Source organism: Medicago sativa, chromosome 1 (assembly GCF_051527215.1).
Source record: "Medicago sativa cultivar Bolivia chromosome 1, Bolivia_mono, whole genome shotgun sequence".
Taxonomy (NCBI): domain Eukaryota; kingdom Viridiplantae; phylum Streptophyta; class Magnoliopsida; order Fabales; family Fabaceae; genus Medicago; species Medicago sativa.
Genome location: NC_140749.1, coordinates 81,891,370 through 81,952,317, shown reverse-complemented (window position 1 = coordinate 81,952,317; position 60,948 = coordinate 81,891,370). Strand labels below are relative to the sequence as shown.

General features: G+C 32.7%; 5 protein-coding genes and 1 long non-coding RNA gene across 10 annotated transcripts; 1 reads left to right on the top strand and 5 right to left on the bottom strand.

Moving 5' to 3' along the window:
- Positions 1 to 4,223: 4,223 nt before the first annotated feature.
- Positions 4,224 to 13,096, bottom strand: LOC146958123 (DNAJ heat shock N-terminal domain-containing protein). 3 transcript variants are annotated; one of them, XR_015025003.1, is made up of 12 exons: positions 12,624 to 13,096; positions 12,120 to 12,433; positions 11,951 to 12,028; positions 11,737 to 11,839; positions 10,974 to 11,062; positions 9,960 to 10,071; positions 8,776 to 8,829; positions 8,660 to 8,708; positions 7,240 to 7,340; positions 4,986 to 5,101; positions 4,427 to 4,865; positions 4,224 to 4,330 (listed from the first exon to the last, which is right to left on the bottom strand). XR_015025003.1 is itself a non-coding variant. In XM_085741309.1 (11 exons), exons 1-11 carry the CDS (start codon positions 12,948 to 12,950, stop codon positions 4,526 to 4,528), a joined length of 1,683 nt encoding a protein of 560 aa, XP_085597435.1. In that variant the 5' UTR covers positions 12,951 to 13,096; the 3' UTR covers positions 4,224 to 4,525. The 3 variants fall into 3 exon arrangements, 1 of the variants encoding a protein (XP_085597435.1); XR_015025004.1 differs by having other exon boundaries at positions 4,224 to 4,327; XM_085741309.1 differs by having other exon boundaries at positions 4,224 to 4,865.
- Positions 13,097 to 19,256: 6,160 nt separating this feature from the next.
- Positions 19,257 to 20,199, bottom strand: LOC146958122 (uncharacterized). Its single transcript, XR_015025002.1, has 3 exons — positions 20,050 to 20,199; positions 19,822 to 19,867; positions 19,257 to 19,590 (listed from the first exon to the last, which is right to left on the bottom strand). It is a non-coding gene; the product is annotated as an uncharacterized LOC146958122 (long non-coding RNA).
- Positions 20,200 to 22,909: 2,710 nt separating this feature from the next.
- LOC146958121 (cypmaclein-like) lies at positions 22,910 to 24,965 on the bottom strand. Of its 2 annotated transcripts, none has more exons than XM_085741307.1 (3): positions 24,757 to 24,965; positions 24,499 to 24,544; positions 22,910 to 23,317 (listed from the first exon to the last, which is right to left on the bottom strand). In XM_085741307.1, the coding sequence occupies exons 1-3, from the start codon at positions 24,814 to 24,816 to the stop codon at positions 23,136 to 23,138; spliced, it is 288 nt and encodes a 95-aa protein (XP_085597433.1). In that variant the 5' UTR covers positions 24,817 to 24,965; the 3' UTR covers positions 22,910 to 23,135. The 2 variants fall into 2 exon arrangements, with proteins under 2 accessions (XP_085597433.1, XP_085597434.1); XM_085741308.1 differs by lacking the exon at positions 22,910 to 23,317 and adding an exon at positions 23,871 to 24,230 and having other exon boundaries at positions 24,757 to 24,910.
- Positions 24,966 to 29,879: 4,914 nt separating this feature from the next.
- Positions 29,880 to 33,521, bottom strand: LOC146958120 (Mitochondrial transcription termination factor family protein). Its single transcript, XM_085741306.1, has 3 exons — positions 33,438 to 33,521; positions 33,067 to 33,137; positions 29,880 to 30,883 (listed from the first exon to the last, which is right to left on the bottom strand). Exons 1-3 carry the CDS (start codon positions 33,481 to 33,483, stop codon positions 30,314 to 30,316), a joined length of 687 nt encoding a protein of 228 aa, XP_085597432.1. The 5' UTR covers positions 33,484 to 33,521; the 3' UTR covers positions 29,880 to 30,313.
- An 11,018-nt stretch (positions 33,522 to 44,539) lies between these two features.
- LOC146958119 (uncharacterized) lies at positions 44,540 to 52,245 on the top strand. 2 transcript variants are annotated; one of them, XM_085741305.1, is made up of 7 exons: positions 44,540 to 45,211; positions 45,863 to 46,633; positions 48,651 to 49,003; positions 49,532 to 49,743; positions 50,762 to 51,018; positions 51,128 to 51,306; positions 51,665 to 52,245. In XM_085741305.1, the coding sequence occupies exons 1-7, from the start codon at positions 44,959 to 44,961 to the stop codon at positions 51,746 to 51,748; spliced, it is 2,109 nt and encodes a 702-aa protein (XP_085597431.1). In that variant the 5' UTR covers positions 44,540 to 44,958; the 3' UTR covers positions 51,749 to 52,245. The 2 variants fall into 2 exon arrangements, with proteins under 2 accessions (XP_085597431.1, XP_085597430.1); XM_085741304.1 differs by having other exon boundaries at positions 44,540 to 45,229.
- Positions 52,246 to 56,298: 4,053 nt separating this feature from the next.
- On the bottom strand, positions 56,299 to 58,170 carry LOC146958118 (isoliquiritigenin 2'-O-methyltransferase). The gene is made up of 4 exons (XM_085741303.1): positions 57,666 to 58,170; positions 57,098 to 57,411; positions 56,907 to 56,971; positions 56,299 to 56,769 (listed from the first exon to the last, which is right to left on the bottom strand). Exons 1-4 carry the CDS (start codon positions 58,106 to 58,108, stop codon positions 56,473 to 56,475), a joined length of 1,119 nt encoding a protein of 372 aa, XP_085597429.1. The 5' UTR covers positions 58,109 to 58,170; the 3' UTR covers positions 56,299 to 56,472.
- Positions 58,171 to 60,948: the final 2,778 nt, after the last annotated feature.

Sequence of the window (60,948 nt, the reverse complement as noted above, 5' to 3'; positions counted from 1 at the left end):
TTAAAAATAGATAAGCTGGAGGACAATTATGTAATTCAACAATTTAATTTATTTAATCCACCCAAATTACTTTACACTATTACAAAAATCCATTCTCTTTCTCTTGTAGGTTCTGCAACCAATATATTCTTCCTGGAATTAACAATTAAAAGCATATTGCTTCTCCACGTTAAAATCAAAATCAAAAGAAATAATTAACATAACAAAAAAACTCTTGAATGTCTGATTAAATCTACCACCACGCTGCAACTCACTTGACGCAGTCATATTCCACTGGCATGCAGGAAGGCAATGGAATTGAGGAATGAGATTGAGAAGAGAGAAGGGAACACAAATGGTAGCAAGAACCCACAAGAGAGTCTGAGTTGAAAATTAAAAAAAATAAGAATGAATTTGTAATGGTGTGTGGTGTAAAATGTAAATCCTAAAAAAAAAAAAAGGTTGAACTGTTAAGTAGATGAGTGGAGAAGATGAGTAGAAAAAATTAAAATTAAACTATTGAATTACATAATTGCCCTTCAACTTATTTGCTTTTAAATAGGAAAAATAGGGTATTTTTGTCTAAGCATAAAAGGTGTTCAATTCTAAAACACACCTTCACAAAAGTGAGTGGGTGTGTTGTAGCATTCCCCATATATATATATATATATATATATATATATATATATATATATATATATATATATATATATATATATATATATATATATCTTCGTACCATATCATAGTGTTGTATTGTACCAAAATAAAAATTAAAAAATGTGTACAATCATGTCACACACACCAATTATACCAAAATATGAAAACTTCGCAAATAAGAACACTTAAAAGTATGTTGTCATTTCTCTGACTCTCTATTTGTGACTTTGAGAGCGAATTTTTTTTAGCTTGGCATGTTTTTAATATGCCTTGACTTTATATATATAGGTATATAATAGGTAAAATATTTATAAAAAAAAGTTAAATATGTTTTTGGTCCTTATAAATATATCAAAAAAAAATTCTAATTCTCAAAAAAAAAAAAAAAACATGTTTATGTTCACATAAATTTTTTAACATGAAGTTTTAGTCTCTGTTAAATTTAAATTTCTTTAATTATCCTTAAACATTCAAATTTTTAATTGTGTTTTCGCAATTTTGTTAAGAAACTTATAAGTTCCTTCACAAACGAAAAATGAATTTTTTAATTCAAAATAAATTAAATATGAATTTTATTTTAAACTTCAAAATTTCAAGATAAAAGTATGGCCTAAAAATCATATTTTGAGCTCATTTTTTGTGAAAGGATTTTTTATATTGTTCTAAACATGTTTGAAAAAACATTCAAAAATTTACAAATTTATAAATAAATAAAAAATTGAATTCAGCAGGGATTAAAACTCTATGCTGAAAAAGTATACAGGGACTTAAACATGTTACTTTTTTATGCGGACTGAAAACAAAATTTGATATATTTATAGGGACTACAAACTTATGTAACACATCACATCGCATTTTTATAGTTCAAATATATGATGGAAGGACAAAAATTGTCGAATTTTAAAATAGGGGGCCAACTGTGCAAAATGGTGAAAATAAGGAGGCCAAAATTGCAATTAAGACCAAATAGAGCATGTGTGACCGGGTTGGACATGCAGGTGACCTAATAGTAACAAACACCATCAGATCATTAATGTTATAGCATTGGATTTAAGCGTCTCAGGAATCGACACTTAAAAAGTAGTTAAAAATGTGTTGTTTGGAAGTTACGTGTGTAAGTGAATTTGACCTTTAGTTTGATACTTTGATTCTTTTTTATTAGCCTTAAGTTGGTTTTGATTAGATGCCAAAAATTTTGGGTAGAATTTGTGTGCCTATATAGCTCCTATGTTCATAACTTCACAATCATGTATAGGTTGCATGTTTTGAAACATTGCATTCATTCACTTGTTTGATTTTTGGAAAATTTCATGTTTCTAACTAGTAGATCGTTTCACTCTTAGTGAATCGTTTAACACATGAGGAAAAAAAACATGTGAATCGTTTCGCTCTATGTAGGGAATCGTTTCACTTGTACGTGTGAATCCTTTCACACGTATAGAAAACTTTCATGAATGTTTCACTTAATTTTATTTTTTTTTACAATTTTTTTACATCTTCTTTTTCTCAGTACTCTTTCAGAAACCTATATAAGTAAACACAACACCACTTCTCCAAACATGAATTTTTCACAATCTCTTTCTCAAACACTCATCTTCTATCTTCCACTCTTTGAAAATTCATAGATACTGATCATGAAGTTGAGAACCTTATGAGTAGTTACATAGATAGGGACTTTTTGTACGTTAGATAATGATATTCTAAGGTTTTGCAATTGGGGGAAGTTGAAACCTAAAGGAAAGATTGTCGTCTTTCATCCCCCTTTGGAGAATTGAGGTTTTTCTTCGTCCAACGTTCCAAAATCAATTGACGACTTTCAACAATCAAAGGAGAATCAAAAGTTGACTGCTCAAGATCAAAGGAGGCTCAAGGTGCTTGGGTGGCTCATGCTAACATTGAGGAAGCTCTCAGGTTGATCGCCTCATAGAATTGGTTGATTGGTGTAGATATGGAGGTTTGAGTCTTATGCGGCAAGATTTCAAGGGCTTCACCAATAATTGTTGAAATATTGGGTTTTTGGTTTAATTCTCAGTGTTAAGGAGCAATATTGGTTTAAACATATTCACAAATAGTTGGTGTTCAATATTCAACAAAAACTTCATTGAAATTTCCTTAAAAAAAGAAAAAAAACTTCATTGAAATTTATCTTTACAATGGATGGATGTAACCCACTAGCGAAGATGATGTGGGAAAACCACTATAAATTTCCGTGTTCTTTTTCTTTATCCCTTAACTCTTTACATTTTTTAATTGAATCAATTGTAGGTTTGAAAATTATTTCATTACAAACCTTAATTTTTATTGATATCTAAGAAACTCAATTGAGTGTTGAATATTAGCCAAGATTCAATAGCATCAAAAGGGGTTCTTAGCATCCATCTTTTAAATCACCCAATTGAATCAATTTGGTGTTTTTTTTCATTTACTTGTTAATAATTCAATTTTGCTTAAAATAAGTTTTAACAAGTGCTTATCCAAATAAAATGGTTATCAAATTTTCGCTTATTCAACAATTAATTCTAATTAAGTGATTTTCTCGATCATTTAATTTGACTTATTTAATTGGGTTTAATTAATTTGGCTATTTGTCGTTTTGAGTTGATCTTTACTATCAGTTAACTTCTCATCTGTGCATTCAAATAAGTATAATTCAAATAAGTGCCTTTTGGTTTTCACACTTTTGATAAAATTGGGGTGTATTTAAGGAAATGAGGAGTTAACTGAGGGGTGTATTTGAAAAAAGAGTAATAAATGTATCTAAAAATTTATTTCCTTAATTTTATCAAAACTACTATTTGATAATATTAATGAGGGATGTATTTGAAAAAAGAGTAATAAATGCATCGAGAAATTTGTAGGTAGTTTTAAATTTAGGGACAAAACTTTTTTGTAAAGTAGTCTTGCAAAAAAAGGATGGAGGGAGTATTATCATAATGTTTTTCTTAACCGATAACCTTTAATGACTATTGAGATTTGATTGTTAACATTGCACGACTACTGAATGTTAATAGCTTAAGATTACCTGATTTGCAGTTGGTAACGAACACAAATTGTAGAAAAATTCAATCAATATACTTCAAAACAAAATTCTTATTGCATTTAGTTTACACCAATGAGAATGACTGTTTTGTCAAACCAAACTTTTTGTTGCTCGGACCAATAATAAATTGTCGACAAATTTAGTATTGTGCAAGTAGAGTTGTAACTAACATATAATAACACAATATCCACTTCATACCAGATAAGCATGCATGACTGTAAACCCTGAACCGTTGTAACACAATATGACTGACTTGTAAACCGTCCATGTTCGAACCACATCAACAATTTATGTTATGTTTGTAAAACAGCGATCATATTAGCAGGACAGCAAAAAAAGTGAAGTGGAGCATCTTTTACAAGAAGCCATATGCGCCACTTGAATACAATCGTGCTGCAGTCTGGTCTAAGTGATACTTCTTGTGACCAACAATTACAAAACCAGTCAATCGAACATGAAATATACACCAGACACCATACTACATATCTTCACGATTTTTCTAGCTGTAACAACGTGCAACAAATAAATACACTACACATAAACATGCTTGAAAGATATACATCTGTAAAATTTGTGAAAATTATAATCAGGCCAATTTGAGAATCAGAACTCGACGTTGCATTTGAAACACGTGACTGTATACAACACCTACTGATACATGTGTAGAAAAAGGAATCAGCCTATGATAGAATTATAATCCAGAATATAAAATAAAAATAATATACATGATGAATGAAAGAAACTGACCATCTGGAAAATGAATGATCCAATCTCTAAGAAGCTCATTGGACATATCTTTGACCAGGCAAAAGCGATTGACAGATGACAAGCAAACTCTTGATTGAATCAAAGGAAGTTCCTTTGAAAGTTTCCAGAATTAAACCTTGAAGACAATCCCTCGGACATGCCTTCTGCATCAAGTTTTACTTTCATCCTCCCAGCTCCCAGATCCTTTTCACGGTCCCATGGCTTCCATGGATGTTGACCCACCCATTCTCCCTTATCTGTCTGTTGTTTGGACTTTTTCTTGGATTTGCTAGCAACCTCTTCTTGATGTTTTTGCACCAACGTTTTTGATCGTTTTGCTTTGTTGTATTTGTCCACCAAATCTGCATCCGTACTAGCCCTTTTTTTTTCTTCTTCATTTGAGGCTAGTGCAGTGGCCTGATTGTATGCTTCCAAATAACTGCAGTGAAAAAATCATTAGTTTCCATAAAGTTATTGAAATCATGGAGTGGACTATACAGCTTGAAAGAAAGGAAAAACCATCAACCAAATCACATTCTAGATGAAAGAAGATACATACTTCATCTTTGCTTTCTGTGCTCTGTCAGTCGGAGTGTCTGTCCAAATACTAGTGTCTCCTCTACCTTCCTTTGTGCCCCGGCTAAATTGGGTTGATTGCATACTCACACCACCAGGCTGAAATGTATAAATACATGAAACAGTTGTTTTAAAAAAAAATAAAAAAATCATGTAAATTAACTACAATATTTGCTACTCTGTTATATTGTTAATGTCTTTCCACCTTTTTTGAAAAAGGGACTGCATATCAAGCTTCAATGCAAAAACATGCCCTACAAGAATAGATGTTTCAAGGACTAATCTATACAACCAAATATGTATTATGAAAAATACTCTGAACTAAAATATTATACATGATAATCCATATTCTGATATATATATATATATATATATATATATATATATATATATATATATATATATATATATATATATATATATATATATATAAATTGGAATCAAACGTAATGAAGAAAGACACTGTTTCAGTAGTCAAACAAAACTGAAGGCAAACATCCATTCATATTCCTTTGGTTTAAATATTGTTTTGATCCCTGTCACATACTTTTATTTTTGGTCCATATAGAAAGATACTCTCAAAATGGTCCCTGTAATTATTAATTTTTCCATGTAGTCCTCATTTTGGTTCAGTCCCTGACTCTGTAATATACTTATTTATTTTAGTCCCTGTAATATTTCGTTTATGTTTTGTCTACAAGTGATAGAGACTCAACAATAACAACAACCAAGCTTTATTTCACTAAGTGGTATAATGCTCTATCACCATATTTCTATCCAACTCACTAATCTCTAGATCTTCCTTAATAGTGTCTCTTGTATTTTTTCTAGGTCTTCCTCTACCTCTAGTGATTTGACTACTATCCATCTAGTCTACTCTACTTACTGCATGATCTACAAGTCTTCTCTCTACACGGCCAAACCACCTAAGCCTAGTTTCTACCATCTTTTCTACTATAGGTGTTACCCCAACTCTCTAATGTGGTCATTTCTAATCCTATCCCGTCTAGTCTTACCACACATCCAACGCCACATCCTTATTTTCGTGTTGGTTCTTGACAGCCCAACACTCTGTCCTATACAACATCGCCTATCTTACAGTTGTCCAATAAAACTTTTCCTTCAACTTGAGTCATACTTTCGTATCACATAAAACATTTGGGACCCTCCTTCATTTCAACCATTCAGCTTGAATTCAATAGTTTATATCCCCTGTTTCTCTGTCATTTTGCACTATGGCTCCAAGATATTTAAACCCCGTAACTTGTGGTATGATATTTAAATCGTTTCTGTTAAAATTTGGGGCCTAACTCATCCTTACAAAACTGGCTTGTGAGGTGAGGAGTGCCTCCTCTTTATAAACTCTTCTCAAGAGTGCTATCTATCCGATGTGGGAATAAATCCACCCCCTCAAAGCCAACACAATGAAGGTGTTGGAGGCTGCAATGAAGGCAAACCAAAGGCCGCAATTTAGGCGACTAGGGGCGGACAGCAATAAAGGCGGGATTTCCAACAGTTTCGTACATATGATAAGAGACTCAACTGAAAATAAATAAATTATATTACAGGAACTAAAACAAGGAAAAAAGTACAGTACAAGGACTAAAGCAAATATCAAAGACTAAAATGAAAAATATATATTATATGGACTAAAGCAAAAAAATTAGTATATTTACACAAATAAAAAGCATATTAAAGGCTATCCCTTTCAAAGATTTAGCAACATAACACTAGTAGAAGCTAAAACCCAAAAAAAAAACGCAAGATAAATACTAAGACCCAATATGAACCCAAGCTAGATTACAACTTCTAACTGGTACATACAAACTACAAAGTCAACCAAAATTTGTAAAGACCAATTCTATAGAAAGCTAAGCTAAACTGACCCAGAAAATTCCAAAATTCAATATGACCCACCATTCACCAAATATTATATAACTCTATTGTATTATAATTTCTTACTTAAACTACATTTGGACACTACTCTATTATATACTCCCTCCGGTCCTTATTATAAGAAAACAATTGACTTTTTAGGTTCATTGTGTAAGTGATGTATCTAGTCTATATTTATAACGAGATGCATTAATTATTCAATGAACCTCAAAATTCAATTGTTTCTTATAATAAGGACCGGAGGGAGTATCATATACAAGGGTTGTGTTTTCTCAAACTTCTTGTCTCCTACTGTACTTATAAAGCTTGCGTAACAGCCAAAACTAATTGACAGTACTTACTTTCCTCTCCGGAGGCAGTGTTGTCATCCATTCATCTCTTTTGGGTTCCACTTTAACCTCTGTCTGTGCCAGAAGCTCATCATCACCCTCCATGGATATACCTGTCATAGATTCCTAGAAATCAGATAGCAAAGTACACACGTAACAGCACCCAATAACATGCCCCTCCTTTTTTTAAGAAATCATTAATCCATATGCAAAAGGGCATGTTATGTCATGCCAGACCACTTAGCAACCTTGAATAGTCACAAGACAAGACAATTACTCGCACCAAGAAGAGGGAAATGAGCATGCCAATATCATTCCAAACATGACAAATTAAACACTATCACTAAATTATCAGGAACATTTCTATTTATTAATTAATTGACATGTGACAATATAGTAAAGTACTGTCTCCCATCGGTAAAAGGTTAGATTATCACAATAGGTAACAAAGAAAGAATAAAAGAAGGCTTCTAATATGTGATTAACCTCTATTAACGACTATAATTAGGTAGATGTATTATTTAAAACAAATAGAAAACTTCTCCACTGATTCACTCGTTACAACCTCTAAATATGTTTTTTATAACCTCCAAATATTAATATTTGTATTTTGAGATTAAACATGTTTTTTTCATAAAAAAATGGACAATTGTTGTATTAGAAAATGCAATCTTCAACATTAACTGCTAATTATAACATCTCCTAACAGCAGGTTGCCCTTATAAGTTATAACATCTATTGGAAAGTTTATAAAGAGTGGCCCCCCTCACCTTACAAGTTAGTTTTGTAAGGATGAGTTAAAACCCAATATGGTATCAAAGCTTATTGATCGGGTAAACCACCATTTACATCCACACAGCCAAGCCCAATAGTGTCGGGCCAGACGCGGTGTATTGGAAAAACTAAGTCCCGCGTAGATTAAAGATAAGGCTTGATTAGTGTTTATAAAGAGTGGCCCCTCACCTTAAAAGCCGGTTTTGTAAGGATGAGTTAAACCTAATAACAACTTCCAAGATAATTTGCATTTTGCATTTGCTCTTAATTCATTTTCCTCTTCATTTACCCCCTTTCACGTTTTACTTGGGAAATGGGGGCTAAAGTCTCCATGGTTTGATCAATTCTTGCATAAGCACATACCAATTGGGCATAACCAATCATCACAAGTTTTAATGTCCTTTTATTACTAACATAATATCTTAATCTTACGATTGATTGTGTCCATAGTTATTCTTCTGACTTTCCCGTCCTAACTCCAATTTTTTCCTCTACATAAGTTCCTATCACTCATAGTAATATCGGGCACTTTATGCAGGAAAATGAATAATCTTTGCCTGAACCAACAGCATCAAAAAGCTATACTGTTGGATAAAACACATGAATGACTTCTATATCATATTTCTAACACAAGCCCGTCTACATTGCAAAAGCTCACCTTGAGATCTTCTCCACAGTGCAGCCTCTCGCATGACTTTAAGTTCAGCCTGCAGTCATGTGTGAAGGTATTAGGATTCCAAAACTAGCACCATTAGACAAGTAAGTTCAAATTACCTTTAAGTCCTCCTGTTCTTGCTTGAGTTTGATTTTCTCATCCATTTCTTTCCGCTACACAAAGCACACAATCCTTGTTAATTGAAATTAAACAATCAAACAACATTGCATTGCAGATTGAAAGATCGGGAATAAAACAAAGAATCCAATTGATTAGATGTCAAACATGAGAACAAAGGATTTGTGGAGGAAAAAATCAGATGCCAAAATAAAACATCATTTTAAATTTCAGAAATTTTATATGGAAAAATAAACGCTTAAGAGGTATATAACTTCCATGTTTAATGTCAAACTAAGCCCTTATTCACCATACTTTCGGTGGCATCAAACATGAAAGGAAGTAACAATATGGGTCAAGTGCAAGCAAATACTAAAACCTTTTTCAAATGATTCCAGCTAAACGTTGCCCTAATTTACTAATTACTCAAATTCCCAGGTTCTGCTTTGCAAATGAATTTTCAGTAAACTCGATGATTTCAAGCATTCAAGGTCCTTGCCACAGTCATATCTCATCAGCTGCCCAGGATCAGAAGCATTTGATGTATAATGTCGAAAGGGTCAAAACAAAAAAGAGATTTCAAATTACAAGTCCTAGATAATAGGACTTTGAATAGAATAAGGGTCTGTTAGGATTAGCTTATTTGAGCTTATCTACAGACATAAACACTTGTGAGACTGCTTGAGAGATCTTATGGAAACAGCTTATGACATGTTCATAATCTGTTTTCAACTTATTTCCAAAAGCTCTTCCAGATAGCTTATGAAAATAACTTGCAACTTATATAAAAATAGTTTGACTTTATTTTATCTTTTGTTATGGAAATAGCTTATACATAATAAGTGTTTACGCTATAAGCGCTTATCCAAACAGGGCCTAAAGGTAGATATGTGTGACTTATATTTTAGAAACGTAGATAACAACCTCCCTAGTTCAATTTCTAATTATCTAATTCCTATGTGTGACTTCAATAATGAATAGTGTTGTATTCTAATTTTCTTTATCAGTTAATAATACAAATTATATCTTTCCTTCCATTGATAACAACCAACCTAGGAACTCCTAAAGGTATACATAAAGTAATTAACTGAGTACATGTCAATAAAAGAAAGACATTAAACCAACGTAAAATCCAACCAAAAGCTACGTTAACTTCAATAATAAACAAATCTCCTGCACGGCTTACCTTTTCTGGATCTTGCAACTCTTTGAAAGCTTTATTTAATTTAATAAATGCTTGATTGGCTTGTGGATGAGAGCATTTATCTGGATGAACTAATAGTGATATCTTCCAGTACCTAAGAGAAATTAAAAGAGACAAGATTAGACAAAACAAATGTAAAATCCTGTCAAATGTAGTTGTATGATGGCATAATACTAGGTTGTTTTTGTTGTTATTTGTATAGAATATAGAACGGCACATATTTTAGTGGTTTTTCCTTTTCAGTTCCAAGCACATTCTTCAAAGTCAAAACAAATTAGTTATGTCTAGTCACGTTTTTAATACCTTATTTACTGCAGTAAAATCATGTCTAAGTTTGGAACAAGTTACTATTGTCTATACTTTGACCATAACATGATATTATAACGATGATTTGAATTGAGAACATTTTCACAAGAACTTAGGGGCGTTTGTTTCAAGGCATATATTTATATTCCCGGAAATACTATCAACAAGAATATTATTCCCAACAAAGATTGTATGGTAAGTACTTCTTATTCCTATGATTATTTTAAAAACTTTAGCTCAAAAATTTTTTTTTTTTTAAATGAGGTAAAATAAGGGGAAAGTGGGAAATTATGATTAGAAAAGTAAAAAATAAGTTCTACTCTATTTCCTGCGGGAGTATAAAATTCCCAACTTGCAAACGAGAATAGAAATTGGAAAAAATACATGTTGAATTTAAATAACACCCAAGAATACTTCTTTATAACATCTACCAAATATGTGAATGTTGCATTCCCAAGCTCACATTCTCAGGAATAATTTCATATCACTTCAAACAAACACAGTCTTAATAACTTATTTGGGACTCAGGCAGGAAAAACTGAAGAATCATTCAGGCAACAACCATATACTAATTAAGTGTGCTGGGGTTGAGACAGTTGAATCGGTTTCTAGAGTGATTATTATCAAAATATATTGCCAGAAACTGTTGTTGCTTTGGTCAATAAAATAAACAGATAAAGGAAAACATACTTTTTCTTTATGTTACCATCAGACATATTATGGTTGACTCCTAGAACATCATATGGGCTGTTGATCTCAACTTCCATTATCCTGGTGACCTGATACATGAACAGGTGATTACTAATACTTGCACATTCAATTACAAAATAAATATCTACAATTTAATTCAGTAATAAATCAACAGGAACGAGTAAACTGAGAATTAACAAGCTTCCCCCTGATAATTCTTTTTTGTGAGAGAGAGAGAGAGAGAGAGAGAGAGAGAGAGAGAGAGATTGCAAAATCTCAAATGATCAATTGTCAAAAAGAAAAACCAAACGTAAAAAGACAATAAAAATAACTATATAAAGATCCTCGTCTTCAGATAATCAAACTAATCCCCTAAGGAATCCATCACCAGAGGAAACCAAACTATTATATCCTTAACAAAAACAAAAACATGTCTGGCTATTAAACAGTGCCCCCGGGGCACTGGTTAACATTTTCCTAAAGATTAATCCAACTTAATGCATCATCAAAATCAGATGATGCCACCACATTAAACTGGATGGACATACAGTACACTTCAACTTAAGGAAGCCAATGGCTACATAATCAAGGAGACTGTAAAAAGCATATAACACCAAATTAAAGTTCTTTCTCATTTTCCTCACATAAAATCTACACTTACAATTGAAATACCATGGTATCAATCATTAAACCCAATTTTACTTTAACACTTGAAGAACAAACAACAATTTGATCCTAATCAATAAAAATTGAAATTAAATACCTCTTCAAAACGTTCCGCTTCATTAGCTGATTCTGCTTCAGAAACCATAGCAGGAGGTGGAGGTCCCACAAATAGTTCAGTAGCGTCGTCCAAGTCAGCTTCTCTAAAGACATGAGTTTGAAAATGTCATGAAGCATCATATGATACGAACTAAGTCAACCGAGTCAGAAAACATTCAACAACAAAAAAAAAAAACACTTTCAGAAATCGGTACCTGAATTCGTTTTGTGCCTCTGTCAATTTGGCAGCAGCAGCGAGTAACTCAGCAGACGGCATTGCAGGGCCAATCACCCTGCAAATAAAAAACAAGTTAACCAATTATCATTAAAAAATACTTTAAAAAGAAAAAATATCTCAACAAAATTACTAGAGAGAATGGCAACCTTTTTCTAGGACCAACAGAATGATCCTCGGGAGGTTCTGTCGAATGGTCATCTACCATCTGCTCAGCTGGAACCGAACATGTTTCAGGCAATTCCGCAGAAGGATCAGCTTGATCATTCCTCGGATGCATAGATTGAATTAGAGGGCCAACAACATGTAAAGTAGGGGAAGCTTTAGAAGGAAGTAAAAAAACTCTATCCCCATTTTCCTTAAGATTTAAGGAAATGAAAAGCTTCTTTAAATGCTTCACTAGAGATTTCTCTGATATATCCTTTATGTCCACAGCTTGTCCATTATCAATCATTTGCAATAGCTTAACACAACATCACACAAAAAAAAAAAAAAAAAAACTCAAAATTCATTCAATTAAGCTACCAATTACTAAAAAAAACTCACTTTAGGGTATATTTTTTTGTATAAATATACATTTCATCATGTGAACAATTAAAACCCTAAAAATTAAATTTTTAAATTAAAAAAAAAAAAGCGAAATATGTTGATACCTGCATCAAATCGTTGCCAACATTGGGAAACTCGGTCATCATTTCACGGAGTGCAGTTTGGGGATGAATTTCATCTTCGGAAGATTGGGAGTCATCGGAATAGTGATGCCTCTTGGATTTTCTCCTATCTCTGTCTCTCCGTTTTCTTTTTTCCTTTCTCTTGCTCTCTCTTTCTCGTTTGGAGCTTCCGTCGCTTTTTCTGCGGCGGTCCTTTTCACGGCGATGACGTCGGCGGCGGGAAGAGTGGTCGGAGTCAGTGGAGGGAGAGGATGAAGAAGGGGAGGTTGAATCGCGCGAACGACGGTGCTTCTTGCGTTTGTCAACCATTATTAATGGGATGGTGAAGCAGAGAAGAGAAGAGAAGAGGAGTTTCGTGAATCAAAGCAGTGTGTTGTATGTATGTATCTGAGATGTTAGTGATGATTATTTTTCGTGTTTCTTCTTTCACCGCCCAACATATGCTTTTTACGGTTGTCTCGTCAAATTTCCCTTTTCACTCATATTTGTTAGGCTTAATTCGGTTTTAGTCCCTCTATTTTCATATTTTTGTGAAATTTCTCATTTTATTTTAAAAACTCGACAGTTTTAGTATTTAAATGTTGTGGTATATGAAAATAAAAGTGCAACAAACATGATATGGCTTTTTCATTTTCCCAATTATATCCGTAAATAATTTTTCTATAATAATGAATGTTGTTGGTGTCATTAAAATGATAAGAATTTAGATTATATTTTTTTTTATAATATTGTTGATGTCATTGAAATAGATAAACATGATCAATATGGTTTTTATAGTTTGAAAGCTACAATCAATTATATTTTTACTTTTAATCAATAACAAAATTTCATAAAAAAATATCGTTCATAATTTTCAAACGTTAGCGCAATAAAAAAAATATAATTTAGGCTGGTTTTTTTATCCTTCTAAATATAATTTACATCACATCAATAAGATTAATGATATTTTTTACAAGAATAAGATTAAGGATAGAGTGTTGGCATAGAGTGTTGGCTGCCCGGTATGGTGAAGAGAATGGGAAGGTGTTAGATGGGGGAGGTCGTGCCTCATCTTGGTGGAAGGAGGTTGTGCATGTGCGCGGCAGTGGTGGTGGAGGTGTCGGAGTTGGTTGGTTTAGCGATAATGTTTCAAAAATGGTTGAAAATGGTCGTGACACCTATTTTTGGACTGATCTGTGGTTGGGTGGTATCGCGTTGTCTGTTGGATTTAGACGTCTGTATGACTTAAGTGTTAACAAAAATCGAACCGTGAAGGAAATGTTTGCGAAGGGGTGGGAAGAGGGTGGTGAGGCGTGGGAGTGGCGGAGGAGGTTGTGGGATTGGGAGGAGGTGTTAGTGGAGGAGTGCAGGTTGTTGTTGGCTAATGTTATTTTGCAGGACAATACTCCAGACCGTTGGAAATGGCTTCACAATCCTTCAGGAAGCTATACTGTCCGTTCGGCTTATGCTTTGATCACTTCAGATGCTACTAATACGGCTACTGAGGTTTCTGATTTAATTTGGCACAGACAGGTTCCGTTGAAGGTGTCAATTCTTGCTTGGCGACTCCTCCGTAATCGCTTGCCAACTAAGGAGAATTTATTGACTCGTGGTTTGCTTGGCCCTGACGCGCAGTTGTGTGTCACTGGTTGTGGGGATGTGGTGTTAGGAAGCTGGAACAACTTCAATGAAAATAGAGAAACAAAGCAATAAAAAGTAAATAACAATAAAGATAAATAAACTAAAGAAAATAAAATAACATATTGATTCATTTGATTGATTTGGATAGTGTGTCAAAGACACTATATATAGGAAGGATAGTAACTCTAATGGGCCTAAAGACTTAAAACCTAATTGAAAGGCCCAACTAGCCACAATTAAAAGGACAAACTAATATAACTTTACTCTTAAACTAAATAGCTAAATTATTCATTTAAGTCTAATTGCACTCTCTAACATTGCCGACGGGTTCACTTGAACCTTGTCCTCAAGGTTTAGAAGCAAGTCGGGAGGTTTACGGGCTGGTCGAATGTAAAAATGCCCAATTGAATTGTGTGGCGGTGAAACTTGAGGTGCGTCTCAATCTTGACCCAATGCTCTCAAACACAAATCTGAAAAACCCTTGAATAAAACTTTGTAGTTGTGTGAGAAAGCTGGTCCCACAATTGGACTTGATGTGTTGGCATTTGGAAAGAGTGAAAACATTGCTGATAGTTGGTGTAAAAAAATTGCACGTGGAAAGTAATTTGGCACCAAGCATAAATCCATGGACAAGTGGAGGGAAATGATAGGCCCGTATTGAAAAAATGTGTGTGGATAACTAGTGCAAGTTGGTGGACGCGTTGAGAAAATTGTCAGCTGCCTCGGTGTACTATGTAACACCTTTGAGAACAAACAAAAGAGAGGGGATGACACGTGGTGATTTTCTGTTGGCTAGTCAAAGTTTACACAGATTCTACTTTTGATGGACGGCTGGGATTGTGCCAAAATTACAAGTTGAGAATCCAATGGTTGAGATTGGAATATGGTATTAGTAGTACGATTCAACAAAACAAGTTCGTACGTAAACACATAAGGACGATAAGCGATGAAATTCGATTGCAGGTCCGGTGGCTTAGGCGGCGGTGGGAACAGGACCGGATATGAGATTGTGTCAAGTGAGCACAGAGGCGGTGAGCGTGAGACAGAGTTCAGTGGTTTCGCCGGCGGCCGAAAAAATGGATTGATTGACGGTGGTGCCGGAGATGGGGATAAGACTGTTTCCGGTGGTGTTTGTAGATCTGGTGGTTGAGGTTGTGTCGGTGGTGCCAGTGGTAATAGAACCAAGAACCTTTTCGGTGGTGAGGATATGGTGATTAAACACTGATATGGTGGTTTTGGTCGTGGTCGCGTAGATGAACTGGTGAACGGTGGCTTTGCAGAAGGCGGCAAGGCAAGAGGTGGAGTTGGAGACAGAGCTATGATTGGATCTGGTGGTTTTGGTGGCGGCGGCGGAGGAGCCATTGGTTGTGAATCCTGAGTTTTGAGCAGATTCGGTAATGGCGTCGGAGGCTTTAATAATAGATTGGATGTCGGTGGCTTCAACAGAGAAAACGTATGAAGACCCACCTTTCCGTTCTCCTTCCGAAAATGCGTTTTTGTTTCTGCCTCCATAGTTTTGATGCTCAAAAATTGTTTTCCAGAGGTTATGATCTCTGTTTCTTCTTCTTCCTCAATCTTCTCCATGTTTCTTTCAAACTCCTCCTTCAAATGATGCAATTGTTGTTGAAACACCTCCCGAATATTTTTTGTGGAAGCTTCAAATGATTTCCTCACTTCTTCAAGTGTTGCTTTGATAGAAGGATGAGAGTTGTAAAGTTGCTCTTTGAAATCATTTGTAGATTGTTGATAAGCTTCTGAAAACTCAGTTAATGCTTTTTTTATAATCTCTAAATTTTGAATTGCATCAACAGGTTTTGAAGAAGAGTATTGTGTTTGGTTTTGGTTGTTGTTGTGGTAGTTTGGTGATGAAAGATATGGGCTTGGGTATGAGTTTGGTGATGATGGATCTGAAATAATGTGTGGGTATGGGTTAGAAGGATTTGAATATGAAGTGGGTGTAGGTGGTGTGTAGCCGTGATTGTATGGGTTGTAGTAGATTAGATTTCCATAGGCATATGGGTTTGAAGGATTTGTGTATTGGCTAGGTGAAGGAGGTAAAATGTTGGGGTTTGTGATGGTTGAGTAATACGGATGAGAAATGGAGTATGGATGTGGAGGGGAATAAGTTGAATATGGTGTGTGTAGGTTGGGGAATGGAGCTGTTGTGATATTGGTGGCTGTGAAGGTCGAGTAGTATGGATGGGAGGAAGGAAAATCAGCCATGGGAGGGGTTGAGATCAAGAATGAAAGCACCAATGTTAGGAAGCTGGAACAACTTCAATGAAAATAAAAGAAACAAAGCAATAAAAAGTAAATAACAATAAAGATAAATAAACTAAAGAAAATAAAATAACATATTGATTCATTTGATTGATTTGGATAGTGTGTCAAAGACACTATATATAGGAGATTTTTGCTCTCCACCCAGCATGTTTTGCTCGCACCCTGCAGCCATGCCAATTTTGCCCTTGCGCAAGTTAACATGCGCTACGCAAGTTAACTCACGCTGCGTAAGTTAACTCACGCAGTGTTCCTGTTTTTGAACGAAACCCATCAGTCCGAACTCCAACCACCATTTTCTTTCCCTCCACCTTCAAAAACCCAAAAAGTGCGATTTTTTGGGTCTAAATCATCATCCCAAATCATTGCAAATCGTCAGGAAGCAAGTTTCTACGCTCATCAAGCATCAAATATCAGGTATTGTACCATCTAAACTCATCTCATTTTGCTGGTTTTCATGCTTGGTTCGTCTGTTTTTCGTAGGGAGTAGGGTATGGTACGCAAGTTAACTTGCGCATGTTAGCTTGCTGCGCGAGTTAACTGGTGCAAGTGCATTAGTGCTGCGTGACTTAAGTCACGCCACTGTGCATCCATGTTTTTTTGAATTGTTGGCGCCACTTTTGTTCTTGGTTAGCTTGTTCCGCAAGTAATTTATTTTTTCTTCCTTTGTAATTTTTTTATTCAATAGATATTTAGGGAGATGGTTGACAAAGTCGCGGATGATGGCGTTGAACCGAAACCGGCCAAAAAAGAAGGTTCCGGTGAAGGTTCCGGCGAAGGTTCCGGCGATGTCAAACCAAGCTTTAATTTCAAACCATTTAAAGTCCAAATTCCAATTCAAGCTCGAATTGGTAAAATTCAAGAACCTAATCCGGTACCTACCGGTGTTATTTGTGAAGCTCGAATATCACTAGACCTCTTAGATAGGTTATAATAGGTTAGGAAAGTTATAGGTCGGTTGGTGTTCGTCCTATTTTTTGGTGGTATTACACCCCGACATATTTTTTGGTGGCCGGTTATGTAATTTGTATATTTGTGGCCAATATGTAACTAATATTATATATATATTAAATGAAATGAATTTTTTTTTTGGTGGCCGGTTATGTCACACCAATTATTGCTTGCATTACTTACTTTGTCTCTAATTATTTGTAATTTGGATCGTTTACGTGTCATTAAGTGTGTTTAAATGATTACGGGTCATTACCGGCTAATTTGTGTAATTTGGACCGTTTGGATCGTTATGTGTGATTATGTGATTGTGAAAAAAAACGATGTTTTGGTGTAATTTTGATGCACCAAGTCGTATTATCCAATAATATTGTTAAACTGACGTAATTAGGTTCAATTACGAGCATTTTAGGGTTTGGACCCAAACTGCATTCAATGCACATCAGTACAGCAATGCTGTACTGATGTATCAGTAGTGCGTGAGTTAACTCGCGCAAGTGTAATACTATGTGTGAGTTAACTCACGTAGAGTTTTACACTTGCGCATCTTAACTTACGCAACGTTACTTAACTAACGCATAGTATTACACTTGCGTTAGTTAACATGCGCAGGGGCAAAATTGGCATGGCTGCAGGGTGCGAGCAAAACGTGCTGGGTGGAGAGCAAAATTCTATATAGGAAGGATAGTAACTCTAATGGGCCTAAAGACTTAAGACCTAATTGAAAGGCCCAACTAACCACAATTAAAAGGACAAACTAATATAACTTTACTCTTAAACTAAATAGCTAAATTATTCATTTAAGTCTAATTGCACTCTCTAACATGTGGAAACAACTCAACATTTATTTGTTTCATGTCCCATTTTTAGCAGGTTATGGCATATGGTCTGTGCTTGGATTGGGGTGTCTGGAGTTGACCCAGATGATGTGTCTGCTCATTTTTTACAGTTTACTAATTTGCTAGGTGGTGCATCGACAAAACGTTCATTCTTACAATTGCTGTGGATGTTATGTGTTTGGGTATTATGGACTGAACGTAATAATAGACAGTTCAATAACACAGAAATTTCTATTCAGCAGTGTTTCGAAAAGGTTCAATTGCATTCCTACTGGTGGTTGAAGGCAACTAATGCAGTTTTTGTGTTAGGGGTGCATAATTGGCTAGCTTGTCCTATTTTGTGTTTAGGTATAGGTTAGCTACCCCTTTGATTCAGTTGCCATTTGTGATCAAACTAATGTTGTAACTTTGGTCGCTCTCTTTTTGCACACCTTGTGCGGAAGAGGCGACGGTTCGTTGTTAATATAAGTCTCATTTCTGCCTGTTAAAAAAAAAGGATATATATATATATATATATATATATATATATATATATATATATATATATGCGATTTTTTAAGTAAGTTATAACATTTCATTAATAACAAAGATTCATAGCAATAATTTTATTTTGGCTTAATTGCATGTTTGGTCCCTTATGTTTATTTTAGTTTTCAAGTTAGTCCCTTACGTTTTGAAAGTTTCAAGTTGGTCCCTTACGTTTTAAAAGTTTCAAGTTGGTCCAAAACGTTGCTCATGTTGGAATAAGTTAGTCCCTTATGTTTATTTTAGTTTTCAAGTTGGTCCCTTATGTTTATTTTAGTTTTCAAGTTGGTCCCTTATGTTTTGGACCGACTTGAAAACTAAAATAAACATAAGGGACTAACTTGAAACTTTCAAAACGTAAGGGACCAACTTGAAAACTTTTAAAACGTAAGGGACCAACTTGAAACTTTCAAAACGTAAGGGACCAACTTGAAAACTAAAATAAACATAAGGGACCAAACATGCAATTAAGCCTTTTATTTTTATATTGAAATTTCAATATTGATTTTTCAACTTATTTTTATGAAAATCTTAAAGACTTTATTTTTCTTACATACTTTGTACAATCATATTAAGAAAGTACAATTAGACAACATAGATCTTTCAATCGCCCATGCAACAACAGACCGTTGAATCTGGTTGACATGCTCCACCTATGTAACCAATTCTTCTACAATAGTCGCCACAAGCTCCTGAGTCACCACCGGCACATATATTCCTAAAGCAAGATTTTGCTGCGTACACAATTGCAAAAAAAAAAAAAAAAAAGGTAAAAAGGAGGAGGTTGATGTGGGTTTCTATTCTATTTTAATTTAAATTTTACAAGCTTTACAAGAAACACCTTGCAATCTATGTGATTTAAAAATGCCTTGAGTTTTTAATAATAAATTATTCACTATATACTTTCATCTTATTGAATTTCATGCTTTTCCATTTTGTAAAGAAATAATAAAATTATCGTTTACCTATCTGTGCAGCAACCATGTGTTGATTTCCACTATAGATCTCCAACTGAAAAATTCCATTACCAAGGAAGCAGCAACATGAGTTAATATTTATATTTAGGCAACGAAGAGAAATAAAATATAGTAAAATAAATAAAGTATGCATAAAAGAATCTATAGCCTAAAAATGGATATACATGATATATATGATACACATGATAGGAAATTAAGAGCCATTTCTACTTGTACCTCTTGTATCAAGATGAAGCAGAGAAGTACCAAGATTAGTGTGTTTTTGGTGAAGGCCATTGTTATCACCTAGGAGAAGAAATTAGATTAAACAAGTTTTAGACTGAAAAGATGGGTGTGAAGTTAGAAGCTATGAGTGTGGCTATTTATAAGGAAAAATAGTGGTTGTTATAATGTACCATCTGTATGTATCATGAAGAAAGTAATCATCATAGTTCAACAAACTTCCTCTTGGACTTTGAAAGTTTTCTATGAAAATGACTAAGTGATTACATAAACTTTTGTTTACCATTGTCATAGGACATAGAAACGTATTGTCTAGGTTATTTCCTCGTTGTAGGATTCTATTTTAATTAAGTAAATTATTAGATGCATTGGATTTTTGTTGGGACTATAACCTCTAAGTAAAAATGAAAAGTAATCTGGTTATAATGCTATTCTCCACTGGAAAAATTCTAACAGAGAAGGAAGGTCCAATGCTAATAACCTAGATAACTGTTGGAAGAGGATTTGGTCCATTAACACATTTCCCAGACACCATGAGGATTAATTTTGAGAAGCATAATGGGTGTTTTAAAGACTGGTTAGAGCATATGATTAACACTGTTGACAAGGAGAATCTTATTTATCTAGCTGCCTTATCCTACAACATTTGGTTTGCTAGGAATTTACATGTTTTTGAAGATAAGGATACCCCATACCCATAGGTGGATACGATGTCTAAAAAAATATGAGTAATAAAAAAATTTACTCAATATTCCTCTCACTTGTTGGAACTTGGTAATATACTTTTTTGTAGAATATAATAAAAAAAATAGTATATATCTATAATCTATAATATATATAAAGAAAATAACTGAATATCATTAAAATAGGAATTATCTCACACTAATAGGAACAATATTATCTATAAAATCTCACTATAAAAGGAATATTATTATTATTATTATTATTATTATTATTATTATTATTATTGACAAAACACAAACATATTCATTCATTCAAATTGATAGAATACATCGGATAAAATAACATGATCAACATCGCTAAAAACGTACGTAGAGGGTGATTCTACGAACAAACTCACAGCACACAGGTTAATAGTGTATGGACTACAAAATACCTACAAATAATATGATAAAAGCTAGATCACCAAAATACCTACAAATAATATGATAAAATCTAGATCATCAAAATACTCATGTTTCTGGATCTGAAACGCGCAACGTTGACGTCCAAATCATTGATTGAATATGTGATTGACTGAAACTGATCTTTCAATATGAACCAAACAAACAGCGCACGCGAACTCAAATAACGCTGCAAAAGACGATGAACAACACAACACAGCACCCAAACGACAAAATCACGAAAAAATACAAAAGAAATTTGATATATATGGAAATTACTTATTTAAATCGCAAGAAAGAGGAAAAAAGATGCATAGGGGTGATTCTAAGTCAAAAATGACATAAGCTCACCCCTCCTCGATGAGTGAAAGAGAAAGAGAACTTAGAGATAAGTTAAAGTTTTTCTCACTAAAAAAATAGGGTCAACTGCTGTAAAAGAAATGATATTATCTATAACAATATATAAACGGAAGAGAGATTTTGGGGGATTTTTTTTTTTAAGGATTTTGGGCTAAAATTTTTATTATTCTAATTACACCCCTAAATAAATTTTTCAATAATAATGATCTGATGTTGATGTTGTTGAAAATGATAGCAATTTAATTGACACAAACTTCTTCATTGATAATTTTAATCAAAATCTAACAAAATTTAATGAAAAATCTAACAAATTGAGTATTTACCCAAGTTTCACATCAGATAGTGAGAAGAAAGACAGATAGAAAGTTATACTATTTTAAATATAGATAGTTAGTTTGAGTTTTTTTCATCACAACATCTCTAGTCTCTTGGGTGTACAAGGGGCTCGGGTAGATATGTACCATGAGAGGTTTCCAATTTTTCCGTGAAAAAATTGTAATTGAGAAATTTGCAATTTTGTCGTAATTGTATTGCAATTGTGTGAGTTTAGAGAGTTTGCAATTTTGACCGTGCAAAGATTATATGAGAGGGTTTGTAATTTTCTCCTGTAGAAAATTGAAGTTTGAGTGATACATACTTTTTTGAGATTGTGGATGTAGGTATGAAGTGGCAAATGGCAATCATTATTGTGAGTTTTTTATTTTGGCTTTTATTATGTTTGTGTTTTCACTTTTGGAGTTTTTCTTTGGTGGATTTCCCAAGACTAACATTAGAGCAAAGATTCTTCGAGGAATAGAAAGCTATGTTGCATCATTCATTTCAGGAGAGGTTAGTTATCATCTTATTGTGTTGTCTCTTAGATAAGTAGAAGTTAGACATTCCTTTGTTTAGGATGGACTTCTCCATATGGAAATGCATAAGCCCAAAATTCATGGAGCATTTATGAAACATGAATGAGAAGATAGAAAAATTGAAGAATACTTATTTTGCAAATGTGTTTTGTCACAATAATGTTCTTTAACTCTTTGAAGATGAAGCCGACAACAAAGTGAAGAAATGTGAGAGTTTGGATGAAGGGAGTATAATTTGTGCCCAAGTGGATATTCATTCAAGTCTCGCATCGAGCAATGAGAACAAAAAAGAGCTAAAGAGTTATTATAAATATGAAGAATTAGTTTGAGGTTTCTTCACCACGGTCTCTCTAGTTTCTGTGGTGTATTCCAGGCTTGGATAGTTAGGTGTCATGAGATGGTATGTAATTAGTGATATGACTCATAAATCTAATGTTTTAATGTTTTGGGTGAAAATGTGGTGACCAAACAGTCAAAAAAGCATAAATATATTACAAAACAGTCATAAAAGAATAAATATATTACAAAACCAAATCATATTAATTTCAACAATTCACCATCCTTTGTAGCTAGCTTGCTAATTATTAAAGGCCCTCTCAGCTCTATGTGCTCCTTTAAATGCCTTATTTTCTAACCTTATTACCACATTGTTCAGCCTAATTTTTGCATAAGCATGTATAGCTAGCTTCCAATACATTCATGAAATTATATATGAAATATAAATAGCTAGTGATCATATATATATTTATGGGCATTTGAGTTTTCCTCCATGTGTTGTGAGAGAGGCATAGCAAGGACACGTATCAGTGTTCCCAGATGTGCCTGGAGGGACGCAGTTGCATTTTTTACAACAACTATTGCATGCTCTCATGCATATCTTTTGCCTTGACGCCTTGCTGCACCTGTAACCACACTTACCGTTGCAATCTGCAACATACAAGTAAAAGATAATAATCTAACAAAATGTAACAAACAAAAATTAACAATTTGCAGGAACAAAAATAATATTCAACTGTAAATTAATATTATCATCCAAAATCATATATTACAAATATGAATTTAAAATTGTCACTCATTTGTGTTGCAATAAGTTCACCCTTTGAATAAACTTTCAATTTTGAAATCTACCATCGATTCTTTTATTTGCTTAGCTTGTAGACAAGGGAAACATTTTTAAATTTAATTCATATTATAATTTATTAAAAATAATTTTTTATTGATCAAGATAGTTACCCATTTTTTACTATTATTCTATGTTTAATTAATATGAATACTTAACTTATATATATATTGGGATAATTAAGAATTCAATCATCTAAATGAGTATTATGATGATATTTTTAATAGATAAATATACAACTTAATGAGTTTTTAGAATTTTGTTATTTTTCATCTTCCTTTTAAAGCCCTTTATTTTTAATTTAATTTAAACCTCTAATATGTTTGAAGAATTAGTTGCTCAGCAACTATAAACACTAGATTCTGAATTACTTTATCCTTCTAAATATAATTTATATCCCATCAATAAGATTAAGTGTGTACATACACACCATACATACATACATAGCGATATTTTTTTTAAAATTGAAATTGCAATATGGTTTTTCAACTTATTTTTATGTAAACCTTAAAGGCTAGTGTTGATATACTTGTACAATCATACTAAGAAAGTACAATTAGATAGCATAGATCTTTCAATCGTCTTGAATACAACAACACAATTGTGTTTCTGCTAAACAACCTCCACCTCTAGGGTAACCCCTTGCTACACAAAAGCCAGCACAAGGACCTGATCTACCAACACATATTCCACCAAAGCAGTGTAATGTTTCCTCTACTCCTGTAACCACAAAATATGCAATGTACACAATTGCAAAAAAGGTGAAAAGGAGGAGGTTGATGTCGGTTTCTATTCTATTTTTATTTTAATTTTAATTTTACATGGTTTACAAGAAACACCTTGCAATATTATATATATGTGATTTGAAAATGCCTTAAGTCTTTAATAATAAATTATTCACTGTATACTTTCATCTTATCGAATTTCCTGCTTTTCCATTTTGTAAAGAAATAAGAAATTATCCCTTTTTATTATTTATCTCTCTTACCTATTTGTGCTGCAACCATGTGTTGATTTCCACTATAGATCTCCAACTGAAAAATTCCATCAAAAAGGAGAAAAAAAGTAGCAACATGAGTTAGTAGAAGATGACTCAATATCTATATTTAGGCAATGAAGAGAAAGAAAATATAGTAAAATAAATAAAGTATACATAAAAGAAATTTATAGCCTGAAAATGGATATACATGATATATATTATATATGATACACGTGATAGGAAATTAAGAGCCATTTCTACTTGTACCTCTTGTATCAAGATGAAGCAGAGAAGTACTAAGATTAGTGTGTTTTTGGTGAAGACCATTGTTACGAGAAGAAATTAGATTGAACAAGTTTTAAGACAAAGAGTGTGTGTGAAGTTAGAAGCTATGAGTGTGGGTATTTATAAGGGAAAATAGTGGTTGTTATAATGTACCATCTGTATGTATCATGAAGACAGTGATCATCATAGTTCAACAAACTTCCCTGTTCATATTATATTATGGATGGATGTGGACTTTGAAAGTTTTCTAGCCGTGAGTGAATGAAAATGAACAAGTGATTACCTAAACTTTTGTTTACCATTGTCGTAGGACATAGAAATTTATTCGTTAGGTTATTTCCCTGCTGTAAATTTTTAGATATTTTAGAGTTTGGTTGGCACTACCCCTAAAAATAAAGTTTGGTTGGCACTAGGCCGGACGCAATTCATTCAAAATTTGAATATACTTCAAAAATAAATTTATATAAAAATAAGAAACGGTGTCAAATGATTATATTAAGCTTCCGGTAGCAATTCACCATTTAATTAATACTCCCTCTTGTCTTATTTATAAAAGAAATTTAGGTCAACAAAAGTTGATGTATTTGGTTAAAAATTCAGTCCAAAAATGTCAATTTTTGTTGACCCAATTTTCTCATATAAATATCCAAAAATGTCAATTTTTGTTGACCCAATTTTCTCATATAAATAGGATCGGAGGAAGTATTTAATTATGTTTTTTTAAATAAGTATTTAATTATGTTATAGTCACTCTTTTCTTTCGGGAGATTAGTGAATTTCTAGTAAGGTCAACGTGATGAAAAAAATTCACTTTTTTACTCAATATCCTCTCTCATTTGTTGGGATGTTGAAGATAAAACATTAAATTAAATTATAATAACTAGCAGAAAGAAAGACGGATGTATTAGTGCTTATCTATCCACTTTTCTATTACACTCCATCGTATATCTATAGGGTCTTACTAATCAGTGCTCTAAGGGTATTCGTCAAGGATTCTATTAATAAAAACTTTATTTTAAAAATACAAGTATTTACTCTTTTTGTAACAATAATTACACCACTTTTTGATACAAAATTACTTATTTTAGTACTTTAATCAATGTCTCAAAAACACTCTTTAGCAGTCTTCATATCTATATTATCATATCTCATTATAAATTTTTAACATTATATTATATTTTGTTTAAGTGCAAATTATTCCTTTTTTTAATAATATCTATATTATCATATCTCATTATAAATTTTTAACATTATGTTATATTTTGTTTAAGTGCAAATTATTCCTTTTTTTAATAAAATATTGTCCATATCTTCTAGAATATTTATAATCGCTTCTATTCAAATTGAGTTAAAGCAAGATATATTTATAATAACCGAAATATAATTATATACACCCTCCCGGTCACTATTATAAGCAAAAATCTACATTTTAGATTCATTTATTTAATAATGTACATAGTCTTTATTATAGACCACATATATCATTAAATGAATGAACCTAAAATGTAGATTTTTGCTTATATTAGTGACCGGATGGTGTATTTAAGAAAAAATTGTTTAAAGGTAATTCAGATATATTAGAAATAAGTTACATAAAGAAATGTCCACAATGCAAGGTCACTTATATAGACTTATAGTCACGATACCTATGAATGCAAAATGACATTAAATTCTGACACATCAATGCATCTCAATTTTGTCTTTGTGCAATTATAAGAGTTTGAGTAAGTTGTCTAAGATTTACGCCATTCGTCCGACTTAAATTATACTTCCTGATTCATTTGAAAATATACATTATTGACTTAGCATACTTTGATCGTATTTTTTTACTAATATAGTACAAAGATAAATAATGCTTCGTCCGTTTCAAAATGCATGTCCAAGTCAACCACATCACATATGTCAATGCAAAATTTTGACCGTTAATATCTTTAATTATCTAAAGTAAAAAATTATAAAAAATTAATATTTTGAAAATATTTGTCGAGACAAATCAAACATCTTACATGCTAATATTTGTATTTATACATTAGTTAAAATGTATGGTCAAAGTAAGTCAAGTGAATAGTACTGCCCATGGCAAAAATTGGACATATATTTTGAAACGGAGGGAGTATCATATAAGATGACTTTGGATTCGTCTCGATGAATATTTTCAAAATATCAAATTTTTATAATTTTTCTAAGAGATCAGTAAAGTTATTTAAGATTATAATTGTGTATTGGTATGTGTGATAAAGTCAACTGTGTCACTTAATATGCATTTGTCGTTTCTAATTTCAAATTTGTTTAATTATGCTTAAACTCTTAAGTTTTTGAACAATTTTTTGTGGTCGTGTTAAGAACGTTAGTAAAAGTTCCTCCGCAACAAATTATCCATACTCCCTCTGTTATTAATTATAAGTAAATTTTGATTTTTTAAGTTCCTCCGCAACAAAATACTCCTATAGGGCAAGCTTTAGATGGAATTTGATTGGTATTCTTTACCTAAAGATAGGATGGTAAGTGATCTATTTCAACTTAATTAAATGTCATACTTCGAGACCAATTATGTGAATGCAATGATGTTAAATCTTTTAAGAGAGAAGTTTGTCACTCATTACGATCCTATCTAACTCGAGAAATAGTCTCTTCAGTTACGTTCAAAGGATATTTGGTTCAAACAAAAAATGTGTGTGCTGAATGGTGGGACTTGGTTTTTCCAATAAAACTTCACGTCCATCATTAATGGTTCTGGTGTGTGGATATATCAATGGTGGATAATCTAAATAGGGTGGGGATTTTATATAGGTGGCCTAATTTGATAAGGTGAGGAATGTATCTCTTTATAAATTCTAGTTGGATTTTATCTTTAATATACATGAGATTTGAAAAATAATAGTATGTATTAAAAAAGAAAATCTGTTTTGGACTAGTAAAATAATATGCGTCGGGCTCGGTAAAAAAATTTGGATGGCTACTCAACGAGCACCTCATAATTGTTCACTTGATTGAAAAAGGTCGATTCATAAATACAATTCGATCGGATTTTACACACAAAAGCATTCAATTGGGAGCAAAATTGATGTGCATATTAAGCAACTTTCAATAACCTGTTTGGGTTGCATTCACCAAAACAAAATTAGTTTTAGAAATATCGTTTATAAGAAAAAATTGTCAAAAAAAAAACTAATATATTTTAATAAATGGATTATATAGATTTTATGTTTAATGGATTGTAGTAATTTTTTTAAAAGAAATGTTAGCGAATTGTGTGATTCATCCATTATCGTTCAAATTTACATTCATGTAATCCATCTATTTTGTCAACCCTATACAATGAAAGCATGAAAGGTCAATATGGAGCATTTGAGAGATACAAATAAATCAAATTAAAACGAGTGGAGTTATCTATCTTTCAAACTAGTTCTTCGGTGCATAAATGAAGGTTTGTCATGCACAATTTTGTTTTCACTATTAGATTAATAAATCTCACCATTACATCAAATAAAATATGATACGACATACCGATTCACTGATAGCAAATATATATGTGCACATGCAACACTATTTTACAAATGCACCATTGAAGTAGCCTTTCACCAATTGAGGTTAGAAAACTTTTATTTACGATGCACGCTATAAGAGCATCCACAATGGTAGTTTTCTAACAAGGACTTCTTAAATGAACCACACATGACACATCACTTATTTATAATTTTTTAATAAAAGTACCTATTAAGGACTCAATGACTCCAATGGCAATACACTAATAAGAACTCCAATGAAAAGTACTTAAATATGTCCCACTATCTTTACATATTAAACAAAAATAATTTATTTATTACTCATTTTTACAAGTGGGACCAAGTAGTACACATTTTATTACTTCTTTATGCAAGTGAGACCAAGTAGTACACATTTTATTACTTCTTTATGCAAGTGGGACTAAGTAGTACACATTTTATTACTTTTTTAAACGTGGGACCCGTTAGTTACTCAGGAGAGAGAGAGTCCTTATATAGTTGTCCGTTCCTTAAGGGGGCTCAATTTTTCTTCCTCCAATGGAAGATCCTTAACGGGGAGTGGTCCTTGTTAAATAAGGACCCCTCATTGAAGATGCTCTAAGGCATGTTAATTTGGATTAAGGTGGTGTCAACAACAATAACAAGTCTTAACCCAGCAGGTGACAATTTGGGTTAAGGAGACAAAAATGAAAGTCCTAGCTAGTTTCTAGGCATGGACAACATTAAGAAAAGTACAATTATAGTTAAAGGTGACATTAAAGAATTGACATAACGTACTTTATGACATATTCTAGCTACTAGCTACTAGCTACCATGCTTAAAATAAGTAGGCTTTTGACATTAGGAAACTTTGCTGCTAAAAGAGGGAAGGACCTTGTTTGTGGTGACAATGACATGCACGCATCCAAAAACTTTCGCAAGTTAAATAATAAATGGGGAATTTCCTTAAAAAAAAAATAAATAAATGGGGAATTAGTCACTTTAGTCCCTGAATAGGAAATGAGTCATCACTTTAGTCCCTGAATGCAGATAAATTACAAAATAGTCCTTGAATGTAGACTTTGTTAGTCAATTTAGTCCCTGTTTTCAGACTTCGTTAGTCAATTTAGTCGCTGAATGTAAACTCAGTTAGTCACTTTAGTCCCTGAAATTGACTAACAGAGTCTACATTCAGGAACTGTTTTGCATTTTCTCTGCATTCAGGGACTAAAGTGACTACTCATTTCCCATTCAGGGACTAAAGTGACTAATTCCCCTTAAATAAATATAGAGTTGCGTACAACATATAGTTTTTTATTTTTTTTAATAAGTTGCGTATACTGCTAGGGAAATGTTTGGTATAGAAGGTATGTAATGTGTTTTTCCCTCTAAGATGCGTGAATCAGTGATTTGTTTTGATACACGGTTCAGTTGTTGTGATATATCATCATATACAAACAATCATGAATGTGTTGATATACATTAACCAATGTTTTTTATCATTTGTTAAGATGTCTTATTTCACCATATAAAGTAAAAATAAACCACTTTGAAAGCTGGAACCCAGATAACTAAAATTTTATCTAAGCTAGATCATGATAATATCAGAGACATGGAAGCTGGAATCCAAATAATAAATCCTGTTTGACATCATCAATAGGTTGAGGGAAGTGAGATGCACATCATAGATCTTATTGTAATTTGTATCAACTTAGGAACAAATAATATCTGTAAAACATATCATGAGACATGCGTAATAAAACTTTTTTCTGACAAAAGAACATGATTTGTAAATTATAAACAACCTTACTGTGAGTATCTTCGTTCCATTGTCCAAGTAACTTCATCAATTCATATCAATTTCTAGAAACCATATGCATACTTGCAAAGTCGACCGCGTTAACTTGAGAATGAATTATTTCTGCAACTTGGCATCCAAAATGTGAGAACCATGCAATTCTGTCTTTTATTTAAGGTGGAGAGGGTGGATAAATGAACAATGATGTTATGCTGCAGGCAACTATAATACAAAAACATACATTGCATCCAATTAACTAGAATCGAACCCAGCATCTAGTGCATTGTGCCTTACAATCTCCCTTACAATCAATATTATAACCCAAAACTTTCGGATTTCGAAGGAGAAGGTTCCTAAGAGATTTTCCTTCAATACTCCACTGCTCCTTCAGGATCTTTATATTAGCTTTCAACTCTTCTTCTAAATTACATCCAAGAACTTCTGGAAATTTTTTAAGCAACTTGGACAAATCATTGTCAGAAAGATTTAAACTCCTTAGATAATCTAATGTTCCATTTACTGCCTCAAATTTGGGAACTTCCTTCTCACGATCTTCTCCCCAGTAAGGAGAATGAACAAGACCAAATGCTTTTCCAAGTATCTTGTCCTTTTCTTCATCGTCGAAGTTAAATGCAGAAAGAGCTTGTCTACATGCTTCCCACATACTCCGATCTTCATCACTTGAGATTACATTCTCTATCTGTGTCGTAGAACGCAATATCCAATGGTTGGTAGAATGATTTGAGGTCCACTTTGCTTTTGCAAGACTTGGCAAAAATCTGATATTTGGCAATGGAATAATGGAAAAGGCACCAGCAAGATCAGCCTGCACGATCGTACACAATATTTAGACTCTGGAGACCATTATTATCCTCCTACAGTCCTACCAGTGAATTTTTTTACATCTTGTTGAATGTTACAATTTCCAACTCTGGCCTTTGGATCTGTATGCATAAGTTTAATATTGATGGTGTGCATGAAACATAAATAAATAACATTTTTAAACTGATATATATATTTATTTGAACAGAGTAGTATTCCACAGCAGAATTCAAAAATCTTAGATATTGAGTTCTTTGATGAATATCAGCTGGAGATGACATGTAACCTATATCTAGGTATGTTGAAGAATATAAAATGTATCAAGAAACATTGAGCATTTTTCTATACTATAGTATTTTCCGTATAAAAGCCAACCTCCAGAACTAAAACTGTATTCTTTTCAAGGTTTGAGACAGCTAATAGCCTAATATGTATGGTAAACATAGTCTTTTAATTTTAGTCTGAAATTCGACCAACAAAAGTATGAAACCATGAAGATATCCTTTAAATACAAAGTCCTAAAAGACATTGGGACTTTAAATTCCAGTCTATGGGAAGTTAAATATGTCAGTAGAGCAATAGTTTCAATGCAAAGTCTCCATGATTAATTTTGAATGCTTGTTGAAAATGCCTCGTAGAAGGAGCTGTAAAAAACATTCAGTACAAGAGAGCACCCACTCTCCATATAATAGTCACCGTAAAACGAATCAGAATGGAGATGCAATGTTCCCCGATGCACTATTTAGTACAAAATGTTGTCAAATGGCGGCTATAGCGATGTTATAGCACTGTTGCATAGCAGAATTCAAACAAATTGCTATTTTTTGCAATCTATGATTGACAACGCTGAGGTCCTAACTCCAAAGAAAGATAACCAATTAATCTGCTACGCATTCTTTGAAAAAATAGCTATCCATGAACACTACAACGCTGACCATTCAACCAGCTTATTGGATTGTGAGCAATGAAAAGAATATCATACTACTACATCCATAGCCAAAATGGCAACTTCTGCACTCTTCAATTGTTGATGAAAAGCATTGGCCATCAACTAGCATATCGTTACTCTCCAGTTTCCACTTAGCGAGCCAACACAGAATAACCAAATTCAAGTTTTTTTCAACCATTCACCTACATCATTACTATTTGCATTATTACTGTTGACAAGAGAAGCCCTTTAAAGCTTTACAATTAAAACATTTTTCACTGATTAACTCATGTTCTAAAAACAGTTCCAACCTTTAATTTCAGAAGACAGAGATGCTTTATTGAATCTGGTCTGACATAACTTGACCCGCACCCAACAGGTCACGAGGGCTCAAAGACAGGATGTGCAACTGCAGGTTGGTGGTGATAAGGTATTATAAGTTAAATTGCAACCATTTCCAATTATTGCCAAGATTGGGGTGGTAGAATACAAGCTCTAGCATCTTGCAGAGGAAAGAATACACCCAGTTTTTTACATATCCCAGCTGAAACTGTTTAAGAGACAGTGTAATGAGCCTTTACATACCTCTTCCTATGACAACCAGTGAATTAGGTCCTATCACACAGCCAGTAGCAGTTTTACAGACCCGTGAGATCATTCAAGGACAGCAAGCTCTTGTTCAGTGGGAACACTTGGGGGAAACTAATGTTCCCTGTGAGGACTATGCCAATATCCTACATCATTATCCCAACTTCAACCTTGAGGACAAAGTCGATTTTAAAGAGGAAGGTATTGTAAGGAAGCTGCCAGCTATGACAAAGGAAGAGAAGATAGGCAACAAAGCATATTCTAGAAGAATCGATGGGGAGGCCGAGAATCCAGGAAGCAGGGAGAGGAGTGCAGCAACGGCTAACCAATTCAAGGCTGAATGATCTTGTAAGATGAGTATTTTTAAATTAATAGAGTGAGGATTATGAATTCTTAATATGGATGATTTGTGTAAGGAAATTCTCCACTTCCCTTATTCTAAAAGTTCTCTCCTCTCCTCTCCTCTCCTCTGCGTATATTCATAAATTGGGAGTGAATTTTCACCACAATTCAATAAAACAGTCAGTAACCTTCAATTCATTTTACCCCATTACACCTTTCTAAACATGAATAATAGTTTACCAATTAATACAGACAAACCATTTCCTACACTACACACATACAAAGCCACCACAACCCACTAGAAAATAAATGTTAAGATGCACACTTACCTTGCAACACAAGAACTGTGCTGCAGAATCAGTAGCGAGAAGAGGAGAATTCAACTGTTTCCCAACCATACCTGCATTAGCAAAAAAACAACACATAACTAACTATCGAATTGTAACAAAACAGCAATAAATAAATTACATTTAGCTATGAACCACCAACACAGACACCAACACGTTGATACCGGTAATAATTTGAAAAAGTGGAAGTGATTAAATATAACCGCATATCACATGTGTCGATATCATGTCTTCAATCTGAAGTGTCGGTGTTACACAGACATTTAAGTATAGACCAGAAATTGAAAAATAAAGTCAATGTTTTTGGGAAGAAATAAAGAGACATGAGATTGAAAAGGTTGAAGCTAACTAACCAGAGCGGCGAGAAGGTGAAGGCGATGCGAAGTTGAGACACTCCATATCATCTACGCTCTCACCATTCACTTGCACGATACCATAATCAAGAAACTCACTGTTTTTGTGGAGTTGTCTATTTCCTCTTAACTTTTGGTGGTTGAGAAATTCTTGGATAATAATTTTTTGTTAAATAAAATACATCAATCTATCTTTGCTCAAAATAAATTACTACTATCAAATAAAAACTTGAAATAATAGGAAGAGGTTGAAATTAATGGATATATGTCCACTGCTTTATGTAAGTTTTATTTTCAAAGTGTAGACCCGCTTTGATTTATATCAATAAAAATGTGGGTGTTGAAAGAGTGTTACTAGTACTAAATCTCTGCGAGTTTAGCTCGGTTGGTAGGGATATTGCATATTATATGTAGGGGCCGGAGTTCGAACCTCAGACACCTCATTTCTCCATATTTAAAATGCTCTAACCACTAGACTACTAGAAGAAGAAAAAAAATCTAATTTCTTAACCTTTCGTTATTAAAGTTTGAGGGGTTGCTTGGATAAGGCAAGTAAATATTTTAGGAAGTAAGATATAAAAGTAGCATCATTTTGTAAAATTGGATTTGATTCAGGGATGAAAGGCTTGAGAGTTAGGTTAGGAGTACACTTCTTTTTAGATTAGTTCATACAAGACTTTGTTCTAACTTCAATTGAGTCTTCATCAGTAGACAATAAGATTGATCTCTCAAATTAGTTGATTATTAAATCGGATACCAAATTTTTAAAAATAAAAAAGGTACAATAGAGTATTATTATTGTTTGGTGCTATGGATAGTTTTTTTTCGCCTCTTTAATAATATTTATCGTAAAAGCGTTATGCATGTAAACTAGTTTTACACATACATCCATTGAGAACAGAGAGAGTGTGTGGTAGTTATTTTGAAAAAACGATTGTATAATTATTATTTTTGAAGGGATATAATTATTGGTATGCAGTTTGCGGTATCAACTTAGATGAAATGGTTGTAACCAAAAAAAACTTAGATGAAATGGCACTTATGGGCAAAGGCTACGGTAGGCAACCTCTTTAGGTCTCCTACCGTAGGAGACTTGAATGTTTTTTTTTTTTTGTTTTTTGTAAAATGAATGTCAACCATTGGATGTGTTTAAAAGCTTTTTAATGGCTGAGATATGTAGGTTTTGTGACTTGTTAGTATTTTAATTTTAAAAAATGCAATTGATTTTAATATCACATTTAACAAAGGATATTTTTGACATTGTTGGAAAAATGGTACGTAGATCTCAGCAAGATGCAACTCCCAACAATTCTTTTGCATATTGTTCCCAGGAGCTCATGTGAAAGCGGCGGTGATTGTCCTGTTTGCTAGTTGGTGTTCATCGACGATGAAAAACTCCAACAACTAAGTTGTTGTAAGCATTATTTTCATGCTGATTGCATTGATTTGTAGCTTGGAAATCGATCTAGTTGTCCAATTTGTTGTGGTAAGCTCGCCGGTAAATGGTGAAAACCATCGGCGTCGGCGGCTCCGGCGAGAGATAATCCAAACTTAATTGGACTTTACTGGGTTACATGAAGCTCTAGTTATTGAAAAATTGAATTGTGATCAAGCAAATTATTAATGTAATATAGCAAGAAAGAAACAGAGATCGAAAATCAATTGAACGGAGAAGAAGGCGGGTTCAAAATTTGTTACTGTTAAACCAAAAATTGAAGGTTATGGTGTTTTTCTTGAGTTGGTATGCGATAACAATGGTGGACGTGGAAGAGGTTGGAGAAGAAGATGGTAGGGAGAATGTTAGCCATGAGATTAGACTTGAAAAAATTTCAACCTATTGATCAATCCTTTGAAATACGTAAAATAAGTATGTGCTTTCTCCTTGCCTTTCAAATTCGTTCAAAAGTACGTAAAAATTGTTGAATTTCATTGTGTATCGTGTGTGATCCGATCGGGTTGTATTTCGGGTCGAAAAAAATCTGTTTTAAAGGAGACGGGCGAAGAAGAATGCTATTAAAAAAATAAAAAAATTGGCGAAAAAAAACAAAATAAAAACAGACTTTGCAGAAACAAGACTCGAACCGACAAACAAAATAAAAACGGACTTTGCAGAAACAAGACTCGAACCGACGACCTGTAACACAACATCCAGCACACATAACTAACCGCACCACAAATAGCCATTTGCATTTATATTTATATGATTTTGATTTTATTTAATTGTTAAAACAGTTTTGAATAGTGATCAAATAATCAATAATTTAATTCATAATAACACTTGTTAAGGATTCAAGAATAGAAAAAATTGATAAGTTTTATGTAGAAAAAATTACTTTTTAAAATTTCAATACATTGAATGCATCATTCTCAAGACAAGGTTTCTTCTTTAGATTTCTTAAAAAGTTTCTTGAGGGCACTAGTTAGCATTTCCCTTCATTTTATTATGGGTTTTTATATATAGCAAATCCAAAGACACAAGCCTAAATAAAATTTATTTTGACACACATACATGAAAGATAAAATTTTAAAGAGAAACGATATTTAGTGTTGTGACTATGTTATTTTTTCTTTTAAATTTATCATTTTTGTGCGCCCGACTTTTTTGATTTGGAGTTGTTTTCAACTAAGAATTTCTCTTCTATATAATAAATTCGACCGTTGAATAATACCTAAGTGGACTAAGGATGAAGTACGAACTTAAATTTTGACGATCGAAATTTTTGTTACAAGTCAATGCGACAAACTCTCTATCTCTCTTTACTAAAATTCAAGTTTCTAGTTCATTCTAAGTTCAATTAGGTTACATACAACAGTTGGAGCGATTTTGTTTGTTATCGTTTGTCGCGTAGGTAAATTTCAGTCGACAAACAAATGTAATTCCATGTTGACTAGATTTCTGAAGGGATAGTTTGTTGGATCAACTTATCTCTAAGATTCTGAATGGTGAAATCCGTGTTATTGGTTCATTCTTAGTTCAATTAAGACATATGCAACGGTGGAAATAATTTTATTCGATGTCGTTTGTCGCTTGGGTGAGTTTATGAAGGGATTGTTTGATAATCTTACTAAGACTGACTTCCGTTCTATGAGAATCTTCTTAGAAACTAAGATTCATATCATTGATAATTTTACTAAGCATGTCTTCCATTTTATGAGATTCTTTGTAAGAATTAGGATTCTTATCTGTGACAATCTTGGTAAGACTAACTTCCGTTTTGTGAGAATCTTTTTAAGAACTTAGATTCTTTTCTTTGATAATCTTACTAAGACTGTCTTCTGTTCTATGGGAATCTTCTTATGAACTAAGATTCTTATCTACGACAATGTTAGTAAATAGGGGTGGAAATGGGCTAGGCTGAGCCGGGCTTTGTAAGGCCTAAGCCTGGCCTATTTCAAAAATTATAGGCCTGAGCCTGGCCTATTACCCGTCATAGGCTTATTTTCGAGGCCTGGCCTGGCCTTTTTAAAGGCCTGATGAAGCCTGAAAGCCTATTTAAAAGCCTATTTTACACTAAGGCCTAGGAACATCTATAAGCCTACCACTAAATAGGTCAAAACTTATGAAGGCCTAAAACACACAAATATGACTTCTACTAAATAATAAATACTTACGAAGGGCTAATCACACCAATATATCTGCTACTAAATATCCAAATCATATGAAAGCTTAAGTTTATAAAAATAAAGCATCAACATTATCAATAATGAAATGCATATTATATATTAAAAGCTTAATAGACTGGCCCGACGAGCTTAATAGGCTTTTTTGTAAGCCTTAGCCTAGCCTATTTGAGTAAATAGGCTTTATAAAAAGCTTGAGCCTGACCTTTTTATTAAACGAGCTGGGCCGAGCTAGGCTTTAAATAGGCTAGGCCATAGGCCCCTGTCGGACGGCCTGGCCTGTTCCCACCCCTAAGTAAGAAAAAGAAAGTAACTAAACTCTCAAAAAAGAAAAAGAAAGCAACTAAACTCTATAAAAATCTTTCAAAACACTAACATTCGTTCTATGAAAATAGTCGAAACACTAATTTCTTATCTATAAGAATCTTTCAAAAGAATAAAATCTGTTCTACGAGAATCTTCCAAATACTGACTTCTTATCTATAAGAGTCTTTCATATGAGAATCATCCAAAGACTGACTTCTTATCTATAATAATCTTTCAAAAGACTAACATCAGTTCTATGAGAATCTTCCAAAGATTAAATTCTTATTTATAAGAGTCTTTCAAAAGACTAGCTTCTTATGTATAAGAATCTTTCAAAAGACTAAAATATGTTATATGAGAATCTTCCAAACACAAATTTTTTTATCTATAGGAATCTTTCAAAAGACTAGCACCCGTTCTACGAGAATACTCCAAACACTAATTTCTTATCTATAAACACTAATTTCTTATCTATAATAATCTTTCAAAAGACTAACATCTGTTTTATGTGAATCTTCCAAACACTAATTTATTATCTATAGGAATCTTTCAAAAGAGTAACACACGTTCTATGAGAATCTTCCAAAGACTAACTTCGTATCTATAAGAGTCTTTTAAAAGACTAATATACGTTCTATGAGAATGTTCTTAATACTAACTTCTTATCTGTAAGAATATTTCAAAAGACTAACACACTATCCATGGGAATCTTCCAAAGACTAACTTCCTATCTATAATAATTTTTCAAAAGACTAATACCTGTTCTATGAGAATCTTCTAAAGACTAACTTCTTATCTAGAAGAGTCATTCAAAAGACTTACATTTGTTCTATGAGAATCATCCGACGACTAACTTCATGTATATGAGAATCTTCCAAAGACTAATATATTTTTTATAAGAATCTTTTGAAAGACTAACATCCGTTCTATGAGAATCATCCGACGACTAACTTCCTGTATATGAGAATCGTCCAAAGACTAATATATTATCTATAAGAATCTTTCAAAAGACTAACATCCGTTCTATCAGAATCTTTCAAATATTAACTTCCTGTCTATGAGAATATTTCCAAATTTGTATTACTTTAATCTTAAAACTTTGTTGTTTAGAAATATTCTAATCTAATTCATTGCATGTTAATTTTTTTTTTTTTTTATAAAAGACTTCCTTTTAATGCTCCTAACATCGCTGTAAAAGTGTTCAAAAATTCAAATGTTTAAGCATAACTAAACAAAATTTAATTTAATAGAGGCTAAAATTAGGTGTTGAATTTTTTTTTACTACTCCCTCCGTTTCAAAATGAGTGTCGTTTTAGGTGTTTACATACATATTAAGAAATGCAATGATTAAAAGAAAGAGAATGGTTATTTGACCAAATTATCCTTATTAACTATTGATTAGTTTTAAAAGTAATACTTTGGAAGTAGTGTGCAGAGTATTAATTGGAGGGTACAATTGAAAAGAAAAAGTTATTATTGCATTGGAAACTGAAAGTGACATTCATTTTGAAACAAATTTTTTTGGCTAAAGCGACACTCATTTTGAAACGGAGGGAATAAGACATTAACATGTCAAATTGTTTTTCATTCAGTATATTTATTGAGACCAAAAACTTATTTAACTCTTGTTCTCTATTGACCATTCAACTAATAATATTCAATTATTTTTAAAAAAACTCATAATATTCAATCTATAGTAAAAAGGTAATTATATACCTCATTATATGAAGTCATTATATAGTAAAAACGTAATTATATACTCCATTATATGAAGTCATTATATAGTAAAAAGGTAATTATATACCTCATTATATGAAGTCATTATATAGTACCTCATTACTATATGAAGTCATTATATTTCTCAAAAAAAATTTGCAGCCATTATATTAATGACGTTCATAGCAACGAAACAATGCTGCAATCATTAATGATGTTACTGGGAAAATAATTTTTTATTCAGGAGGAAATTCCAAGATTGCCCAACAGCTAAATAAATAACTTAAATAGAAATTACCTCCAATAATAGGTTACCAATGTACCACAACCTACAAACACATGTCACTTTAGTAACAAAAAAAAAAAAAACAGTATTTTATGTAGTCTCCTACCGTAGGAGACCTATTCACGTCTCCTACCATAAACGGCACCGCACTTATGTCGTGCGATGTCTCTACACTCTAGTTTTTGCCTAAAAAATAAAGAACGTCATGGATAATTATTGTATATTGCTCTTTTAATTGTTCTTATAAAACTAGTATGCTTCAATCATTTAATTGATATTTATTTCATTACAAGTCTAAAAAGTTTACTCAGTCAATCAATTATTAAATAGCTTTTTTAAAAAAAAACAAAAGCTATTTAAATTATGATAACAAATGTACACCAAAAAAAAATTATGCTAACAAATGATCTACGGGTGTTGTATAAGAATTTTTATCTTCAAAACATAAGTCAAATAAATGTAAAAGTAATAATTACACAGCTTTTTATTTAAAATTACCACTTTTAGTTGCTTAAACAATGCCTCAAAGGCATTTGTTAACATTTCCTTTTAAATAAACACATACTCCCTCCGTTACTAATTATAAACAAAATTGATTTTTTAGATTTATTCAATTAATAATGTGCATCTTGGAACATCTGCCTTTAGGTCTCTTAAACTAAGAAGTAGAGGTAGATCTTAAGTTATTTTGTTGGGGGGTGTCAAATATTTGTAAAATATATATTAAACAGTTTTAACAAATTGTCAAACTTATAAATTGGTATGGTAGTTCATTTGCTTGAGTGTAACATGGGGTTGTCGGTTCAAGTCCCGCTAAGAATATGTTGTATGTAATTTCATTCAAAAGTTTAGTTGTATGTAATTTCATTCAAGAAGTTGTCGTGATTCAAGAAGTTGTGGAACATGGGTTAAAAAGACCAAGATATTGGAAAAGTTCCACATATAGATGGAACATGGGTTAAAATTTATAATCATTTTGTATTTCTATCATTTATAATATTTATTCTCACATTAATGTATAACTCTGATGTTCATATATAATACATGAAGTAGTTTTTTTCATCAATAGATAACATAGAAAGTAGTTGGTGGTGTTTACTTTATTGAAATACATGACTTCAATAGTCATGTTTAATTAATGGGAATGGTGATAAATCAATTGTGTGTGGTTTATTTAATACTCCATTCTTTTCTAAATTATAGTCGTTTAAGGTTTGTGCACGGTTATTAAGGAAATGATTAGTTGAGTTGATTTTGATAGTAATATTAGTGTCATTTACTAAAACACCCTTATTAATTGTAGTTAGTGGAGTAGTTAAGTTGGATGAAATTCAATAAATAAGGGTATATTAATGGAAAAAAATAATAAATGTTGCATTGGTATTCTAAAGTGACAATTATTTTGAGAAAAAGAAAAAATGGTAAAGTGTCAATTATTGTGAGACGGTGGGAGTACTCAAAATTGATTTTTTTTTAATGTAAAATTAATGATATATCAATTGTGTTTTATTAAAATAATTTTCAATTTGTTGATGATACGTTACTTATGGGGGTTAAAAGCAAGTCTGAATCGTTTGAAGGTGAGTAATCACACCCTTAACCTCAAAATGTGTTATTTTTCTTTGAGTTGTTTGAGTTATTTGGAAAGAGAGAAATAGATGCATCTTTCGGCATAAGGAAAAATTGCTTCATTCATTAAGTGAAAAGGTTAAGCTTCTCGCATATTGGTGGTCTAAATCGAAATATGTTTTAGTCAATTTTGACTGCAATTTTTGGAGGCTAAATCCTTTTCCACGCTTAAGTGTTGTAGCTTAGCTTTTCTCTTTTTCCTTGTTGTTTTTGTTTCTATTTCATCCGAATATTGTATCATTGTAAATTTGAAGTCTTCCTAGACACGAATTGTGCTAGATGACTTTTTTGGTGTGATAATATAATCCATTTTAACCTCTTAAAAAATTCTTTCAAAAAAAATAATTCATATTTATTATTCACACAGTCACAATTCACATATTCATAATATTTTTCGCAATTCACATGTGTACAATACATTTACACAGTTCATATCGCATATGTACAACTCACATTATGGTACGCCACATAAATACATTTACCATATATACATCACATTAAGGGTACTTATATAATTACACAAGACACTTAGCATTTATCATATGCATTCTAGATATTTATACGATATCATTTATAACATAGCATATCATATAAATTGTGTCACAAGCGACTAAATATTGCTAACATTATTCTTGGAACAATAAGATGACTTTGCAACCAAGCAAACTCGTAAAATTTGAATTTTGTTTTGATATAAAAAAGTGATATTTTTTCTTGAAGAAGCAAAAATGGAATTTCAATAACCAAACCTCTTCACTTGCCTCACACAAGGTGTGCTAGAGAGAAGTAAACAAAAAAATAAAGTTAAATAAAAAAAATGATCTTTTAATATACAAAACTCACATCATACTTAACATTCCGTTTCAAAATAATTATCACTTCTTGTTTTTTTTTTTTTTTTTTTTATGATGGTCGGGGTTTGAACTTCGAACCTTACATATATTATGTATTGTCTCTACCAACTGAACTAGACTGATGAGGACAAATAATTATCACTTTACCATTTTTCTAAAGGACTCTATAACATTTCTTTTGTTTCAAAATAATTGTCATTTTAAAAATTAATGCAACATTTATTATTTTTTTCATTATTATACCCAGGGGTGGCCCTGAGAGTGGGCTCGAGGGGCGGCAGCCTAGGACACCATTTTTATAGGGGCGCCAAAATTGTTATTTTTACTTAGTAGTTAGTACTATATTATATAGATATATTTCTTTTTAATCCGCTTTGATTAATTCTATTGAAAACATATTTTTAAAGAACTCTGATTATGAATGAATCTTTTAGAATAAAAAATACAACAAAAAAGTTGTTCGAATGATTAAAAGGATACAATTTTATTGATTCGCCCATGACACAAAAAATCTTAGGACCGACCCTGATTATACCCTTAATAGTGCATATTAGAAATAATTAACTTAGCTTAACATCATTCTAACTCTATACCAGGAGGCCTCTGGACAACAAATCAATACGTCAAAAACCAAAGAATAGCAATGTGCCTCATAGTAATCATTAAAATCAATACAATTAATTATTTTTTTCTAAAAGTCATGCACAAACTTTAAACAACTACTCACTCCGTCTTAGTTTAACTGAGATAGTTGACCATTTTACACAGATTAAAAAAATGTATAAATGAAAGAGAGAGAAAAATAGTTTTGAGTGTCTTTGTCAAATATTGGTGCATTCTCCACTATGATATATGCAAAGTGGAATATATTAAATTGAGAGTAATGAAAGTAATATTAATTAGAGTTATAAAGGGAAAAAAGTAATTAATGTTGTATTAAAAAGTGAAACGAGTCAATATTTTTAGGACAATATTTTTTTTACAAATGATTAAGTTATTATGGGACGGAGGGACGGAGGAAGTACTCCCTCCGTCCCATAATACATGACACAGTTGACCTTATTACGCATGCCAATGCATAATTTTGAGCTTAAATATCTTGAATAATATGTTAGAAAAAATTATGAAAATTTGATATTTTGAAAATACTCATCGAGACGAATCTAACGACATCTTATATGATATTATTTATCTCTGTACACCATCCGGTCACTATTATAAGCAAAACTTTGTATTTTAGATTCATTCATTAAATGATGTATGTGGTCCATAATAAAGACCACATATATTAGTAGAAAAATATGGTCAAAGTAAGCTACGTCAAAATTGCAAATTTTCAAATGGATCATCTATTGCGGGACGGAGGGAGTAGTAGAAAAATATGGTCAAAGTAAGTTAGGTCAAAATTGCAAATTTTCAGATGGGTCATCTATTGCGGGACGGAGGGAGTATTATTTTGAGACCAAAAGAGTATTATGATAAGGGAAATGTTAACGAGCGCCCCGGTGCACTAGTCAAGGCCTATAAAAGGTAACTTATCATGAAAATACGTGTAATCAATGTATCGAAAATTGAAATATTTGACTTTTTTGTATAATAATTTATTCTTTTGTAATCCTTAAAGAGTGTCCCGGGAGCACTCGTTAACAAGACTTTTATGATAATCATACTAGTATTTATTTTTTGGAAAATGTTAACTTGTGCCCTTAAGGCACAAGTTTAGAAGCCAAATGCATAAATAATGTATTAGAAAACGTACATTAAATTTAATCTTTAAAGTTTTAATGAATTGAATGCACATAATTTAAGAGAATATTTCTTTTTTTGGATTTCTTAACATGTGCCCTGAGTGCACAAGATAACACTACCCTTTCTTCTAAATCATTTTTTAGGGGAAACAATAATTTATTGGCTTGCAACACACTTTTATTTTCTGACAAACGCTGGCGATACTCGAGGCTAGCGATTTTCCTTTAATTATTGCTCGCAAAACGTGCCTATCAATGGGAAAACAGTGTTTTTCTCAGTCGCGTTTCATTAATTGTGAATTTTGTCGCCTTTTACAGAATCTCTCATTCATCCGTGTATTTAGCCAACTAAATCAAATCTTTTTCCATAAACTAAAAATTGATCTCTTTTAACTAAAACCTAAACATATGAAATCTTCCAAAACTGGATCAAATCACATGATTTTCTCTTTATGACTACACAACCAAACAAACAACTCCAAATACTACCAGTAGTTATCAAAATAATCAAATTGTTATTTGTTAATCATTCTCCTTCATTCATATGAATTACTCCCAAAACAACCAACAAAATATAAAATTCAAAGAATATTGAGGTTGAGTAACTCAACTATTTTAGAATTAGACATATTGTTCAAACTCTCCGATCTTTCCTCATCTTGAGGAGGATCCGATTGTTAAATAAAATTTGCAGTTTTTTTTTCTTTTTTAAAATCTAACAATCAATTATTAACATTTATCGTTAATACATAAACAAACAACAAAGTCGATATTGTTAAATTAAATAAATACATTGATCTGGATTCAAAATTCAGGATATCGTAGTTGTGTGTCCGAGTCTTCGCACTATAATACCAACTTAAAATTCAGACCAATTTTTAAAAATCCAACACATAAGATTCGAACCCTATTAATGCACCTCTCACTCCCGTGAGTAAAAATAATCAATCCTCCGCCTATATCACCGGCGGCACACCGTCGCCAGCAACCTATTTCTCACTCATTACTAACTCATGCTTTACTTGCTCAATAATTATATTTCCATTTTCATATACTTTATTTTTTTGGATTTGATTAAAAATTGAGATTTGTGAAGCTCAATAAAAAACCTTTTTTTCCCTTCACATACAAAAACACACACTCAATTTTTTTTTTCCTTCTTCAACCACCGTCTTCTGTTTTCGCTTGCTTCACACTCTTCTTCAACCACCCACCAAAAATCTTCACTAACCCATCAACCAAAAAACTCAAATTCTGAATCTTTGAGCAAAATAACCATGTGGGTTGTGCTTATTTTTTAGAGAGAGAAACTCTAGAGTGAGAAAGTTTAGAGAGAGAAACAGTGTTGTCTGTGGTATGGTATGGCTCAGCAGAGGCAATCGGGAACGGAGAGGCTTGGGGTGAGAGCAGGGTCTCACGATCTGCATAACACCAATGGCTCCAGTGATCATGTTGCTATTGGGATTCGAGGTGGTGTTGGGATTAAGCAGCAGCGGCTCCGGCGATCGGCACGATCCGATAGAGGAGTGCGGTTTTCGGTGGTTGCAATCTTGGTTTTTCTCTTCATCGTACTTGTTGTTACTTTCATGGTGTTTTCTTACATTTCTAGAGAAGGTGAAGTTTTGAGTTCTGGTTAGTGTTTTTTGATTCATAGTTTGTTTGCTTTTTTTTGGAGTTGTTGGAATCAGCATTGTGGGTTTTGGATGAATTTTAGTGTGGTTTATTGATTTGTTGCTAGGGGAAGTGTTGAGTTGGAAAATGATGTTTGAATATGTGATTTTCCTTGAATTGGGGTTTTGTTATTTGGGATGGGATTGGAAATGACAATATTAGATAGAGTTGGGGTAACACCTATAGTAGAAAAGACGATGGACTAAGGTGATTTGGGCATGTAGAGAGAAGACCTGTAGATTTTGTAGTAAAGAGAGTAGATCAGATGGAGGATAGTAAGATCACTAGAGGCTGAGGAAGACGTAGAAAAAACTATTAAAGAAAGATTTAGAGATTAATGAGTTGGACCGAAATATGGTTCATGTCATGATAGAACATTATGACATAATTTGATCCATGCAGCCGATTCCACTTAGTGGGATAAGGCTTGACTGTTGTTTATGTTGTTTTGGTTTAGGGGTTTTGCATTTGGTTGAATTGGGGTTTAGTTTTTTGGGAATTTAATAAAATGTTTGCTTAATAATCATTGTTCATTTTATTGTTTCAAAGTGATTTTGTTTATGTGGTTTTAAGATTGTTAATCTGTGGTTGCAGAATTAAGTAACAAGGGTGATGATACTGATGATATAAAGGGTGATTCTGATTTTCTTACAAATGTACCACGGATAGAGAAGAAAGTTCTTGATTTTGGACATGATTCTGGGGGACGTGGCCGAGATTCGAGGTATTGGGATAAGGATGATAGGAGAAGGGATGGTGGTTATGATGAGGATATGAAGGAGCAGATAAGTAAGGATCTTGGAGATGCAAATGCTGATGATGCTAATCGTGTAAAGATGAACCACAGTATTAAGTTTTCCCAGGATGGTTCTCACATGGGTTTAAGGCGAAAAGGTGTTGGCTTGTATAATGAAGCGGGGCGTCATGAATTGAAAAGGTATGAAGCAGAATACGAGGCTTCTTTGAAAAATGTGAGACACTCTGCTGGAGATGGGGGGAAATTACCGCATGATGCTGATATGGAAAAGAAGAATGCGGTAGTCGACATTGATGATGAGTATGATGACTTTTTCGACTCTCATGATCCTCAAACAGAAGACTCTGCTGACAGTGGAAATATGGGAGGGAAACATTCTAATGCACTAAGTTTGGACAGTGAAGTTCAAAAAGAATCTCATGATTCTTCTGATATGGGAACTAATGATGATGTTACTTCTGAGGAGGATATTGATGGGGAAGCTTCCCTTAAAAAAAATTCTCATGGTGGAAAAACAAATTCTAGACTTGCAGATATTGCAAATGAACGAACGAACAAAAAATCACGTCCTGAAACAAAGAGGAAAGGCAAGCGTCGCAAATACTCAGGTGAAGCTTATTCTTCTCTCAAAACATCTGTTGTTGTATTAGCCACCTTTACAGAGTTAACTGCAATTGTATTTGGTCTTGAATTTTTGTTACCTTTTTACTGCTATTAATGATTCAATAAGACTAGAATTGGTTATATTACATCCATCTTATTGATACATAGGGACTACAATGATAGCTTTGTTCTGTACTTAGTTTATTTATTTTGGGGTCAGTTCTTGAATAGAAGATGGAAATCTTGGGAAAATTTGCAAATTCAAGGGAATTCTATAGTTGGAGTGAGGTGGAATATCCTGGCTATTTTCATTACTTGAACAGGAATATAGGTTGTGGTATCCTTGAAATGATGCATTTGTTGTTTCTCATTATTGTTTCTTTTCATTTGTTTTGTGTTCTCACGGTTTTTACTTTTAAGTTATTCAATATCTTCTAGTTTTAGGAATCAAACTTCAGGACTCTATGCGGCCTGTTGGGGGTTTTGTTTTGTCCGTTTACATTCAACCCTGGATTTGTTTTCAGAAGGGAACATTGCTAACACTGAACCTAACTACCTAAGTATGACTTGCATTTACAAATTCTATTGGAGCCTTTGGACTTTTCCATTGGAAATGATTTATCTCCAATCAAGTGAATACTTTGAAACCTCTGTTTCAGTCAATATATAGCTCATTAATTTGGTTCCGTCCGCCATCTAGTCTAATCACTTACACTTGTGGCAGCTCAGAAACAACCTTGAGTTTTAAATTGAAAAATGTCGAAGTAATTGTTTAACCATTCTGATTGAAAAACGGAAATCTGTACATTCAAGAAGTCGGAATCATTGCTTCTTTGTTGCATGGTCCCTCTTGGGTTTCATCCTGATTTTTCCTTTTTTTTTTTTAAAAAAAATAGCAGGGCACTGGGAAACTTAGGTAGGTTTTTGTTGTTTTGAATTATTCTGCTCAGTGCATACTTATTTTGTACCATTCCTACTTGATATCTTTAAATAAATTAGTATCGTTTTTCCACCAATTCTTTCATACGCTGTGTTTACAATAACTTTACTAGGCATATGAATAGAAATATAGAACAATGTAACTGTTGTTTTTGCTTACCTGCTTTATTATGCCATTTGGTGTGCTACGGAGAATACTAGTTCAAATTTTATCATGCCATTTGTCTACCCTACACCATTTAATGCATTAAATTTCAATGAACCAGTGGTCTAAGAATGCTGTGATTTTGATCAGTCACAGTTACTTGATGACTTCCTTCGTCTGACTTGAATACTGGAATTGAATATTTAGGCTGATAATCCAACAGAGACCCGAGTAATAGGGGTCATAAGGAAAAAGGGGGTATTATGCAATAAAGAGCGTGGTAAGGATATATGGTAAATGAGGAGTAGGGTAGGCTGCTTAGTTGGGAAGTTTGATATGCTTTAGTAATTAGTGGTATATACAGTGATGTGAGTGAATTGTAGATATTATGGAAGAATATTGAGTGAACCATTATGGTTAGTCAGAGAGAGATTTCTCCATCTCTGGGGTAGACTGGGATTCACTCCCTTCTACAAATTTCCTTTCTTCATCAATTAAACACATTCTATTTTCTACTGTTTTACCTATTTCATTACTTAATTTCTGTTTCTGCATTTCGGGTTCCCATCATAATCTGTGGAGCTGCATGTTTCAGAGAATGCTCTAATTTTATGCCTTTTTAAGAAATTTATTGAACTTCTTTCTTTTCTGGTCTGTCAGTCAGGAGATGATCATCTAAATATGGTCAGTTTATAGGAACCTGCATGGAAAATGAGTTTCACTTATATTTCATATCTGCTGCAATGTTTTGCTATTTGTAATATTTCCTCTATACCACTTTTATCCAAGAAATATATATATATATATATATATATATATATATATATATATATATATATATATATATATATATATATATATATATATATATATATATATATATATAGAAAGGAAAAGTAAAAGCTCCTAAACCTGCTTGCCTGTCACCTATGTTACAGGGTCGTGTGAGATGAAGGTGTTAAACTCAACATCCCAACTTGTAGAACCACTAGAAAGTCGAAAATTTGCAAGGTTTAACTTACAATACGTAGAGACAGAAGAGAAGCCACTGGGAGTAGAACAATGGACGCCAAGATTTGCTGGCCATCAGAGCTTAGAAGAGAGAGAAAATTCATTTTTGGCACGTGATCAAAACATAAAATGTGGTTTTGTTAAAGGCCCTGAAGGTTCACCCAGCACTGGTTTTGACATGTCAGAAGATGATGAAAGTTACATTAGCAGATGCCACATTGCTGTGATTTCTTGCATATTTGGAAATTCTGATCGCTTAAGGACCCCGGCCACCAAGACGGTAATGGTTAATCTTTCATTTCAGCTCGTGTGTTTGGAGAGGAGTTTTTATTTTAAGACTCATGGTGTGATATTTTTCCAACAAAATAGTGTATTCTGATTTCCATTTAAGAGAAAAAGACTGAGCTATTTACTTTGTTTTGTACTAAATTATCCTGATCTAAGACCCTGTTTGGGTAAACAACTTAGTTAAACGCCTATAGCATAAGCACTTATCATATAAGTGCTTATGTATAAGCCATTTCTATAACAATAGATAAAATAAAGTCTATTTTTTTTCATATAAGCTATAGACAGTTTTCATAAGTTATCTTAGAGAGCTTTTCAAAATAAGCTGAAAAAGGAAAAGTAGATAAGCTGTTTTCATAAGCTCTCTCAAACAGTATCACAAGTGCTTATGCAGTAGAGAGCTCAAATAACTCTTAAAATCCAAATAGGTCTTAAAATTTACTCAAGAATTTCATTATCATATGACTGCTTTGTTATATAGCATGTTTTGTTTCATTATTGTTGGTCATTTTAATTTCAGATCAGTCGTTTGTCAAGGAAGAATGTCTGCTTTGTTATGTTTACTGATGAAGTTACAGTGCGTACACTTACTTCTGAAGGCCATCCACCTGATAGAATGGGTTTCATTGGCTTTTGGAAGTTAGTGGTAGTGAAGAATCTACCTTATGATGATATGCGGCGAGTGGGCAAAATACCAAAGTTATTGGCCCATCGACTTTTTCCCTTTGCAAGGTGAGTCTAAATCTGATTGGATATATGTTTTGTACCTTTGATTTTGACAATTATTAATTGGGGTGATGTTTTAATCATGATTACTGGTAAGTGGCATTACATACTAAGACAGATATGTTGATTATCGCATATGATTAGATGTATTCACTTCTATTTTCTTAAATTATTACTGGTATCTACATGTTGGTGGCAGTGTCGTGTCTGGTTTCCATGTTTGTGACAGTACTTCATAGGTCCGTGACTTATTCCAAACGTCTTCATAAGTTTGGGGTGTGTTTATGAAAGTTCCACGTCTTCTTGGTATATAGTTGCAAATAATGCCTCGGCCAGTCTTATAAGTTTGGGGTGTTTTAATAATATTGCTTTGCGATATATGTACCTGAAATATAGGATCTTGCAAGTTATTAAGTAATCCTTTCTTATCATTTATTTTCTATGCAGTCAAAATGGTAAGGCAGTCTCCTGTTAGTGTTTCATAGTAGAAATAAAACTGTGTTATGTAATCAGTGTGGTTAGCAAAACTTTCTGCACTTCTTAAAATATTGAGGTTTTTATTATTTTAATATTTTCATTTTCTCCTCCTTGAAAAGCATATTTTTTGTAGCTTAATTCAGTATCAATCCTCTGTTATTTTCCCTTTTTAGATGGCCGCATGGTTAAATTGACAGCTTATGAAAGCCAGTCTTATGTATTCACATTCCCCCATCCTTTCTTGCCTAAATTGATGCGGAAAATGAATCTTTCTGCTTTTCCTTATTTTCTTGGGTTTCGGAACATTCAAGTCCTCATTGCAGCCAGAGGATGTACAACAGACCCATAAACTCCTTTTTGGTGTTTGGTTCATTATTAATTTTCTTCTTTATAAGTTACTTGTTTGGTTAATTGCTCTTTATTTTGTATATAATTTTCTTTAGACCTGTCCCCGAATCCGCCACGATGGAGGGAGCTTTAAACCACCGATTGTCCTTTTTTCTTGTCCAACTTTTATGCTTATGCATTTCTTTGAAATTTGTTCCAGGTATTCAATTTGGTTGGATAGCAAATTAAGGTTGCAGCTTGATCCTTTACTCATCTTGGAGTACTTCTTGTGGCGAAAAGGCAATGAATTTGCAATATCCAATCACTATGACCGGCATTGTGTGTGGGAAGAGGTAGCACAAAACAAGAAATTGAACAAGTATAATCATACAGTTATAGATCAACAATTTGAATTTTACCGGGCTGATGGACTCCAAAAATTTAATGCATCAGATCCAAACAAACTTCTTTCGAGCAGTATGTTCTTTTGACGATTTCTTGTGTCAATTCTCCGAACTTGTTGACTAATAAATATACTATCGCTTACTCCTTAATATATGCATATTTTTTCTTTTCCTTTTGACAGATGTACCAGAAGGCTCTTTTATCATCAGGGCACACACCCCTATGTCAAATTTGTTTAACTGTCTTTGGTTCAATGAAGTTGAGCGATTTACTCCTCGTGATCAGCTGAGTTTTGCATATACATATCAAAAGCTGAGAAGGATGAATCCTGATAAACCTTTTCATCTTAATATGTTCAAGGTGAAGAAACTTTACATAGCTTCATATAGATAGTTGTTTTCCCCTACAATAGATTATTATACTGTAGGATTGTAGGGGTGGGGATAAAAGTACCAGTTATGTGCTAACGTCGGTTGTCTAGTTGGTAAGGATTCAACTCAGCTCCCACAAGGACCTGAGTTCGAATCCCCTGCCGTTGTGAGGACCGATGACCTTGTTGGTGGATAATATGCAAGTACATATGTTAGCATACTCTATACTCTTAGCCTTGAGGCTTTTCTTAGCCACGACGAGCCCCCGAGACCCAACTTGTGTAATTTTTTGTTTTAAAGAACTAGTTATGTCAAATTCACGGTTTTTCTTGTCTTTTGACGCGCAGGATTGTGAAAGGAGACACATGGCTAAGTTGTTCCATCATAGAATGGACGAGAAGAGGAATACACATAAAAAAGCAATCGAATAATGAAAGTTTTTATTAACATTCTTATCACTATAGTAGGCTTGATATAATGTACATGGCCATTCTCTTCCATATCTGTTCAACTTGTGATCTATGCTGACCATATGCTATAGAGTTCGTTTCACGGTTCGGCCGACTTGATGATTCATTCAACACGGGTTTCTTGAAGAATTGAAATGCATCTCAAACTACAGTCTACTACGATGCTGTCATCCATGGAGCATAATTTGTGGTTATGTTTTATCAATGATTCATATCTCTTGTATTCATCAACTTGTGACAGAATTCATTTATGCCTTGGGAGACAAGCAAAGCATCGTATGAACCCCTAGCGGTCACTTCCACGATTACAGCTCCTGCTCATATTTCATTTCTTAATTCAAAATTGGGATTGTTTGTATGTAGAAAATTTTGATAGGTCATTCACACTCATGTTAGAAATCTGACTCATGATTCTTATCCCATTGATTTTATTACTTAAATATTACATTTTGCTTGCATGGATGGGTTGCACATACCTGACTCTGATTTGTTTACATGATGGTGATCTTTTTTAATGTCTAAAATCTCATTTTAATGTCTAAAAGTTTGACCTGATATGATAACATATTTAATAATAAAATTTATATTTTTATGTAGGTTAATATGTTAATGAAGTTTGACATGTGGATTATGTACTACGGAGAGTAAACTAGATGTAGGAGGGTCAAATCGTTAAGGATAGAGGATGAACTAGAAAAACTATAAAAGAAACTATCAACAAGGATCTAGAGATTAATGAGTTGGATAAAAATATAGGTTTTTGATAGAACACTAATGACGCCGTTTGATTTATGTAGACAACCTAACATAGGATAAAGTGTTTTTCTTAAGGAAAGTTCGGTTGATATATTTAAATTGGCTTAATTACACTTTTGGTCCTCGTGTTTTGGCCTACTCACGAAACTGGTCATGCTCTTTTAAAATAGAACAAAATTGTCCTTCAATTATCATTTTTGTTGCATTTTTCGTCCTACCCCCCATTTTATCCTCCAAAAACGCAGAGAAATAACAGTTTTAGACCTACCCCCTATGCTCAACCATGAAATAAAAAAGGAATAAAACATGTGGGTACAAAAAATCCACTTTATTCAACACACTAACCAAAAAAACGCTAATTTCTAAGATATGTTTCAAATTAGGGTTTTTTGGTTAGTGTGCTGAATAGAGTAGATTCCTTGTACCCACATGCTTTATTCCTTGTTGATTTCATGGTTGAGCATAGGTGTAGGTCTAAAACTGCCTAAAACTGTCATTTCTCTGCGTTTCTGGAGTTTGAAAATAGGAGGTAGGACTAAAACTGCAAAAACATGATAGTTTAGGGACGATTTTGTTCAATTTAAAAGAGTCAGGACCATTTTTGTGAGTTGGTCAAAATGAGAGGACCAAAAGTGTAATTAACCCATTTAAATTATTTAAAAAACTCAATAAACATGTGATCTTATTATAAGGATTTATTGATTTTGTCGATGGCTAAGGGAGAACATGTTTGACCATCTTTAGTGGGGTCTTTCTTTCTAATCACATTTTTTCCTTTGGCTCAAACTCGAGATCTAGCTTAAGAGATCATAATCTAGTTTCACCCAGATCAACGTAATATTGTTATAAAATATAATATAATGATAATAATAAAAACAATAAAATTTAAACTCAAATTAGTCTTCGATATTTTCATATCGGAGACAAACTAGTCTTTGATTCATTATAGTGGAGAGACTAATTTTTTCATGGTACAAACGTTAGAAATTAGTTTGAGTTTTAGTTTTGTCAAGACTAAATTAAATCGTGATAAAATTGTGAAAGTCTGAATTGAGTTTTTACTTTTATATTTATTTAAATGGATAGACTTATTAGACCTAGACCTAGGAGACCTTATAAACGACTTAAATATAAATAAACTTTTCTGGTTTGAATCAATCCTTCTTTTTTGTTATTATTTGAGTCATATATACCTGCTGTTATTTTGAATTGGTATCCATGCATGCATGATTTTCCTAATTAACCTTTTCGTTTCGCTGGAGAAGTTATTTAACTATGTGCGGGTAGGTATATAAAAGTATGATCTTAATCCATTGCATCACTAATCAAATCAAATATTAGTCAAATGAACAAAAGAAAGAGCAAAGTAGTAAGTAGTTTTATTTATTTTGGTCTGCTTGTTTCTGTTGTATTCTTTTTTTTATAAAACTTTTGACTTTTTTACTCACTCATTTATTGATCCATTCCATCACAGTATTTCTCTCAAAGGCAAAATTCACTAAACAGCTCTCAACTAAGCACACGGCGTGCAAAGAAGATAGTCAAAATCACACTCTCCAACCAACCAAGACCAATACTATTTCATGATTTTTGTCATTAAATATGTGTTGTTATCAACCAAGATATTGAACTCAAGCGATTAATGATTTTTAAGAGAAATTGTTCAGGAAAACCTGAATTCTGATTTTCTAGAAAAATTTCATTAATGTAAAATTTTCATATTTAGACGTGTTAAGAAAAATTCATGTAATATTGTTCAAATTCTGGTTTTTAAAATGATTTTTTCCCCATTTTTAGTCTAACTATGGTTTTCATGTGATTTACATATAATAATAATAATTATATGTAAGTTATGTTTATTTCCACAAACCTACTATGCATTACTATGGGTACTTCATACCATATTGAACCAGAGACCAATCGATTCACTTGAAAATAGCCATTAAAAAAATAATCACTGCAATTTATGAAAGTATTTTTTTCACAGCACTTTCCAATCGTCCTGCTCAGGAAATTTGTGTGGCTCTACATATCATGTAATATTCTCACAATACCTTTGAATCAATTGTCATTGTATGTTGTTTTTGACCGCATCAATTGTCAATTAACGTATTATTCCAAAACAAGCAAAACCTTTTGAAAAAAACCACCACCTTTCTTGCATTTGGCAGGACAAAAGTAGCTTGTTCTTTGAATTTTTTTTACCGTACCATATATATTGGCCATCAAAACACCTACATTGTCCACATGTTTTTAAATCATATATTTTCTCAAGTGGGAAATATTCTCACTAGAGACGGATCTAATAATTTTTTTCCGTAAAATAAAGTTACAGTTATTTTGTAGAACAATATTCAAAACCCAACTTAGCGAGATGTCTACATTTAGTGACCAACGTGCTTCAAATTAGAACTATTTTCGGTGAAAAAAAACCTATGTAGAAAACAAAAAAATGTGGATCTTTCAAGGTCAGTCAACGTTATTATTATTATTTTTTTTTTATCATTTTTAGTCGACATCTTTTATAAAAATGAGTGCTTTTAGTCCCCAGAGAAGAACTAAAAACACACACATTTTTATAAAAGATATAGACTTAAAACATAGGTTTTTCTAAAAGATAAGTACTACAAATTAATTAAAATTTTATAGAGACTAAAAACTAATTCAAATTTTATAGAGATTAAAAACAAATAAAATATTTTTAAGGGACTAAAAATATATTTATGGTGATCATTTCATATAATACGTGTGTGTTTATAAGCTAGTTTGTACATATCTAAAAAAATAAGTTGATTTTATAAGATTGCATTAGACTAAACCTAATTTTTAATATGGTATAAATCAAGGGTTATCCAATATCCATTGGATCTCACCCTATCGAAAAACTCAAATCACAGTAAATTTAGATGTCTAATCATGTGTGTGAGTGAAAGTGTTAATAGTTAGAACCCATTTTATAGGGTAGAGTTAGTAGCTGCAACACAAATTATAAGATTTGTTTTTTCAAATAAAGGAGGGAAAAGTATTGTGTAAAATTAATTTATATTTTTATGAGTTATGACAAGTTACAACCCATGCACTATCGTCTTGAGTATATAGTACTCCAAGGGTTATAAATTTGATAAACTCTTTCCAATTTAAACTATAGATAGATATAGTAAATTTATTGCACCTTTGATGATTGAAAAAATGCATAAATATTTAAGGCAAATTGCATATTAAAAAAAGAACCTACAAAGATACAAGATTTTTCTTTAGGCTATGTTGGGGATTGAAGGGAGGAAATGAAAGGTTTATGATAAATTCATTTATGTAATTTCTTGTTTGAGACATTAATAGTCTGTTTGTTTCAGCGGTGCAATCCTACTTAAACCACGTTTTGGCTAACGCTCCAAATTGGAGCTTTTACTTTTTCATGTTTTTAAGCAGTGGGAAGCGTGAATAGTGCATTGGGAAGTGGTTTCTAGCTTCCAAACGCCTTCCCAAACACACACTAAAATGAGTGAAAGATTAGTTAGAATTTTTTTTCAAAAACATCCAAATCCCGTTTCTCAAATAATTTTTTTACTTCCCCAAATTAGGAAGACATCCCTTCCAAATAAGATAGGGGTTACCTTTCCTTTCCCTCCTCTTCATCTAAGTCCCCCCTCAATATTTTTTCCGCACTTACAATATTATTTCGTGACATATAGTATTTCTCATATAGTATATAAAATAAATTCTTCCCAAAATCACAAATTAAACCAAACTTAAACTTTTACAACACAAAAAAACAACTTTTCTTAAATTTCATAAACATTACATGACATCATAGCAGGAATTATAACAAGTACATTGTAAAACAACATGACCTCACAAAAAGGCCTTTATTCTCTCACTTTACTCTTATCACATTGATCTTAAAATTCAAAGTTATTGTTGTAATTACTTCATTTATAAAATTCCATCACTCCCAAACTGTTGAAAGCACGGCAAGCAACTTGAAATTTGGAAAATCCAGAGAGTTTGCTCAATTTCTCATATTGTTTCTCAGTTCTTTCCCTTCCACCAACTGTGATAAACATGAGATTGTCAAGAGTTGAAACAAGCTTAGATTCTTCACTTGTGTTTGGTTCTTCTGGCAATATGAACTCCACAATAATCACTTTTCCATTTGGTGATAAAGCTTTGTGACAATTGCTTAAAAATTCTATGCATTTTTCATCTGACCAATTATGGCATACAGCCTACAATTATGCAAACAAAGTCAACAAAAAGTTGTAGTTAGCACTTTAATTAAAAAAATCAGATAAATTAATCTATATAAAGTTTCAAGTAATTAATTAATCAGTTAGATCTAACTAATTAATATTTATATACTTACCTTCAGTATCATGGCATCACCCTGTGGAACACTTGCAAACATATCTCCTCCAACATGCTCAATCCCTTAACAAAAGTTGGTGGAATATATACTTTATTAATTATAATATACATGCAAAGTAAAACTTTAGTATAAGATGGCATGTTGATAATGATATATGTGGAGAAAAATTATTATATATCATGTTATACCTGAAAGTGGTGGTGCATTTTCAATAACTTGGGGAAGATCAAAGTTAATTCCCTTTATTAATGGATATTTGGATATTATCAATTCAAGATTTCTTCCACTTCCACCTCCAACATCAACTAATGTTGATATTCCCTCAAATCCAGTGTATATTTCAAGCATTCTTTTCATCTCTGTAGCACATACATCAACCATTGATTTGTTAAAAATTTGGTTCATTTTTTTATCCTTTCCCATGAATTCATACTTTGTCACTCCATGAACGTTCTTGAACAAGTCAATGTCTTCATCCACCACCGCTTCCTTAAAATTCATCCTGGATAGAAACTAAAGCTTAGACCATAATTGGAACAAAAGTAAGATTAAATACCTAATTGCTACAATTAGCTTAAACTATCACTTTCTCTTTAACATTATTTATATTAACTTTTTTTTATTTTTTATAAAGCTACCTTTATAACTTATATATCCTCCATATGTTTAATAGGTGAATATTTAATTAAACTATTTATCCAAGTCACTATCCCTTGATTTTATATATGTATGAGAAATGAGAAATAAATAACTTACCAAACTTGTAACAATGCAGGATAACATAGAAATGTAGTAAATGAAGCCAAATAACCTCTACTTTCATCAGGGACAAGGTATTTCCCGACCATTGAGAGTCCGTAAACTCTCTCGGCACCACCATCCTCAATGGTTCGAGTAGTGGAAGTAAGAACAGAATAACTAGCAAGCAAACGCAGCATCCGGTCAAGCCTATTAGGCAAGTCCGAGTGCTGCGTTGATGCTGGTAATTTAGAAGCAATTTCTGATGGTGACATGAAAGCACCAGGTGGTGTTGCCTTAGCTATGATCTCAAATAAATTGAGATCAATAGCAGCATTTAACACTGCTGGATAAACAAGATTAGTGGTAAGTACCATTGCTGAAAGACATGCACTGTCTTCAGTTTGTTCTGAGGTAGCACTAATTTGGTTATCCTCCTTGGTAATGTAGGAATTTCCCATTTTTTGATTAGAACTAATGATTTTTTCCTTCTTTCTTTAGTTATTTGTTTGTTTGCTTGATTATTTTCGTAACCATATTGTGCTCTATTTATAGGCAAAATAAAAACATGTACCTCCATCCATTCTAAGACTTTGTGCTAGGAGGATTCACCTACTCATGATATTATTATTTTTTTAAATAAAAAAATATTCATGGTTTTGAGTTATGTGAAAGGGCACCCTCAGTTTTCTTTGATTTTAGTTTTTCTTTTGTATAATGGTCAAGTGATAACTCAAGCATGGATAGTATCTAGCTTGCACTCTCATAATTATAATTCATTCCTACGGAAAATACTTGTCACAATGATTTTGGCACAATATTTGAACACACACATACAAAAATACGTAATATGTAATTATTTTAAAAATATATTATTTAATCATTTTCTTTTTCTATCTATTTTTAAATATGTGAATGTGCTTAAATATTGCGTTCAAATTATTGTGATTAGAGAGACTTTTTCATTTGTGTACATATGATTCCGTGGGAGATAAAAGTAGTCAAAGAAGCAAAAGGATTATAAGAATAAAAAAATTAATTTGACTATTTTTAAAAAAATATTATTTATTTATTTATTTTTTAATAATTAAAAAAATAAAAAATAAAAAAATTACACATATGGTATCCACGTCAGCATTGACTTGGTTAAAATTGGTCTGAAGGGCCAAAACTGCAAAATGGGCAATACTTAAGGGGCTGGATTGTATTTTATTTTGTTAGGGGACCAAAATCGCAACTTCCTGACACTTAAGGAGCCAAAACTGCTATTAAGCCTATTATTTTTGGTTACATGAGGAATTATAAAGACAAAGGCAAAAACATAAACATAAAAAGAACTACCGGCCGAGATGACAAGCACACCCATATTATCCACCGTAAGCAACAAACGAAACTCAACCGAAAGATCAAGTATTATCGATAGTTCACTTATAGACATTATTCTAAACTTGACTAAAAAGGCAATGCACATATAACTCATTGAGAGTGTGACAAATTTGAAAAGCTTAATCCTTGGCCATAAGCTTTCAAATTTATAAGTTAATTTTATGTAAATGGTATCATATCATAAAACTAAATAGTACCAAACAGAAACAAGTTTTAAAAAGTAATACTAATCAAATCAAATTTCCTAAACGACAAAACACTGTAGATTGAATTAGTATTACTTTGGTGATCGGATATTCCTAACCGGCGCTTTATTGCTATTTTCTTTTTTTTTGTTACAAAAAGTTTAGGTGGGTTCGGCTCCGGTCACCACCAGGGTCAGGACACGCCTCCAGGCCCAAAGGACACTTATAGAGGTATTTACAGATCACCCACCAACACTGCCCTCACATCGGCAGAGGGAATCGAACACACAACCTTCTGCAAGGAAGTGGTCTTTATTGCTATTTTCTGCTTTGCTGTATATAAACCTTTTGACTTTTAATCATTTATTATTTAATTTTTTTAAGGGAATCATTTATTATTTAATTGTTCACCCACTTCAACATACTAACTTATACTCTTTGTTCTTTTTTAAAAAAAAAACTTATATTCTTTATTTTTAAATGAGAGTGACGAACTCAAGAAAAAATAAATTACATCTTAACTATAAGCTAGTAACTCCTATTAAATTAGCAAAAATTAAATGTCTAATATACGCCAGGAATTTCTTATAAAAAAAAAATCACTACAAATTCTATGTGAATTAGTTATATGTAAACGAAATATATTCTTAAATCTAACTAATTGATTGACTTCAAATGGTTAACGAACTTTTGTTAAATAATAATTATTATTTAAGAGAATCAGAGATTGAATTTTGATCAGTAAACAAGATTGAGTCATACTTTATTTATAGAGCAAATAGCCACTTTAGTCCCTGACTTTGCACCTCGCTGTCACATAGGTCCCTGACTCAGGATTAAATACAAACAAGTCCCTGACTCTACACTTCCGTTATCACTTTAGTCCCTGCCGTTAAAAAAAACTGTTAAGTGATGATGTGGCACGCTGACAAGGAGTATGACGTGTCACATGGACTAAAGTGAAAGTAAAAAATGGTCACTTTGGTCCCTGAATCAAAAATCAATATCCTCAATTTACTGTTAGATCCCTGATTGTGTGTACTTACTGTCAGTTAGGTCCCTGAATCGAAAATCAATATCCTCAATTTACTGTTAGGTCCCTGACTGTGTGTACTTACTATCAGTTAGGTCCCTGACATTAAACACGAAATTTCACTAAGATCATTGGTAAGTTGTTAGTTTAACATGTTACTTACTCAACACTAAGGTATTTGTGCTAAATATCAAAATATTATTATAACACTTATAAAAATGATTCCATAGTTTAATAACAAATGTTTTCATAACATAACTATTAAGTCATTAATGTCAACCATAGAGTAATTAAAAGATTGCACCATATTTGAGCATATAATTCAGCAAGTCATTACATAATGATTCAGCAAAATATTAAACAAAATATCGCACCACAGTTGTGCTTATAATTTAGCAATTTCGGTACATAAATAAACTAACAAACATCACATAGTTGGCCTCGGACCCCTTGGAGTTGGCATGAAAGATGTAAGCATTTGTAGTTCATTCAGACGTGCATTTGGATTTTGACCCCTAATTTCGTGTTTACTATCAGGGACCTGACTGACAGTAAGTATACACAGTCAGGGACCTAACAGTAAATTGAGGATATTAATTTTCGATTCAGGGACCTAACTGACAGTAAGTATACACAATCAGGGATCTAACAGTAAATTGAGGATATTGATTTTCGATTCAGGGACCAAAGTGACCAT

Coding starts and splice junctions, on each gene's coding strand:
- LOC146958123 (XM_085741309.1), bottom strand. CDS start 12,950: ATGGTTGACAAACGCAAGAAGCACCGTCGTTCGCGCGATTCAACCTCC. Junction 12,434..12,623: donor TTGGCAACGATTTGATGCAG/GTATCAACATAT, acceptor TGTTGTGTTAAG/CTATTGCAAATGATTGATAA. Junction 4,866..4,985: donor GCACAGAAAGCAAAGATGAA/GTATGTATCTTC, acceptor TTTTCACTGCAG/TTATTTGGAAGCATACAATC.
- LOC146958121 (XM_085741307.1), bottom strand. CDS start 24,816: ATGGTCTTCACCAAAAACACACTAATCTTAGTACTTCTCTGCTTCATC. Junction 24,545..24,756: donor GCTTCATCTTGATACAAGAG/GTACAAGTAGAA, acceptor GGAATTTTTCAG/TTGGAGATCTATAGTGGAAA. Junction 23,318..24,498: donor CATGGTTGCAGCACAAATAG/GTAAGAGAGATA, acceptor TGTATGTTGCAG/ATTGCAACGGTAAGTGTGGT.
- LOC146958120 (XM_085741306.1), bottom strand. CDS start 33,483: ATGGAGTGTCTCAACTTCGCATCGCCTTCACCTTCTCGCCGCTCTG. Junction 33,138..33,437: donor TTCACCTTCTCGCCGCTCTG/GTTAGTTAGCTT, acceptor TTGCTAATGCAG/GTATGGTTGGGAAACAGTTG. Junction 30,884..33,066: donor CACAGTTCTTGTGTTGCAAG/GTAAGTGTGCAT, acceptor ACGATCGTGCAG/GCTGATCTTGCTGGTGCCTT.
- LOC146958119 (XM_085741304.1), top strand. CDS start 44,959: ATGGCTCAGCAGAGGCAATCGGGAACGGAGAGGCTTGGGGTGAGAGCA. Junction 45,230..45,862: donor AGGTGAAGTTTTGAGTTCTG/GTTAGTGTTTTT, acceptor CTGTGGTTGCAG/AATTAAGTAACAAGGGTGAT. Junction 51,019..51,127: donor AAACAAACTTCTTTCGAGCA/GTATGTTCTTTT, acceptor TCCTTTTGACAG/ATGTACCAGAAGGCTCTTTT.
- LOC146958118 (XM_085741303.1), bottom strand. CDS start 58,108: ATGGGAAATTCCTACATTACCAAGGAGGATAACCAAATTAGTGCTACC. Junction 57,412..57,665: donor CCTGCATTGTTACAAGTTTG/GTAAGTTATTTA, acceptor GTTTCTATCCAG/GATGAATTTTAAGGAAGCGG. Junction 56,770..56,906: donor GTGATGCCATGATACTGAAG/GTAAGTATATAA, acceptor GCATAATTGTAG/GCTGTATGCCATAATTGGTC.